The sequence below is a fragment of the Diceros bicornis genome, chromosome X (assembly GCF_020826845.1).
Source record: "Diceros bicornis minor isolate mBicDic1 chromosome X, mDicBic1.mat.cur, whole genome shotgun sequence".
Classification (NCBI taxonomy): Eukaryota; Metazoa; Chordata; class Mammalia; order Perissodactyla; family Rhinocerotidae; genus Diceros; species Diceros bicornis.
In genome coordinates, this window is record NC_080781.1 from 263,039 (window position 1) to 335,127 (window position 72,089).

A 72,089-nucleotide genomic window follows, 5' to 3' on the forward strand; every position below is an offset into this window, starting at 1 on the left:
ATCTATAGAGTTGCTCATATGATTTCCTTCTTAGACCTACTTTCATGTGAATTATATTCCCCAGTATTGAACCATCGTTGCATTCCTGGTATAAGCCTATCTGGGCCATAGTGTATTATTTTCTTAGTGTGGTGTTGGGGTGAGTTTGCCAATATTTTATTTAGGAATTTTTAAATTAATATTCATGAGTGTTGGGGAGGTAATATACTTTTATTTGTGTTTCATCAAGTTTAGGCATAATTGTTACACTTGCTTCATAAAAAGACTGGGATGTTTGCTTCCTTTTTATTGTTCTGTCACAATTTATGGGGCATTGGGAGTTCTTTTTCAATGTAGGCTTAGTAGAATTTCTCTGTGAAACCATCCAATCCTGCTGCTTTTGGTGAGGTAATTACTTGATAATTTTCTCTATTTCATTAGCAGAAATTGGTACTTTCACACTTTTTATTTCTTTTGGGGTCAATTTTGAAAATTATATTTTCCTAGGAAACTATGCCTTTCAACTAAATGTTCAAATTTATTTGCACAGACACATGTCAATTGTTTAGCTGGTCTATAGTCTTACTTTTTGTCCATCTGGCCTGTCTTGTGCCAAGAGTGGTGTGTTAAAGTCACTTATTATTAATCTGTTTCCATTTATTTTGGCATATCCTGTTCTGATGATATATAAGTGGCCCCTGAGTTATTTGGCACAAAGATATTCATGACTGGTATATCTTGATTGTGACGTGTGACTTTCAGCACTCAGAAGTGTCCTTCTTTGTCAAATTTAATGCTTTTTGGACCTAAATTCTATTTTTTCTTCTATCAGGATCTTAACCTCTGCTGTGCTATTATTTCCATTTGCCTGACATTTATTGGCCTTTTCCTCCATTTTTACCTTTTTGAAATCTCTGTGTTTCAGGTGTGTCCGTCATGGATAGCCTACAGCTGGGCATTGCTTTATAAGCTAATTTGAGAATCTTTTCCTTTTAATAGGCAAATTAAGCCCACTCACTTTTTAAGAGGCAAATTAAGTCCACTCACATTTATTCAGATGACTGATATGTTTGGTCTCAACTCTGTTACATTATTTTATGTCATAACTAGTGTTTGCATTATGTTATATTTACTGTTTATTTCTATATTTGATGAATTTTCCTTGTAGCTAACAAGTTTCCTTTAACAGTTAGGAAGGTTTGTGTTTTTGTTCTAGGGGTTTGCATTGTCAACTTAAAAAGCAAATTTGCCTCTTATTCTGTCTCAAAATGACTTTACTTGGGAGTAGCCAAAAGAATTGCAATTCAGGATGTGCATGCTATGCTGGACCATAGGGAAACCCAGAGAACTAAGGAGGCGGGCTGGCTTTATAGAGTAAGGGGGAGAGGGAGCGGCTGTTCCACAGGGAAGTCCATTGGGGGAGAATGACAGATCAGGGCGGTACCAGCTTCTCATTGGCTGACATGTGGCATTTTTGATTGGCTGAGCTGCAGTGTTTCTCATTGGCTGAGCTGTGGAGGCTTCTCTTTGGCTCCGCTGCAGAGGCTTCTCATTGGCTGAGCTGCAGAGGCTTCTCATTGGCTGAGCTGTAGTGTTTCTCATTGGCTGAGCTGTCATGTTTCTCATTGGCTGAGCTGCAGTGTTTCTGATTGGCTGAGCAGCAGTGTTTCTGATTGGCTGAGCTGTGGAGGCTTCTCATTGGCTGAGCTGCAGAGGCTTCTCATTGGTTGAGCTGTGGAGGCTTCTAATTGGCTGAGCTGTGGCATTTCTGATTGGCTGGGCTGTTGCCGGGTGGAGAGAGAGATCTTCCTTCAGCAGTCCATTAGTTTTACTTGCTGTTGGAGATGCCAGCACCCTCTCCTCCCTTTTGGTGTGATTGAAGACGTGTGATGGGTGTACTCCCCCTGCAGGCCCTTCCCATCCACCTTAGCTGAGGTTTCTCTTATTAGTTTCCACAGTATTGAACCCAGTCCAGTCTCCTCTACTCCCTGACCTCTTTGCCGTCTTAACCCCTTACTCTCTTGTTGGTCAGTTTTAAGTGGCATCTGTACCAGTTTCCTCTTGTTGCTGCAAAATATTACCACCAACTGTGGCTTAAAAACCATGCAAATTTATTATCTTACACTTATGGAGGTTAGCGGGCTAAAATGTGTTGCCAGGGATGCATTCCTTCTGGAGGCTCCAGGGGAGAATCGGTCTGGTTTTTTGCCTTTTCCAGCTTGGAGAGCTGGAAACATTGCTTGGCTCATGGCCTCTTCCTCCATCTTCAAAGCCGGAAACTCAGCCTCCTCTCTCCTCTCTGACCTCCTGACTCCCTCTTATAAGGACGCTTGTTGTTACATGGGACCACTTGCGTAATCTAGGATAATCCTCGTATCTCAAGATCCTTAAATTAATCACTCCTGCAAAGTCCTTTTGCCAAATAAGATGGCATATTCACAAGTTCTGGGTTAAGACATGGACATCTTTGGGGACATTATGCTGTCTACCACATGGGGATTAGGACGTGGACATCTTGGGGCCATTATTCTGCCTACCACGTGGGGATTAGGACATGGATGTCTTTGGGGACGTTATTCTATCTACCACACAGGGATCAGGACGTGGACATCTTGGGGCCATTATTCTGTCTACCAGACTGGAATTAGGATGAACATCTTTGGGGGGACATCACTCTACTGACCACAATATCCTTTACTCCTACTTGTTACCCAAATGGGAGTCAATCATTTTATTCTTCTTTCCTTCTTTTTTTCACATTCTTCCCCCATTTTTAAAAGTTTCATTCTTTATGCTTTGTCAGAACTTGTCACTTTTGCATACTTCTCTTGTACCACATCTCCATCCTTCTTTTTGACTTGGTTCTACTGTTAAATCTATCACACGAATTTGAAGTTCGTGGTCTTCTGCACCTCCTAGTAGTGCTGAAGGTCTGGGTCACCCGTGGTTTGTTTGTGCTCTTGGTTGATCTTGTGGATTTTGGGGAGGAAGCTGTAGAGATTCTAATTAAGGTGGCACCATTCTCCTGCAGTCAGAGCTCTCTGTTGATTTAGCTCCACGTTTTCATCTGAGAAGGACAATCACAGTGGGGTTGCTCCATCTAGAGCGAACGAGTGAGCTGAAATATAGTGGAGAGGTTTTCTGTACCCAGCGAGCTCCACAGCTATGATGGAGAAGTTGAAATGTTCACCCAATTAACTCACAATCGGCCATTAGCTCTGAGCAAGGGAAGAGATTTGTATGTGTGTGTGTGTACTTTCCCACCACAGAATGTCATTCTCTTCTTTTCATCTTATTGCTCAGAGGCAACAACAGGAGAATATGAGAATGTGAGTTGTACATGTCACAGAGAAGGGGTCCATATTTATCTTTTGTTTGAGGACAAACATTTGAGCCCACCAGAACCACCAGAAGTTCCTCTCAGTTGAACCCACCAGAACTACCAGGAGTTTCCTTATTCACCTGGTTGCTGGAGTGCTTGTAGCATAGATTGGACTTTCTCTCAGCCAGGGTGGGGAGAGAGTCTCTGTCCCGTATTCATTCATTCATTGGAGTCAACTTTGAATGGATGTTGGTTCCTCTCCCCACATCCCTCAAGCCACGTCCAGAAGTAACTTTATATTAAATCTACAGATAAGATGATATGTCATCCATTTTCCCAGCAGAAATGCAGAAGGTATTGAGACAAGCATGTTCTGCCAAGTCTTTGACCTGCTCCTTGAGATGGGATATGGCTTGACCTGTTGGTCACCAAGGGTCCATGTGGAGGAGTTACTCAGGCAACTGAAGATGTGGTCCTAGAGCTGTTGGAGAGGCTCACCCAGGAGTCAGAGTGTTGATGAAGGTGTGTCCACATGGATGGATATAGTGGGAGCGAAGACGGAGGAGGAAGCCAGCCACGTGAGAGTCAGGGTCTCGGCCAAGAACAAAGAAGACCTACAAGACTACAACTGACTTTAGAGAAGGAATTAATGGGAAGAATGTTGGGCAGTTTACACGCTCAGTGGGAAGCCTGAAGAACTAGTCTCAGAGAATGGAACAGACCGCAAGGGAGGGGCGTGGCAAGAGTTTGCCAGGCCACCATGGACTCTGGCGCCATGGTTGCTGCCATGAAGAATTTCTCCTCTAACCTGATTTGCATCATTCTCTCAAGATTCCAAGAGCTGGGCAGAGAGTCCCCTTTCCTGGACAGTCTGAATGCTGGGACACTGGGAGGGAGAATGTCGCCCCCCAAGAATGCTGAAGAGGGAGGTGGGGCTGGCTCCCACCAAGACTTGCCAAGTGGGAATGACCCCAAGATAAGGGTCCACAGTCTGGCCAGACAACTTTGCAAAATGCAACACAGTCATCTACGGGGAATGGGGAATTGAGTTCGGAAAGAAAGCAGAAGACCGTTCCATTTGGAGGGTGCATTGCTGGAGCCTCAGGAAGGATTTCAACCATGGTCAACAGGACCAGCCCGTGGGAGAGGAATATGGGCTTTGTAACAACCGTGAGGTGGGGTCATTGTGGACACAAATCAGCCAAAGAGAGGACCAACTACTGGCCGAGGGTGGATAAAGCACGGAGGGAGAAAGCATCGGCAGTTGACACGTAGGGGGCTTGTGTTGAAAAATGGTGCTATAGATCGCTCATTGGCTGCGTTTATTCTTTGCTGAATATAAACTAGAATCTCATAGACCTAGTGGCACTTGTCTTCAAGGGAGTAATAAACCGTAGCTAATATCATTACGGGAGAAAGCCCATACAAGAGCGTATTCCCACCTTCCAGGACTCAACAATACCTTCCAACTGTAGGTGCAATGTTTGTGCAACTTTGCACACCAAAAAACTCCCCCTCAAAACCCACAAAGCAAAACTTTTGTTTTGACCAAATGCAGGGAAGCTTGGAATTCTCCCAGGCTGGCCCTTTTCCGAGTTATGAGCAGAAAAAGTTTGGACACTTTTCAGAAAAGTCAGAAACATTAATTTTTCAGACCCTTCTGAGTCAAACGTGGCTCGTCCAATTTGCTTCAAACTTCCCAGCCTGAGAGGCAGCTGGAGAACTTTCCGGACGAAGGAGGTGGTTTGTCAGAGTCAGAAGGAGGTCAGAAGAGGGCGGTCCGTGCCGAGGAGGCGAGAGCCCGGGACCGGGATCCTGGCAGGTGTGTGTAATTAGCGGGCGCCCTCTTGCCAACACGGGGTGACAGGTGCGCAGCGTGGTGACCGTGTGGACACAGGGCGTCCAAGGAGAGGCCAGCCCCGTGGATGCGCTCGACTCAGGAGAGGGAGGAGGGAATGAGTTAGGAAGGAAATATGGGCTTACTCCATCTTTTCCAAAGCACTTCTGGGTTATGCTACAAAATCTCATCTCCAGGAAGAACGGGGGATCTGGGATGATGGGGGCAAATTAGCAATTTTTAGAATTTAATTTGTGACCAGGGAGGTCCGGCACCTGGTGAAATATTAATGCCTGAAGAGAGCTCGTCATCTGCTGGATTGTCTCTCTGCCCCTTTGAGATCTGGCCAGATGCAAGCCATCCCCCTTGATATATTGATTTCCAGCAGCATTGATATTGTGGGGGGGGGACCCCCACTTTCTGCTCAGAAGAGCCTTTTGTTTTGCCTGTTGCTGAGATAACTGGCTCTTATCTCTTGCTCTGGGGTTTATTCGGGGTCAGAATCCTTTGGCGATTTGGTGCAGTTGGTTGAAAATGTCGTGTGTCCACAGGCAGGCACAGACTTCCATTTCTGCGGACAGCAGATGCCTGGGGCTGACCCATCGCGGAGCAGAGGCGAGGGGCCGGGGACCGCATGGCAGGCTTCCTCCTGGCTGTTGAAGTCACTATTGAGTTTCTTTTGTTTTTTTAAAAATTTTTTTATAAAACATGCAATCAACTATTTTAAAGTGAACAAGTCAGGGGCATTTAGCACATCCACAATGTTGTGCAAGCATCCCCTCTGTCTAGTTCCAGAACATTCTCATCACCCCAAAAGGAGACTCCAAACCCATTAATCAGTATCTCCGCATTCTTCCTCTCCCCAGCCCCTGACAATCACTAATCCACTTTCTGTCTATGGATTTACTTATTCTGGACGTTTCATATAAATGGAATCACACACTGTGTGGCCTTCTGTGTCTGGTTCTCTCACTGAGCATCATGTCCTCAAGGTCCATCCATGTTGTAGCCGTGTCAGTGCTTCACTCCTGTTCATGGCTGAGTAATATTCCACTGCATGGATGGACCCCATGGTGTGAATCCATTCATCCATCATTCACCCATCGCTGGGCGTTTGGGTTGTTTCCACCTTTCGGCTGTTGTGAATCATGCTGCTATGGACACGCACGTGCAAGTTTCTGTGTGGACAATATTTACATTTTTTATTTTTAATCACTGCAAACCCCTTGTCAGGACTTGGTAGACTTGAGGGAAATTCTGCTAAGGTTGTGGGAATTGTGACCTCAAATGGTCCCAAATTGTGTTGGCTGGTCTTGAGTGACGGGAGGTTTGGTCCAAGCCAACTGAGTCACTGGCACCTCCTCCCGGATCAGCCACAAAGGGTCTGTTCTTCTTCCTCTGTGTTGAGATACGGCCGTGCTTTGGCTCCTTGCCCCGGGAAGAGGTGGTGACAACCGGTAAATGCAGACTTTATTTTAGCAGAACCACTTTGATTTGCACGAACTGAAAAGGAGTCTATAGTATCCACTCTGGGACCCCAGAGCAGAGGGGTCTTCAGCCTCCTTACATAGGAGAGCAGCTCTGTCAACATCGCACGGGGGCCTGCTCACTTTTCCTTTAAGACAGAGCCAGGCATCTCATCTGCATTTGTTCTTGGAGGATTAAAATTTAACCAGATGCCACTTTTTTATTTTCTGGGGCTGCTGTAACAGAGGACGACAAACTGGGAGCTCAGAACAGTGGGAATTCATCCTCCGCAGTCTTGGAGACCAGGAGTCTGAGATGAAGGGGTCGCAGGGCCGCGCTCCCTCCGGAGACTCCAGGGGAGGGTCCTTCCTGCCTCTTCCAGCTTCTGGGGCTCCAGGCGTCCCTGGGCTGGTGGCCGCCTCCCTCCATCTCTGCCTCCATCTCCACGTGGCTTCTCCTCTGTGTCTGTGTCTCCTCTTCTGTCTCTGATGAGGACACTGTCATTGGATTTAGGGCCACCCTCCTCCAGGACACCCTCCTCTCCATCCTTCACTCAATCACGTCTGCAAAGAACTCTTGTTTCAAAACAAGGTCACATTCCCAAGTTCCGAGTGGACACACATTTTTTGGGGGGCGGGGGCGACTATGCAACCATTTAAAGGGAGACTCTGGTGTCCAGTCCTGTCTGGGCTCTGCAGAAAAGCCGATAACTGTCCGTAAAGTGGAGAAAGGCCCGGCCATTGTGCTCAGGATTTCGCAATCCGCATTCCTTTTCAGGATGGCAGGATTCACATTCCTGGGTTAGCAGCGAGAGCTTTTGAAGAGGCCGTGTGGCTTCCGGAACATGAGATGGTTCCCAGGAAACATGTGGATGAGCTCAGCATAAACAAATGAAAACCAGATGAGACAACATTTCGATTAAAAGGCCGGGGTTCAGAAATGGAAGGGGCGGCTTGGCAGCCTGCACTGGGGTTCTGGCGAGGAGGCCGGGGGCTCTGGGGCCGTCCCACTGCCGGGCTGGGGGTCAGGAGGGGGCTGTTTGAAGCTACTGGGGGCCGGGGGGTGAGGAGACCTGCCGTCACCGCCGTCCTATTGCACGTGGGACTGTGGGCTTCGTCCGCGTCTGAGGGGGCTCACGTGTGGGATAATTGGAAAAATGCAAAATCTTCGTTGCATTCTTAACGGCAGGCTTTGGAAGGAAATTTAGGATTTTTGTTTTGACGGCAGTTTTTCTGCCTTCTCCCTCCCTCTCTGTCTGTCTCTCTCCCCTCCCCTCCCTCTCTCCTTTATTTTCACCCGCATCCCTCCCCGTCTTCCTTTGCTCACTTGGACGGGCTTTTTCCCCCAGCTTTTGGAGGTACAATTGACGAGTTAAAATTGTGCATATTTAGATGTACATGTGATGATTTGATAAATGCGGCCATTGTGAAATGATCACCACAATCGAGCTGTTAACACACCCGTCACCTCCCACGATTACCGTTTGGGGATGGGATGAGAACGTTTCAGATCCACTCTCCTAGCAAATTTCAAGTGTACGGCGTAGTATTGTTAACTAGAGTCTCTATTAGATCCCCGGAATTAGTCCTCTTCTAACTGGAATTTGTAACTTCGACCAGGATGTCCCCATCTCCCCACCTCCTCGCCCCTGGCAGCACCCTCTCTATTCTCTGCTTCTCTGAGTCTCACTATTTCAGATTCCATATATATGTGAGATCATGCAGTATTTGTCTTTCTGTGTCTGGTTTATCTCTCTGAGCCTAATGTCCTCCAGGTCCATCCATGTCGTCACAAACGGCAGAGTTCCCTTCTTTTTCTTGGCTGTATAATATTCCATCTCTTACAAACCTCCCCTCCCTTCCCTGAGCTTCCGGTTACCCTGCTGTGTCCGTTAAAGTGCTCCACACTGTGGGTTTCGTAGGTGTGGGTTCATCTTACCCCCTGGTTGTTGAAATAACTTGTCTCTTGGACTCCACACCATGGGGGCCACACCTCCGTCTGGAGGGGACGGCAGCTGTGCTTCAGTGTGGGGCCCCCTATTTGTCGTGGGTCACCTTCCCCCTCCTGGGAGGCGGGTCCAGCATCCCCAGACACGCGGCTCCCAGAGGCTGGTGCACACACGGGTAGCAACATCAGACCACCTGGCTGGTCTGTTATATCCGCCACCTCTGGTCCCCTCTCCCAGCCCGGGACCCCAGCATCTGTGCTTTTGGTGTGTTCCCGGGTGACTCTGCTGCTGGCTGGGTTTGGCTCATGCCCCCTCCCCCTGCACCTGAGTCCATCCGTTGCCAACCTGTGTTCACCTTCGGCTCAGCTGGGCTCTGCTCTCCAGGTGGATGGAGCCTCTGGGAGGCGGGTTCTGAATCAGGTGCGCATCTCCTCACCCCAGGGCCTGGGTGGGCCTGGCCTTCTCTCTCGGGGCCCCAGTTTCCACGGGGGTGAGGACCCGACCTGCTTTCCCGCACACACACCTGTTCCATCCTTCGTCCCTCTGTGCTCGTCTGATGCTGGGCACACAGGGCCATTAACTAGAGGTCTCGGCGATGTGCAGAGCGTCCTGCATCAACCGGGCTGATGCTTCTGCCACGGAGCCCTACGCCAGAGGAGAATGGTGATTTTTACACTTGGGTTCTCCTGGAGTTCCCCCTCCATGGCATGGCCTGCCCTGAGCTGGCTGGTCTGCCTCTCACCTTCACATCCATCCTGTCTGGGCCTTGGAAGTGGATGCGATCAAGTCTCCATGTGGGAGGTGACTCCTCCTGGACCCACTTTCCAGATCTCCCTCATTCCCACTGTGCCCTCCGTGCCCAGGGCCCCTATTCTGCAGACCCTGGTGGCTCCAGCCCTGAACATCGGATCCCCCCCAGGACCTGCTGCCTTGGCACATGGGTGGAATTCTGGGCTGGCTTGTTTTGGGAGCCCTGACCATGGAGATGTGATGGGGCATCCTCATGTCAGGGTGATGGTGTCTGAGTCTTTGCTCTGATGGGAAATGGGAGTCCCTGGGCAGAGGGCCCCCGACACCAATGCTGGTGGGAGACAGTGCCTTACATGGTGTAGTGGGCTGAAGAGTGTCCCCCCAAATTAATGTCCACTCAGAATGGGACCTTACTTGGAAGCGGGGTCCTTGCAGATGTGATTAAGGTAAAGATGGAGATGATGTCGTCCTGCATGAGGGTGTCCCTAAATCCAATGACAGTGTCCTCATCAGAGACAGAAGAGGAGACACAGACACAGAGGAGAAGCCACGTGGAGATGGAGGCAGAGATGGAGGGAGGCGGCCACCAGCCCAGGGACGCCTGGAGCCCCAGAAGCTGGAAGAGGCAGGAAGGACCCTCCCCTGGAGCCTCGGGAGGGAGCGCAGCCCTGTGACCCCTTCGTCTCAGACGTCTGGTCTCCAGGACTGGGGGAGGGTGGATTCCTGTAGTTCAAGCCCCCTGGTTTGTGGTCCTTTGTTGAGGCTGCCCCAGGACCCTCATACAGGGGGGAGTGAGTGTGAAGGAGAAGCTCAGTCTGTTGTTCTGGCTCATATTGGGGGGTCAACAGTAAAGTTCCTGGAGGGGCCCCTATCGAGAAACCCCAGGGAAGCGGTTGGTCAGTCAGGATGGCTTCAATGGGGGAAGATGACAGGCCCAGCACACACACCCATGTAGGTGTCAGAGGTTGTGGGATACCCTGCCGAGCCCAGGGGTCTTATTGGGGGCTCTGTATGGTGCACCCAGGGGGACTCCAAGGAGACAGGGCCAGTGAGACTTGTAGCCCAGGACAGGGTCAGAAAGCTGCTGTCTGAACTGGGTGTCACCTGGAATGACTGGATAACTTGACCTCCCTGAGCTAAACTGTGATCTACGGGCACAAGCGTTCCTTGGAATCTGGATGAGAACTCTGTGCTTCTCTGCCCTCAGGTGACAACACTGAGAAGGACATTTCTCTTCATGCTTTGAAGGACGTGTAGGAAATCATTTCAACCATGCTTCTTCCTATAGTCTTACTAGGACTTAAGTCAGTTAAATCAAAGGAGAATGTTAGATCATTGATTCACTTGCTCATTCAAAAAAATGTTGATTGGGTATTTACTGTGTCCCAGCCATAGGGTGCTGGGGACTCAGGCGCTCATGTGGATATTGTGGCTCCTGCTGTTTTGGAAGAGAGGGGATATGACACTCACCAGTCATGCTAAGTTCCATGCTAAGTTCTGGGGGGCTCTGTGGGAGTTCCCTCTCCGTCCATCCATCTATCCATCTATCCATCATCTGTGTATCCATCCATCCAATTCATCTTTCCATCCATCCATCATCCATCTGTCCATCCACCCATCATCCATCCATCTATCCACTCATAATCCATCCACCATTCACCCACCCAATCCATCCATCCACCCACTCATTCATCCACCCATTCATCCATCCATCCATCCATCCATCCATCCATCCATCCATCATCCATCCATCTATCCACTCATCATCTATCCATCTATTCATCCATCCATCCATCCACCCATCCACCCATTCACCCACCCATCCACTCATCATCTATTCATCCATCCACCCATCTACTCATCCACTATTCACTCAACCATTCATATATCCACTCACTCATCAATCCATCCATCCATCCACCCATCTATCCATTGTCCATTCTTCCATCCGTCAATTCATCCATCCACTCATTTATCCATCCATCCGCCCGTCTACTAATCCACCATTCACCCATCCATTCATCCATCCACTCACTCATCTATTCCTCCATCCATCCACCACCCATCCATCCGTCTACCCATCCATTCATCCATCAACCCACCCATCCACCATCTGTCTATTCATCATCCATCCATCCATCCCTCCACCCACCCGTCATCCATCCATCTATTCATCCATCATCCATCTACCCACCAATCCTTCCATCCATTCATTGATCCACCCATCCATCCAACATCTATTGAGTCACTAAATCAATGAGCCACAGTCCGTGCCTTCAAGGCATTCAGAGTTTCATCTTTAGGCCCTACATAAAGGTACCTCTGTTTGAGATTCTTGCAGAATAGTTCTTGTCTTCCTGAAAGGATACATTTTGGTATTCGCTGTCTGTTCTGCTGCTTTATGAGAATAACTTCTGTCATGATGGTGGCGCGATTAGCTCCAGGCTGAATGGCTGTCACTAATGGACACTAAAAGCCTCGCCTCTTAATAACCCCCCACCAAAAAGAGGAGAAAGGCATCATGGCCTTGCTTGAAAGTCTCTTATTTCATATACCTTTCCATTAAGGCACCATCTTCTTTCCCAACTTACCCCTCCTTCTCTTGAACGCCCATCTTGATTAGTGACATCGTCATTGTCACCATCCCTCCAACTGCCAGGATTTTGGGATTCCCCCTGGATTTGTTTGTCTGCTTTGTCCCTCCCTTCAGCACTCACCAAGTCTTGCTGACCTTCCTCCTTTGTCTCCTCTTGGCTCTGTCCACCCCCCTCCACTTTCTCCTCCATGCCCTCCATTCAGAGACTCATCTCAGCTCTGCTGGATTTCCATGATGGCTTCCTAGCTGGGCTCCTTGCCTCTGGTTTCTAGTCCCTCCTGGATTAGTGTCTTGGGGCTGCTGTAACAAAGTGGTGGTTTAAATATCAGAAATTTATTTTCTCACAGTTCTGGAGGCCAGAATTCTGAGATCAAGGTGTCATTGGGATTGGTTCCTATTGAGGGAGAGTCTGTTCTAGGCTTCTCCCAGCTTCTGGTGGTTTTCTGGAAATCCTTGGTGGTGTTCCTTGGCTTGTAGACACATGCCTCCTATCTCTGCCTCCATCTTCACGTGGCGTTCTCCCTGTGTGCGTGTCCACCTCTTTTTCCAAATTTCCCTTTCTTATCAGAACACCCGCCATATTGGATTAGGGGCCCACTCTGCTCCAGTAGGACCTCATCTTAACTGATTACATCTGTGATGACCCTATTTCCAAATAAACATTCTGAAGTCCTGGGGATCAGGGCTTCAACGTATGATTTTTTGGGGGTGGGGGGACGTAATTCAGTCCATAACCCCTCCAATCCACCAAAGGTCAATACAAATTTCCAGTCACAAGTGCTCTATGCATTGGTGATGGCAGCAGTAAAAATTACACCAATATTGTGTCACACAGATATTTACTTCACACTAATGACAACGCTGCTCAGATGAAAGGGAATTTCTGGTAACCCACCCATTGCCTGGAAAACTTAGCCACTTTCAGGGAATTGAACTTCAAAGTCGAAACAGGGCGTCATAAAAACGACCAGAGTTTAGAAGTATGCTTTACGGAATCACCCAAGGCGTGGAGCTACGAAGGATCAAAGGCTTGGCGTGGGAGTGTTTTCTGGCTCACGCGGTGCCCAGCCCAGCTCACTGTGAGGTTAATTGTGGTCAAAGGTGACTTCCCGCGAGCGAGTGGGCTGTGAGCGTCTCTAATGGGTGCCCGCTACTGTCCGAGGGCATCTCAAAACTCCAGAGAAGGGTTTTGCATTCTGGAAATTAACAGCCCTTTTTTATTTAGCAGAACAACGTGCTCTGAGTGGGCTTTGTGTTGGGAGAGGTAAGAGAGAGGGGAGTTGGAAGAGGGCGAGGGTTAACGACCTGGTTCCAATCCTGGTGAGGTGGACCAAGGGAACACAGCTAACTTCTCCGTACCTCAACTTCCTCATCGATCAATGGGCACGATACCTGAGGTACCTGTGTCGTGGGGTTTCGGTGAGGGTTGATCAAGGTAATGTTCTTGCAATTGAGTCCAGTGTACGCATGTGTAGGAGTGTCCTGGGGCTGCTGTGACAAATTACCTCAAACTGGATGGCTTAAAACTACACACATTTATTCCCTTCTAGTTCTGGAGGCCAGAAATCTGACATGAGTCTTACAGAGCTGCAATCAAGGTGTCAGTAGGGCCGCATTCCTTCTGGAGGTTCTAGGGGAGAAAATTTGCTTCCTTGGCTTTTTTAGCTTCTAGTGGCCGCCATATGCCTCGGCTGGTGGGTCCTTCCTCCATCTTCAATTCTTATCACTCCAGTCTCTGATTCTGTTGTCACATGTTTTCCCCTCTGTGTCAAATCTCCCTCTGCCTCATTCTTATAAGTACACTTATGACCGTATTTAGGGCCCACCCGGGTAATCCAGGATCCTTAATCACATCTGCAAAGAACTTTCACCACATAAGGTAACACATTCATAAATTCTGGGGATTAGGACGTGGATGTCTTTGGGGACGTTATTCTGTCTACCACAAAGGGATTAGGACTTGGACGTCTTTGGTGACATTGTTCTGTCTACCACAGGGGGATTAGGATGTGGACATCTTTGGGGACATTATTCTGTCTACATGGGGATTAGGATGTGAACATCTTTGGGGACATTATTCCATCTACCACACGGGGATTAGGACGTGGACATCTTTGGGGACATTATTCTGTCTACCACACGGGGATCAGGACATGGACATCTTTGGGGACATTATTCTGTCTACCACACGGGGATTAGGATGTGGACATCTTTGGGGACATTATTCTGTCTACCACATGGGGATTAGGATGTGGACATCTTTGGGGACATTATTCTGTCTACCACATGGGGATTAGGATGTGGACATCTTTGGGGACATTATTCTGTCTACCACATGGGGATTAGGATGTGGACATCTTTGGGGACATTATTCTGTCTACCACATGGGATTAGGACATGGATGTCTTTGGGGACATTATTCAGTGGACCACAGCACTAATCAGGTTTGTGATATTCTTGACATTGTGTTTAGTCTCAGGTTCCTTCGACTCCAAATTGCACCTGAGGGCATCACCAACAATGCCTTAGGAGTCTGAGAAAACAAATAGGATGTATTACAAGGTCAAACTTCTGGCCGTGCACCTCTCAGTGGTTCTCCGTGGTGTGCTGTCACAAAATAGAAAATAGAGACTAATAGAAGATAGAACTTTGAAACAAGTGGCTCTTTAGTCCAATGTGCCACCATTCGGTTAATCCACAGACGGTATCTGAGTCCTGCCACATGTCCACACTGTGGGGTGTAGGAAACCTCCAAGTACCACTGTGTCCATCAACCTGATGACGGTCTGGGGGGAGAGTGGTTTAAGGGTGAGTAACCAACGCTGAGTCACGTGGCTCTGACGCCAAGTTCTGTGGGTTTCTAGACCCCAGAGCATGCTCTGGTTTGCCTTAACCTACCTTTGGACCAGCAAGGACCATCTCAAAATCTACACGTCACCACCTGTAAGACGAGGCACCGCTTTTCACACATTGATGACCAAGTGACAGTAAATTATGTTTGTGGACGGGCTTTTAAGTACCGTAAAAGACCACGGACGTTAATGTGATGATAGCGAATTTCATTTACGGTCGACGTTTCAAATAAGCCTCTCTTGATAATAAACACTGAGAGTGTTTACCACACGCCTGCCGTTGTTTTGACACATCGATTCTCACATTAAGCCTGTAATTGTCACATCTTATGTGGAGTGAAGGGAACGTGCCAAGCTGCGAGTAAGACCTGTGACATGTTTAAGAGTTGACATTTGCATAAAGACTGTTAACAAAATTGACGCTGCTAATGGGAGAATGCACCACGGCAAGTGTGTGCTGTTCTCCAGGCTCTTTGGGATTCACGGAATGTTTCATCTGTGGTGTGGTGGGGCGTCTGGTCCCACAGTGACGCCGAGCGTCCATGGATTTGTCGGATTTGACGGGATGATGTGTATGGCGTCTTTTGGAGACAATCTGGTCCCACAGTGACACCGAGCGTCCATGGATTTGTCGGGTTTGACGGGTAAGTGCCCACCCTCCTTGGCCAAGTGACCCACATGGATTCTTGGCTGCCTCCATTGAGGCACTGCTGGCATCTTTCTCGGGCATCTTTTGTTCTATTTTAACAGCACATTTGGATCACGTCCTGAGAGAAACAGATGACAGAAGATTAGAAATAGCTAATAGATAACTTTGTAAGTACGTCGAAGAAGAGATAACTGGGTGCCACACAGGAGAACATGGCGCCATCTTTGTTCCGGCTGGTGGGGGAGCTCCTCAAAGGGATGAGGTCTTACCCAGGACCTAAAGGGCGAGAAGAAGGAGGCTGGCCCCACCCACCGGTTATTCTGAAGTTTATCATCCCACGTGGGTCCTCGGGGTCTTGGGAAATTGTTTTAGATGCTCCTCCAGGAGAAGACATCATACGGTCCACTCAGGCGCCCGTTCCATCCATTCCTCTGAAACGCTTTGGCAGAATTAGTGGAATAGCGGCTCTGAGAGCGAGTTCTCCTTGGCATCCGCCCTCCAGGGCCTCCCCGTTCTCCTTGGTGCAACTAGAACTCACTCCGTCCTTCCATGTGCAGGCGCTCGGGGCTCGAATCACGCCGGTGAACGCAAGGCTGTCTTGGCAAGAATGTAAAGTTTCGACTGGCCCTTCGAGTCCCTTTGGGCGTCCGTTCCGTCATCATCACGTTCTGAACTTACTGCAACCCTCAGAGGGAGATGCCGTGCTCAGCGCTGTGTTCCAGCCCCCGGGGCACAGATGGTGATTTGGGAGCCAGGATCTGAGCCGGGTCTGTGGTCCAATTGTGTCTGAGCTTAGCACACAATGATGCCGCCTCTCCACACTCGCCTCCTTCCTGGAGAGTCCTTTGTTATCTGGTGTTTGGTAACTGGGAAGTTCTTCTTGGTGGCTGACCCGAGTCTCTCACGCTTTGGCTTAAGTTTGTATGTGTTAATTCTGCTCTGGTTTATTCTTCTGGCCGGGAGGCACTGCCATCTGTCAGCCTCTGCTCTTGCCCCGCGTTCGTCCTCCCTGCGGCCTCCACTCACCTCCTGTTTCCTCTGAGCCCAGGCATCCACGAGGGCATTTCTCCGGGACTTCTGCTGCAGGTCAGAAGGGGGAGGCAGCGGGATTCCCACCTGGCGTCCCCCGACCTGGGTCAGGCTCCTTGATGCGGCACGCCCAGTTTTGGTGCAAAGACTCCCCCCCCCCCAAAAAAGACTCTTTTTGTGTTGAAGAATTTAGTCCAGGGGTTCAGCCAGCAGGGGACTCTGTGGGTATAGATATAAATTTAGATAAATTCTGCATCCGCAGCAGAGTGGGAGCCAAATGTTCTCGGAGAGAAGAGCCGGCCCTTCCAGGTTCTCAGAACGTTGGAGATGGGAAGTCCTTCCCGATTCTCCAGAACGGCTGTTCTCAACCGGGGGCGACTCTACCCCCCAGGGGACACTTGGAAAAGTCTGGGGACATTTCTGGTTGTCGCGGCTGGAGGGAAGGATGCTCCTGGCATCTGGGGGGTGGAGACCAGGGATGCTGCTCAGCGTCCTGCAGGGCACAGGACGCCCCACATCAGAGAGTGGTCCAGCCCCACATGTCAGTAGTGCGAGGTGAAGAAACCATACTTGAGATGAATCTAGATCATTTTACAGATTTTGAAACCAGGCTTCCGGAAGGCGAGGCAGCTGCAAAGACCCCATTTCTAAATAAGGTCCCATTCTCAGGTTCCAGGTGGATGTGGATTTGGGGGCACCCTCTTCGCCCTGCTCCAATTATCTATAATAATTAAGTAACAGAAACAACAGCAGTGGTGTGGGCGCCACTGTGAAACCAGGCTGGGGCAACACGCTGATGGAATAAACTCAAAGTCACGTGGTTCTGCGTGTCCGTCTTCCAGAAGCCTGCACGGGCTCCCCGCTCGTCAACGCACCGTCAGGAGCGTCTCAGCTCCTGGGTCCCGGATCACACGTGGTCCTTTTCATTAGATGGATGGTGCGTGGCTGGAGACCCGTCATGCCAGCTGCAGAACACTCTTGCAGATGGGCACGGGGTGATGATTTCCAGAAGGTACCGTGTCTCCGCATTGGTGACAGAACCGGGAGGGGTGACACCAGCCTCGACGGCCGCGTTCAGTCATCACGGTGCATTTTTGGTGATGTTGCTACCCTGTGTTGTCACGAGACAAACGGGAAGATTTGTGAGGTTGATTTGGGAATGGAGAGTCAAGAGTTTCATGTTGCACGGCTGTCTCTGGTCTTTTCCACACCAGGGACCTTCACTCCACTTTTTTTTTTTTTTAGCTTTACAGCAAAATCCACAAAGGAAATGAGCATAATGCTTGGTGGTCCCTTAGTAACAGGCATCAAAATTCACACAGTGGGGGCACAGGGTGGGTGTGGTGCCTCATTTGATTTAGAAAAAGAATAAGGCGATTTTAGCTGATAAGGTTATGAAGACCCTGCATTATTGTAACTCGGGATGCAGAATCCATTGCATGTGCGGCTCTGTTTTTTTGGAAATCTGTGCTACTGGGGCGTCTGTGGGTGGTGCCAGCGATGCTCCTACGCTGTGGCTTTAGGAAAGACATGCAACAAACAAAACAAAATGAAAACCCGGGACGATGGTTGTTTCATGACCGAGAGGTTAGAAATACCCAGATCTGCATTTGCTTTATTTCAGAAATCCTCTGTTTTGCTGAAAAACCTGGCCGGCGTGGGCTGTCTGCTTCTTGCCCAGGGAGCTTCGAGTCGCTCCCCGAAACAGTGATTATTTTCCAGACGTTCCTGCCGGCTTTGCCCCGGTCCCGGAACCCGGCACGGAGACCTCTCCCTGCCGGTCACTGATGGAGTTTATTTTCGCCTCGCCTGACTGGCCCTCGGGACGCCCCCGGTGCCTTCTCCCGGGTGCCCTCTGGACGCTGGGTGACGACCGCTCACAATGTTTAATTACAGTTCCCCGCATCAGGGTGCCACCCTAAACACAGATGACAGGCTAAACAAGCAGGAATTAGCTAATTTAATTTCAGCCTGGAGACCCGCTGATCCAGCTGCAGTGCGGTCGAAGGCACGTGCCCCTTATTACGCCCGTGTGTGCGGTGGGGGGGTCTGCCTCCACCCTGAGGAGCGGAGCAGGCAGAGGAGGTGCCCACGGCACGCAGGAAATCATTTGTCCCGGGCTCTGGAGACGGCTCGTCCACTTTATTGAGCTGTGCTGATGAGGAAGTATTGGCAAGGGTTGTATTTCTATGATTTAATTCCTCCATCTGTATCTGTATCCGCATCCACCCATGCAGCAAGCTATTATCTATCACTTATCTATCTATCTATCTATCTATCTATCTATCTATCTATCTATCTATCTATCTAATCATCTGTCTGTCTGTCATCTATCTATATCTTTCTATCTATCATCCATCTATCATCTGACCACCAATGCATTTATCTATCTATAATCTATGTATCATCTATCTATCAATCTATATCTATGTATCATCTATCTATCTACCTACCTATCAGTCAATCATCTATCTATCTATCTATGATCTATCTGTCTATCTACCTACCTACATATCTACCTATCTATGATCTATCTATCTATCCATCATCTATCTATCCATCATCTATCTATCCACCACCAGTTACGGGTGACGTAGGATGGTTTAATTGCTATAATGCAGTGGTTCCTTAACCAGCTTGAAGAGTGCAGTTGTTAACCAGCTTCCCTCCCTGAAGCCTTCTCACGGCTCGATGGGGGTGCGTCTTCGGGGTCCCTCTGTGCTGGGGCGCTGGGGACGGGGTGGGCCTTGCCTGGAGCCAGGGAGCTGCATCTGGGGTAGAAATGCCCGGTTCCTCCCAGAGACTCTGAGATGCCTTCAGGGGATGCTGCCGACAGCCCGGAGAAGGGGCTTGTTGGGAAGACGGGGGCACAGCGTCCCCAGGGGGCCGAGCAGGAATCCGGCAGGAAGCAGGGCCCGAGAGGATGCTCCCGGCTCAGCCAGCCTCCGGTGGAGACGCCTGGCCAGCCCGGGTGGACAGAGGCGGGCCGGGGGCACCCATTACCGTGTCCTCGCCCACACCCGGGGAGGGACGTGGGAGCTGGTTTCCCTGCTCCTCGGAGGAGGAGGGGAATTGCACGTCCGAGCACAACGGGAGACGGCGGCCTGAAGTGTGCTAAGGAGGCTGGACACGGGGCTGGTGCGCCCTTGGAGAGGCCGGCCACATCTCTGTGCATGGAGAGCCGGTCGGTCCCTCTAACTGTGGGATGAACTCGCGTTACAGACTTATTTGGGATTCAAGGCTCAGCTAAATATGCCCCTCAAAAACTTTTCCTCTTTTTTTTGATACTCGACTTTCGCTATCAGGGTATTCAGAAGCCGGGGCCGCGGCCACGCGGGGAAGGTTCTGTTGCCGTGTCAATTACACGGGGCTGCGTCTCTCTGCTCATTATTATTCTTGCATGTCTGTAATTTACATCTAAATGTACCGACTAATTTTGATCCGATCATGTCAAGGATGATCGGTCCTGTGTGGGAGGAGATGACAGCCCCACCAGCAGAAATTGCCAGAGTGAGCACCCCTCAGGGCAATGATTTAATGCCCGAGTCAGCCAGGCTGTCAGCGGCACAGGTGGAATTATGACACATTACGCCAGCGATGGGCCCGCACGTCCACGGCCTGGGGGGCGGTGACTCAGCCCGCGCGGCCCCCGCCCCACGGCGGCTCCCTCTTCTCCCCCCGAAATGCATCCCATCTCTCGCGTCCCCTGAGAGGCGCTGATCCGGGTGCAGGAAGCCCTTCCCGAGAAGAAGCCAGGATGAGATAACGGCCCTCCACGGGTCCTGCTGAGCCGCCCCCCGACTTAGACACGCCATTGACAATCTATTCCCCACAAACTTTGTGTGAGGTGTCCGCAGAAAGGGCGGCTGCTTCCCTCCCGTGGGGGTCAGTGTGTGTGTGTGTGAGTCCAGGGGAGTCTACGTGGCTGACCTTGTGCACGTGTGTGTGTGTGTTGGTATATGAGTGTGTGTGTGTGTCTCTGTGTGAGTGTGTGTCTGTGTGTATGTGTGTATATGCATGCTGTGCCTGTGTGTCTGCATAGATGAGTGTGTGTCTCTGTGTGTGTGTCTGTGTGCATGTGTGTATATGCATGCTGTGCCTGTGTGTGCCTATGAGTGTGTGCATGTGTCTGTGTGCATGTGTGTATATGCATGCTGTGCCTGTGTGTGTGCATAGACGAGTGTGTGTCTCTGTGTGTGTGTCTGTGTGCATGTGTGTATATGCATGCTGTGACTGTGTGTGCATATATGAGTGTGTGCATGTGTCTGTGTGCATGTGTGTATATGCATGCTGTGCCTGTGTGTGCATATGAGTGTGTGCATGTGTCTGTGTGCATGTGTGTATATGCATGCTGTGCCTGCGTGTGTGCATAGATGAGTGTGTGCATGTGCCTGTGTGTCAGCGTGTGCCTGTCATGTGTGTCTGGGTCTGCGTGCATGTGTGTATGTGTATGCTTGTGCTTGTGTGTGCATATGAATGTGTGAGCCTATAGTATGCGTCTGTGTGTGTGCACGCATCTCTGTGTGTACGTGTGTGATCCGTGGATGTGTTTGCCTGTGTGTATGACTGTGTGTGTGTGTCTGTGTGTGTGTGTGTGTCTGCTGCCCTTTCTGGGGCCCCTCCTCACCTGCAGGAAACTCTAGACCCCTCTGCACACAGACAAGCCCCCTCGCCGGGCTCCCCGCCCCTGCACCCTCTCCCCTCTCTCCCCTCTCCGCTGGAGGGGATTTTCCTGTCGAGAGTGAGCCACGCTCGTGTGGCAGGAGTGTTTATTTTTGTACCTTCTCCTCCTCTTTCTCTGGGGGAGGAGGCGAAGATTTACGAGGAGTGACATGCGGGTGGTTTATTGCAGTGGATGCCGCCCTGTCACTGTGGACGCCGGGCCCAGCCCCACACACCTGGGCGGAGACCCGGCCGCCCCACGTCACCCCGAGAACGTGCCCACGGATTAGCCACCACGAGGGGCCAGGTGGCGTCCGCCCTCGGCCGGGCGATCGTAAAAGCAAAACCCGCTCCAAGTTGCCCACTGCTTCTCATCCTCCGGCCTCACATGGAGTTTTCAGTCGTCCTCCGTGGTACCTACAGTTTTATTTTTGCAGAGTTGCATCTCAGGCAATTTCCTTAGGAAACATCCTGCCCTCCGTTTACGCTGCTTCAGAGGGAGGCTCGGGTGGTCATTAGAAATAAGCACAGAGATGATAGTAAATCTATATATTTTCAGTGGGCGGGGAGTGTGGAGACGCTGGCCGGTGGCGTGAGAAACGGTGGACGTTGGAATTCAGAATTACAAGCAGCATCTGTTGTATCTGAGGACATGAGCCCCGTCTCTCTGTCCCGGGGACCCGAAAGCCGAGAAGGGCACATCTTCCCGGCCAGCCCAGCGGAAACTCCATGTTCCTGCAGAATCTTAGGACGAGGCCGACAGCTTCCCAGCACAGGGAAGATGTCGTGGGGGCGGAGCAGACGGGGAAAGTGAAATTTCGACGCTGTTCCGGGCCATCGTCGTCCTGCAAGACGGGTCACGTAGGATCACGGAGCCGGAGGGACGCCTGAGATTCCGTGGGGCAGTTTCCCTTGCAACGCGGGGCATCCTTCCACCGCGTTCCCGATTTTGAGGACGAGGTTGACAAGTGACTATTGAACGGTGACGAGGCCCGACGTTACTTGAGTGCTTTTTCTGCTTCTGACTGTTTACAGAACCATCACGGAAGCAGTGACTGGAATATTAAAATGGCATGGTCGCGAGATTTCTAAGGTATTGGCTCAATATCGGAATATTTCGGTGCAACCTGAGGACTTAGCTGGTCCCTCGAAGGGTGCTGTCCAGAATCGGGGGGGATGTTTCTTGTTCTTTCTGCCCAGTTTTGCATAGATTTTGGGCAAGGTAAGCCTCGGGAGGAGGAGACACTGTCAGAGTCCGGCCCCTGCGTAGGAAGGGCGTCTTGCAGCCTGTGAAGCCAGCCCTGGGGAGGGGGCCCTACAGATTCTGCATTCACGGGCGTCCCGCCGTCCAGACACTGAGGCCCGGAATTCCTGCTCCAGCCCGCACACCGCCTCCCCAGGCCGTGCTTCCCTGAGCAGACTGTACCTCTTCTGTGGCTCCTGGCTTCTCCATCTGCAGAGCCGGGGGCCTGGATGACAGATCTCTGAGATTAGCTCCTGCACCGGGATTGTGGGATTGAATTTGGACAGTTACGTTACAGAGTCAAGGGGTGGGGGGCCGCGAAAATGCAAAACTGCTGTGGAAATGATAACGATGGGCCAACACAGCATGTGAACCACGAACCCCCTTCCTCTAAGGGGCCATTTCCACCAAGATTGAATCTGCCATCCTCTGTCTTTCCTACGACACCCAAGGTCCACCATTCATGGCTCAGGGCTCAGGAACACTCTCAGATGGCCACTAACCCCACTACAAACCATGGCAGCAACTCTGAGAACCTCCTGTGTCCTATGGCAGGGGTGGGCAAATTACAGCCCGCCACCTGCTTTGGTACGGCTCACCCATGAGATAACAATGGTTTTAAACAGCTCTATTGAGGTATAATTCCCACACCATACCACTTACCCATTTATAGTGTGCAATTCAATGCATTAGGGAAGATTCGCAGCTCTGTGAATTTTCCTCCTCTTCCACACCCAGCCCTCACCAACCAGTAATCTGCTTGCTGTCTTTGTTGAACTGCCTGTTCTGGACATTTGCTATACATGCCATCGTGCAGTATTGGCTACACATCTTTAAATGGCTGAAAATGAATCAAAAGAAGCATATTTTACAACACAGGAAAATTGCATGAAATTCGAATTTCGGTGTAAATTTTATTGGAGCACAGCCACGCCTTCCGTGGATGTATGGTCTCTGGCTGTTCCTGCACTATGACCACAGATCTGAGTCACTGTGACAGAGACCGTGTGGTCTTGAGACTCTGGACTGTGTCCCCCCAAATTCGTATGTTGGAGCCCTGACCCCCAGAGGGATGGTATTTGGGGTAAGGAGGTCATTAAGGTTAAAGGGGGTCATCAAGTGGAGCCCTCATCCGATAGGATTACGGCCCTTGGGAGAAGAGACGCCGGAGCGCTCTCCCCTCCCCACTGAGATACTGTATCTATTCAAGACGCTGACCGCGTTCTCCCAAGATACACTGTTTCATTTCTCAGGGGGGCGGGATCCAGCGAAGCGCAGGGCAGAGAGATGTGGCCGCCTGGCGTCCGTGTTTTCGAGCCTGGCCGCGGAGGAGGATGGGGCTGGGGGAGAAGACGCGGTTCTGGGGATCAGAGCTGGGCTGTGCTTCCTGCAGACGGTTCCCAGGCTACATCTGGGCTCGAGGCGGGTGTGTGAGCCCCGATAAACAGGGACCTGCCCGCTGCCCTGTGGCTGGGCTCCGGGAAGGCGGCCGGACCCCCGAGTGAAACTGCCGTGGGGGCTTCTGGAGACCCACACTGGACCCGGGGTTCTGAGGCTTGCACTGGATCCTGGAGAGGGCAGGAGGTGACTGCCCTGGTGGGGAATCCAAGTGGTCACACGGCTGGACACAGAATGGCCACATCTGCCACGGGGGCGGCAGGACGGCCGCCTACATCCTGGCTGACCCCTGAAGGGAAGGGGGCTGAGGTGAGGAATGCCCACCTTGGAGCCACCACTGTGCTGGCCAGACAGTCGGACTGGGCCAGAGGAGCTGGTTGAAGAGGGGTGTTGGTGAGCGGCTGCAGGGGTGGCCGAGGGTGTTGTCCTCAGCTTCGGCCACTCCTCACCATCTCCAGAGCCCCACTGTTGGTTCATTCTGGGGCCTCAAGGGAATCACCCCAGGCTGCCCATAGGGGCAGGGGGATTCCACGGCGACCCTGGAAATCGTGGGACCACCGTTTGCAAAAGGAATAGACTGCTGTGACAGGGCCCTGACGACATGGATGGGGGCTCCCCGTGTACCCCTCTGTGTGAGGGTCCTGGGTGGCCATACAAATGACCACACACTGGGGGCTTAAACCACAGGAATTCACCCTCCCTCAGTCCTGGAGACTGGACATCTGAGATGAAGGGGTCGCAGGGCCGCGCTCCCTCCGGAGGCTCCAGGGGAGGGTCCTTCCTGCCTCTTCCAGCTTCTGGGACTCCAGGCGTCCCTGGGCTGGTGGCCGCCTCCCTCCATCTCTGCCTCTGTCTCCACGTGGCTTCTCCTCTGTGTCTGTCTCCTCTTCTGTCTCTGATGAGGACACTGTCACTGGATTTAGGACCGCCCTCCTCCAGGACGCCCTCCTCTCCATCCTTCACTCAATCACATCTGCAAAGACCCTGTGCCCTAATAAGACCCCATTCCTGGTTCTGGGGGTCAAGACGTGAACGTATCTTCTTGGGGGACACATCCACCCATGGCATCCTCCGTCTCAGAAAACGTTGTTCCTCCAGCTCCAGACCCCAGACCTGGGGAAGCAGCAGCGACGGCGTTGTCTCCACGGGGACCTGGGGTCACTGCCTAGCCCGGCCCCACCGCGGCCCTGAGGGACTCTTCTCGCTCAGAACGGCAGCAGCAACCACAGTGGCCGTCACAGTAAGGACGGGAGAACAGCTCGTGTCCGCACACCCGTTCCACGTCCTACTTACACAGACCCGGGGCCCCGCGCCGTGTCTTGGCTGTGCACCGCGTGCCGTGTATAAAGACGCCCCTTCACGCTCGCCGACAGTGCTGTCGTGTTTAATGAAATGCAGCTGCTCCCAAACCACAGATGTTATGAAATACGACAAGCTACGCATCGCAGGCGGTGTCTGCGACCCTGTCTGTTTATCCGTCTTCCGAGGGGTCCCCTCCTCGCCCTCCATGGACCACGATGTGGGAGCCGGCGACACAGGCTCCCTGTGGCTTGTTGTTTTTTCCCCCCGTCAGTCTTAATTAGGACGATGGGACTCCCCGGGAGGGTCTCCTGGCTGGTTCTCCCTGCCTGAAACAGGACTTTTCATCTGTGGTGTGAGTCAGGACTTTGAAATCCTCTTGCGGGGGTGGATTGGAGCTTTGGAACCTCCTGTGGCCAGAACAAGGTCGAATTCTCCCGGAGGATGGGTCAAGACGTGCGTGAGAGGGGAGGGTGTTTTCCGGGGTCTGATCACAATAAGGAGTTTTTGGGGCCACGTAGATGTGGGGCCACTGGTGGGGGCGGCTTTCGTCAAGTGGTCCGGGGATCAGATGAGAACGAACATCGCGGCTCTCTTGGAACTGCCCTGCATCATTCCAGAAGAGCGTCGTGGAAAATAAAAGACAACACTTCTTTCCCCAGGAGAGACTCCAGGTGAGTCTGGTCCTAAGAAAAAGCTCGCTCTCAAGTCCCAGATTCTTAAAAGCAAATTAGTCAGGGAGCGCTTATTCCCACCGCAGAAAGATGAAACGCAAGACCCTTTGAGGTATAAGCATATTTGGCAGAATCTTTCTCCTTAAAAATTTACATTCCCATTATTTTAAAAACAATTTGCCCTGACCCATATGCAGAAGATAGAATATAAAATGATGGCAGCAATAATAATAATAAACATAGGTGAGGAAATTGGGGCGAAGGGAAAACCAGGGCAAAGAGGATGACAGGAAGCCAGGGGTGAAGGTTGTAGATGCAAGAGCTCTCCACACGGGCCATCACAGTACACCTAGTGTGTGCACACTGTGGGGATGACACAGGTCCACACTGAGCTCTTCACACGGGTCATCACAGTACACCCAGTGTGTGCACACTGAGGGGATGACACAGGTCCACACTGAGCTCTCCACACGGCTCATCACAGTACACTGAGTGTGTGCACACTGTGGGGATGACACAGGTCCACACTGAGCTCTCCACACGGCTCATCACAGTACACTGAGTGTGTGCACACTGTGGGGATGACACAGGTCCACACTGAGCTCTCCACACGGGTCATCACAGTACACCTAGTGTGTGCACACTGTGGGGATGACACAGGTCCACACTGAGCTCTCCACACGGGCCATCACAGTACACCTAGTGTGTGCACACTGTGGGGATGACACAGGTCCACACTGAGCTCTCCACATGGGTCATCACAGTACACTGAGTGTGTGCACACTGTGGGGATGACCACAGGTCCACACTGAGCTCTCCACACGGGCAATCACAGTACACCTAGTGTGTGCACACTGTGGGGATGACACAGGTCCACACTGAGCTCTCCACACGGGCCATCACAGTACACTGAGTGTGTGCACACTGTGGGGATGACACAGGTCCACACTGAGCTCTCCACACGGGTCATCACAGTACACTGAGTGTGTGCACACTGTGGGGATGACACAGGTCCACACTGAGCTCTCCACACGGGCAATCACAGTACACCTAGTGTGTGCACACTGAGGGGATGACCACAGGTCCACACTGAGCTCTCCACACGGCTCATCACAGTACACTGAGTGTGTGCACACTGTGGGGATGACACAGGTCCACACTGAGCTCTCCACACGGGCAATCACAGTACACCTAGTGTGTGCACACTGTGGGGATGACACAGGTCCACACTGAGCTCTCCACACGGCTCATCACAGTACACTGAGTGTGTGCACACTATGGGGATGACACAGGTCCACACTGAGCTCTCCACATGGGCAATCACAGTACACCTAGTGTGGGCACACTGAGGGGATGACCACAGGTCCACACTGAGCTCTCCACACGGGCCATCACAGTACACCTAGTGTGTGCACACTGTGGGGATGACACAGGTCCACACTGAGCTCTCCACATGGGCAATCACAGTACACCTAGTGTGGGCACACTGAGGGGATGACCACAGGTCCACACTGAGCTCTCCACACGGGCCATCACAGTACACCTAGTGTGTGCACACTGAGGGGATGACACAGGTCCACACTGAGCTCTCCACATGGGTCATCACAGTACACTGAGTGTGTGCACACTGTGGGGATGACACAGGTCCACACTGAGCTCTCCACACGGGCCATCACAGTACACCTAGTGTGTGCACACTGTGGGGATGACACAGGTCCACACTGAGCTCTCCACACGGGCCATCACAGTACACTGAGTGTGTGCACACTGTGGGGATGACACAGGTCCACACTGAGCTCTCCACACGGGCCATCACAGTACACCTAGTGTGTGCACACTGAGGGGATGACCACAGGTCCACACTGAGCTCTCCACACGGGCCATCACAGTACACCTAGTGTGTGCACACTGAGGGGATGACCACAGGTCCACACTGAGCTCTCCACACGGGCCATCACAGTACACCTAGTGTGTGCACACTGTGGGGATGACACAGGTCCACACTGAGCTCTCCACACGGCTCATCACAGTACACTGAGTGTGTGCACACTGTGGGGATGACACAGGTCCACACTGAGCTCTCCACACGGGCAATCACAGTACACCTAGTGTGTGCACACTGTGGGGATGACACAGGTCCACACTGAGCTCTCCACACGGCTCATCACAGTACACTGAGTGTGTGCACACTATGGGGATGACACAGGTCCACACTGAGCTCTCCACATGGGCAATCACAGTACACCTAGTGTGGGCACACTGAGGGGATGACCACAGGTCCACACTGAGCTCTCCACACGGGCCATCACAGTACACCTAGTGTGTGCACACTGTGGGGATGACACAGGTCCACACTGAGCTCTCCACATGGGCAATCACAGTACACCTAGTGTGGGCACACTGAGGGGATGACCACAGGTCCACACTGAGCTCTCCACACGGGCCATCACAGTACACCTAGTGTGTGCACACTGAGGGGATGACACAGGTCCACACTGAGCTCTCCACATGGGTCATCACAGTACACTGAGTGTGTGCACACTGTGGGGATGACACAGGTCCACACTGAGCTCTCCACACGGGCCATCACAGTACACCTAGTGTGTGCACACTGTGGGGATGACACAGGTCCACACTGAGCTCTCCACACGGGCCATCATAGTACACTGAGTGTGTGCACACTGTGGGGATGACACAGGTCCACACTGAGCTCTCCACACGGGCCATCACAGTACACCTAGTGTGTGCACACTGAGGGGATGACCACAGGTCCACACTGAGCTCTCCACACGGGCCATCACAGTACACCTAGTGTGTGCACACTGAGGGGATGACCACAGGTCCACACTGAGCTCTCCACACGGGCCATCACAGTACACCTAGTGTGTGCACACTGTGGGGATGACACAGGTCCACACTGAGCTCTCCACACGGGCCATCACAGTACACCTAGTGTGTGCACACTGTGGGGATGACACAGGTCCACACTGAGCTCTCCACACGGGCCATCACAGTACACCTAGTGTGTGCACACTGTGGGGATGACACAGGTCCACACGGAGCTCTCCACACGGCTCATCACAGTACACTGAGTGTGTGCACACTGTGGGGATGACACAGGTCCACACTGAGCTCTCCACACGGGCAATCACAGTACACTGAGTGTGTGCACACTGTGGGGATGACACAGGTCCACACTGAGCTCTCCACACGGGCAATCACAGTACACCTAGTGTGTGCACACTGTGGGGATGACACAGGTCCACACTGAGCTCTCCACACGGGCCATCACAGTACACTGAGTGTGTGCACACTGTGGGGATGACACAGGTCCACACTGAGCTCTCCACACGGGTCATCACAGTACACTGAGTGTGTGCACACTGTGGGGATGACACAGGTCCACACTGAGCTCTCCACACGGGCAATCACAGTACACCTAGTGTGTGCACACTGAGGGGATGACCACAGGTCCACACTGAGCTCTCCACAAGGGCCATCACAGTACACCTAGTGTGTGCACACTGAGGGGATGACACAGGTCCACACTGAGCTCTCCACATGGGTCATCACAGTACACTGAGTGTGTGCACACTGTGGGGATGAACACAGGTCCACACTGAGCTCTCCACACGGGTCATCACAGTACACTGAGTGTGTGCACACTGTGGGGATGACACAGGTCCACACTGAGCTCTCCACACGGGCAATCACAGTACACCTAGTGTGTGCACACTGAGGGGATGACCACAGGTCCACACTGAGCTCTCCACACGGGCCATCACAGTACACCTAGTGTGTGCACACTGTGGGGATGACACAGGTCCACACTGAGCTCTCCACACGGGCAATCACAGTACACTGAGTGTGTGCAACTGTGGGGATGACACAGGTCCACACTGAGCTCTCCACACGGGCAATCACAGTACACCTAGTGTGTGCACACTGTGGGGATGACACAGGTCCACACTGAGCTCTCCACATGGGCAATCACAGTACACTGAGTGTGTGCAACTGTGGGGATGACACAGGTCCACACTGAGCTCTCCACACAGGCAATCACAGTACACTGAGTGTGTCAAACTGTGGGGATGACCACAGGTCCACACTACGCTCTCCACACGGGCAATCACAGTACACTGAGTGTGTGCAACTGTGGGGATGACCACAGGTCCACACTGAGCTCTCCACACGGGTCATCACAGTACACTGAGTGTGTGCACACTGTGGGGATGACCACAGGTCCACACTGAGCTCTCCACACGGGTCATCACAGTACACCTAGTGTGTGCACACTGTGGGGATGACCACAGGTCCACACTGAGATAGAATGATATCCGCAAAGATGTCCACGCCCTAATCCCAATGTGTACACAGAATAATGTCCCCAAAGTTGTCCACGTCCTAATCCCTATGTTTACACAGAATATTGTCCCCAAAGACGTCCACGTCTTGATCCCCATGTGCTACATGGAATAGTGTCCCCCAAGATGTCCACATTCTAATCCCCATGTGGTAAACTTTGGGTGAACTTCCTGCCCTGCCACTCTGTGCACCAAGGCTGACCTACCCAGGAGAGTGTCCTAATGTGGACACAGGGTAATGAAGGTGGCTTTCATGATTGCTGTGCTGGAAGTGATAAAGCCAGCCAGTGAGGGGCAGCAGGAAGGCAGAGCCCGAGCTACAAGCTAGAGCGGGTCCCAGGAGAGGATCCTACTGTTATAAGTGAGTGTGCATGAGTTGGTTTGGGTGCATGTATGTGTTTAGGTGACTGTGTACCTTTGTCTATGAGTGTACATGTGTGTGTCAGAAGCTGTCTGCATGTGTGTGGTTGGGTACATGAATGTGGGTGCAGTGTGAGTGTGTGCACATACGTGTTTGTGTATGCATGAGTATATGAGTGTGTGAATGTGTTTGTGCACATGTGTGCACAGAGGTGAACATGTGCATGTAGGTGTTTGGATACCTTAGTGTGTGCATGCCATGTGTGTCCATGTGTGCTTGATTGTGTGTTGTGTGCACTAATGTGTGTATGTGTGGTTGTGTTATAAGTGTGTATTGTGTGCACAAGTAAATGTACATGTGTGTTTATGTTACTATCGTATGCATGATTATGCACATGTGTGTTTTTCATTGTGTGCAGAAGTGTGCACATACATATTTGTGTGTGCATAAATGTGTTGCATACACACGTGTGCGTGAGTATGTGCTGTATGCACACATGTGTTTGTGTTGGTGTTTTGTGCACGGATACTTGCACATGTGTGTGCATACATCTGTTGCATGCATATGTGTTTGTGTGTGCCTGTGTAGCGTGTGTATATATGCTTTTGTGCGTTCATGCATTCAATGTGCACAAGTAAACGTACATGTGTGTCTGTGTTAGTGGGTCGTGTGCATGGGTGTGTAGATATGTGTTTGTGCATGCATGTGTGTTGTGTGCACGAGTGTGTGTACCTGTGCTTTCTTCCCGGGGAGGGAAGAGGGTGGCCCGGGTGCTCACCTTCCCGGGACGGGGAGAGGCGGACTGCTGCTCTCCCTCATCTTCACCCAGGTGAGTAAGCCGTGCAGAATTGATTTTGGATCTGAACACCCGCCCAGCGGCAGTGTCTCCTTGAATTCGCCTCCCTGTGTCTCTCTGGTTTATCCAGTGTTGCTCCCCTCCCGGCCCCACATGCTGCTTAAACGTGACCAGGGTCCTGTTGTTACACAGCATTCCTGAAACAAGCCCGGTTTGAACACGCATCTATTTTTACGATGAGCCAGGTCTTCATTTTGCCCTGCCTCCCCTCTCTGCCTGCAAAGATAAAGTCCCTGGAGACGCGCGTGCTCAGAGCCGCACAGGCCTCGCCGTGTGCAGAGCACAGGGGGCGTCTGGGGGAAAACCCAAGCCAGCAAATCCAGAAGAGCACGGTTTATGCTGCTAATAACCCCCTGGAACGTCCGATATGCCCACCTCCGCTATAGCATTCATTCCACTTGAACCGCATAACGTGCATTTAGAAGGTGATGGAGGAAAAAATGTTTGTTTTTAAAAGTCATGCCTGCAGAGAGAGATGGTGCTCAGGGCAATGCCTCATCCTCAGGTTGCAGCATTGGCCTCCCCTCTGGTCTCCCTGCTCCATGGGCGCCCCCTGCAGGCTGCTCTCACCCCATCGGAAGGAATCAGCTCAAACCTGAGTTGAGTTGTGTTGTCCGTGGGCAAAGCTGTCTGGCTTCCTCGCCTGGAGCACGTCCAGTCTTAGGATAACTACATCACCCTGTGGGATCTGCCATCCAGCTGCCTCTCAGAACCTCGCCTCCTGCCCCTTAGATGCCCCTCGCTGTCCAGGCTCTGGCCACACACTTTCCACCCCAGGACCTTTGCACCGGTGGTTCTGGCTGCTTTGAGAACACTTCCTGTATCCACCCACATGGCTCAGCCCCCTAACTCTCTCAAGTCTGTGTTCCAAACACCCCAATCAGAAAGGCCCTCTGACACCCTCTTTTAAACCACAAGCCGCCCACCCTCATCCCCTCTCCTTCCACTTCAGCAAACTTTCTTTTTCCTTTAGCATCTCTGCGTGACTCTGAAATCTCCATTCGTTCATCCCTTTTGTGTCTGCTCTGCTGCTAGAAGGTGAACTCTGAGTGTGAAGGACTTGTATGTAGCATCCAAAGTACGTTTGTTGAATGAATGAGTGACTCTCTTCCCCCCTCCCTCTCCACAGATGGGCATCCTCCTGCATTGCACTTAGAACCCTTCTTGGTGGCTGCCGTCACCTGCTCCAGAACCTTCCGTAGCTCCTTGTGGCTCCAGGGCAAAGTCACACTGCACTTCCCGCATTCGAGGCTTGGTTCTGACCCTCGGAATCCCCACATTTGGGTCTCAGGATCGCCTGTGTCATGCCCAATCTGCCATTGCCCAGCCCACTCATGGAAGGAGCCGGAATCCTGTTTTGCTTAGTGACCTTCCCCCTTCAAAAGAAAAGGATTTCACTGGTCTGGTCGTCTTTCTGATTCTCCCTTTCTGTTGCACTCTTCGCCCTGGGCCTTGACTTTATTATTATTCACTCAGCATCTGCCAGCCCCTTTGCACACCGGAGGGCAGGATGACCTCATGGATCTGGGGGAAACGGGGAACGGCCCTTCCGAGTTACAGAAAGGCTGGAGCGGCACAATTACACACAGCGTTGATGTAAAATGATTTAATATGTGTAATTCAGATGCAAGAAAGTGTTGTTCTGTCCTTGGGGGATTTGGAGCAAAAATGTTTACAGAGCTGAGTTTTAATGTGAATCAGGATTTCTAAAGAGTTGGAAAGTTAAAATGCTTAGATATGGGCGTTAGGGGGACAGGGTGGCTTGACCAATGGACATTTATCTCTCCCCATCCTGGAGGCTGGACTCTGAGATCTAGGTGTCACAGGGCTGGTTCCTCCTGAGGCCTCTCTCTTTGGCGTGTAGACGCCATCTTCTCCCCGTGTCCTCACGTGATCGTCCCTCTGTGCGTGTCTGTGTCCTCATCTCCTCTTCTCATAAGGGCACCAGTCCTATTGGATCAGGACCCACCCTCAGGACCTCAGTTTACCTTCATCACCTCTTTAGAGACCCATCTCCACATACAGCCCCATCCTGAGGTCGTGGGGGTCAGGACTCCAACATGTGGATTTTGGGGGGATACTATATCGAATTTCCTTTTTGCATTCTTCACACACAATTTGCTTTATGCCAGTTAAGGCAGGGCACACCCACCCCTGGGGGTCCCTAACCTCCGGTGGTTCCCGGAAAGGGGAGCTGTGTTTGGGGAAGGGACATTGGCCTGGCACTCAGCACCCCCGTGCTCCGGGCATCCGTCCGTCTGGGGGGTGGTGTGGCCCCTTCTGCATCTCGGAAGTTGCAAAGACTTTTCAGGGCGAGCCCTTTCCCGGGCGACGGCTTCCATTTCGCCTCCACCAGAATGAGCTAAAATCCCGCCGGCGTGATTTACGGCCTCGGCCACGGCCGCGCTCCAGGCGCGTAATTCCTCCCGAAAAGACCACAGGCCAGCGGAACAGGAAGCCAATTAGGGGCCCGGAGATGATCTATGGGCGTCTTAACCAGCAGTTTACTTAATATCGCCGTTACACGGGACTCTCGGCGTGAATCACGGCGTTCTGCTCAGTCTATAAGGCCCTCTAATTGCTGCGTCAATGAGCCCCGTGTTCCGGCCCAGAGTCCCTCTCGGAGCGGCAGAGAGAGAGCCGTTCCAGGGCCCGGCGGCCCGGCTGCCAAGACCTGTCAGATGCGATCACGTAGCTGTTCGCATTTCGCACAGGCTCATCGGAGAGCGTGCGATGGACAGAAACGCCGGCGACGTCGCCTGTGTGTGCCAGAGAGAGAACGTGTGTGTGTGAGCGTGCGGCCGGGAAAAGACGAGCCATCCCACCCCAAATCCTAAGCCGAACAGCCGTGTCCTCAATTGCATGATTTGTTAATAATACGTATTATTATCACAGAGAACAGGTATTCGTTTCAATAGACAAAATTTACGTTGTTATTTGAACCTACGAATAAAATTAGATGGCGAGGGGGCTTTTGGGGAGCGAGCTGCTGAAATCTTGCAGGATTTGCAAAGTGAACGGTGCCGGGGGGCCTGGGACCTGCGGGTGGACACGTGGTGGGCACAGGCAGCCCCTCGAGTTCCCTTTGGGAGCCGGGCGGTGGCTTTCTTTTCCACATTTCCTGTTACTGGAAGAGGATCCTGGGGTCTTGGTCCCCCGGGCCTGGGGGGAAACTCAGGGCATGAGAAAACAATGGGGTGGAGGCCGTGGGAAGGCGGCCGTGTCTGCAAAGCCCGAGGGGATGCCCTGGAGCCTGGCGGCCTCCTCCATGGGTGGTCCGGGACCCCTCTGCCAGAAATGCAGGACGGGGATGTTGTCTGGGACCTCATATTTTCTGCTCTCTGTGAAGCCTGGCGGAAAGAACCGGCACCCCTCCTCCGCCCCAGCCTCGGGGATGCGAGTTTAGTGAAATGAAGGCATGTGTGGGGAGAGCTGCAGGGAGCAGCCGGGCCTCGCTGTCTGCTGAGAAGCTTCTGAGGAGCCTCTGGCTTCGCCCGCCGCCCCCTCTTGCTGGGGGTGAGGAGGGGGTCTCTCCAGAGACCTGCTCCCCGCTCCTCCTTTCTGCCCTGTTGGACACAGGCCTCCATGGGCTGCCGTAGACTCTGGCCCTGGCCCTGAGTTTCCCCAAGGAGTGACATATAGAATTTCCATGAGACCCAGCAATCCTGCCCCTAGTAGGGTATATGTATGTTCATAGGGAAAAGAATTTGAAAACAGAAACTCCAAGAAAATCTTGTACACCCATGCTCACAGCAGCATTATTCCCAAAGCCAAAAGGTGGAAGCAACCCAAGTGTCCACTGATGGATGAATGCATGAACAGAATACGGTCCATCCACACAGTGGAATATTATGCAGCCATGAACAGGAGTGAAGCCCTGGCACAGCTACAATGCGGATGGACCTTGAACACATGATGCTCAGTGAGAGAACCAGACACAAAGGCCACATAGCGTGTGCTCCCCTTTATACAAAATGTCCAGAACACGCAAATCCAGGGACAGAAAGTGGATTAGTGGCTGCCAGGGGCTGGGGAGGGGGATGGAGAGTGACTGGTTAATGGGTACGGGGTCTGCTTTTGGGGGGATGTGAATGTGGTGGAACCAGACGTGAGTGGTGGTTGCACAACATGGTGAATGTGCCACATGCCTCTGAACTGGACACTTTGGTTGAAATGCTGAATTTTATGCTGTGAAACTGACGATCAATTTCCATTAAAAAGGAAGGGGTCCTGGGTCCCCCGGGCTCCCAGTCTCCTCTCAGCTCGAAGGAAGCCCTCCCCGACGTGTCACGGGAGAACCTTGCACAAGCGTGGCTCCTCAGGACTAGGAGTGACTTGTTCCTTCGTCAGTTTACACGTTGTCCGTGGGAGGGCGACTTCGAGGCTCGCTCACGTGGCTACGTTCCGTGGCCCACCTGACGGAGCAGAAGCCACGCTGGGCGATCTTAAGTAGCATCTCTCGTCAGGTGCTCGGAAGGGGTGCTGAGCATCTGCCTGCAATCTTGGGGACGGCGCCGCCGGGTAAACCGAGGCTGAGGCATCACGTGGCAGCTTCCGTGAAACACGTGGACTCTTTCCAGGATGGAGTTTAGCCAGAAAGAGTCCTGCGATTGTGATTAATTCTGGAATTTTACTTGGTCCACACCCAGGAGAGGGAAATGAAAGAGGCCTTTTCTGTGTCGGGGGCAGCGGTGGGATATAATTAACAGCTTTAATTTCTGCACACGTGTTTCGAAAGGTCGGCCACTAGCTTTCCAGCTGTGGGCGGGGGAAACGGCACCCATTGCACATGGCAACCGTCAAATACCCAGGAGCCCACGGCCGTACTTAATTCTTGGTACACTGGTTGGCCGGTCCAAACGCCAGCCTCCAGAGGGTGGGGACGGTGGTGGTCATTTTTGAACTCCGTCCCGGAGGATACCCTATACATATGTGTTGTCTAATGTACGAGCAAGCTCGTTAAATTGGCACCCGTTGTCACTACGTTCTTGGTTATTCTTGACGTGTTCGGTGAACTGTATCTAAAGGATAGATTTTCTTAAGAGAAAACAAATAGAGCCAAATTCAGGCACAATTCCTTTCCACACCCACCACCCGGCGCTTCCGGAGAGTTCTGAGCGTCTGTGAGATTTTAAGGACAAGAGAGGAACTGGAGAAAAACCAGCATTCATGACAGAAGGAAGACCCCTAAGAGGCTGAGCTAATAAATTTTTTGCTGCTGTTGAGGATGCTGGACACGCGAGGTGACGAGCACATTTATCTCTGGGTTTCAGCCCTCGATGGCGGGTTCGTTGCAAAGAACACAGTTTCTGCGACACGGTGAATTGTGTCAGAAATTCCTTTTCCAGAAAACGGGTGTGACTTTGGGGAAAGCAACTGTCCTTGATTTGCAGCAGCCCGCGCTGGCACGGTTAAGCGGGCATGTCCCGGGATCACGGTGTGCTAAAGGAATATAATGAGCAACCCATCTCGCACCCTTATTTCTCGAAACCAGTGCCTGCGACGGAACCAGCCTGCCCCTCAGCCGGGAACGTCAGGTTTAGATTCATGTTGCATAGATTTACAATTTTTAAACCACGGCAGCTGTTTTTCTGAGCTCCCCGCGTCCCTGGCAGACACCTGTTGCATTTCGGGTTAATAGATGGATAGATAATTGGATGGCAGGTCTCCTGACTTCTCGAACCATGATTTCATCGGGGTATCGGCAGTGAATTGAAAAAGACAAACAAAAAACCCCCCAAACCAAGCAGCCTTGCAACGGTAAAATCTGTCTCCTTTCTATTTTTATTATTATTTTTTCTTACTTTGCGTAACATGAAAATCATCAAGGCTCGGACTCATAGGCTGCGTTCCCTGCCTCTGTGGTCATTTCTGAGAAGGATCTGGCAGTTTTGTGTAAATTGTCTTAAATGCACTTTGGCCGAATCTGTCCATTACTGATGATTAGAAAGATGGGGTGTTGAGGGTTTTTATCCCCAAGCACGGAGAAAAAATCCATTGGGAGGATTGTGTCCTATTTTCTGACCCAAACTGGGGTGATTTTGAGAGCAGAAAAGGAAATATCGGGACCCAGCTCTGAGCCTGGGCGCAGGGACAGCCAGTCGCCCAGTTGGTCAGATCTCTGCTTTGGTCGTGGCCCATTTCCCACCCTGTGGAGGGTGGAGGGACCGGTGTCACCTGGTTCTGTGATTTTGGGCGTGTCTGGAAATTTCCGTATGAGCTGTTTGGGTAGTTTGGTCTTTACCAATGGGGAAAAAAGCAGGAAAAAAAACCCAAAGAGGTCTTTGCTTCCATTGCAGCTACAATGCTGGCTGAGCATCCTTTGCTGTGGGAGCTCATCTGGATTATTGCGGATAATTCTCATCTCCAACATGGCCCCCAGGTCTCGGAGGCACCAGCTCTCATTTTCAGGATGAAGCCAATAAGGTGATTTGGAAGCATAAACCCCAGAAAAATTGGATTTTTCTGACGTCTGACACTAATTCTAACCTCCTCTGTGAGATCTTCCTAGATCCTCTCAGAAAGGAGTCCTCCCTTGTCTGAACCCCAGGAGTTTGGTCTGTCCAGAGAGTGGAATATTATTCAGCGATGAAGAGGAAGGAAGGAGAATTCCTGGTATGTGTCAGCACTTCTGCCTTCCTCCAGCTGCTTTGTGCGACCAGGACCAGCCACTAGAAGGACAGGGGGTACTGACAGTGGTCAGCACACTAGATGGACGGTGGGTCCTGACAGAGGTCAGCACACTAGATGGACGGTGGGTCCCGACAGAGGTCAGCACACTAGATGGACGGTGGGCCCCGACAGAGGCCAGGACACTAGATGGACGGTGGGCCCCGACAGGGGCCAGCACACTAGATGGACGGTGGGCCCCGACAGGGGCCAGGACACTAGATGGACGGTGGGCCCCGACAGGGGCCAGGACACTAGATGGACGGTGGGCCCCGACAGGGGCCAGGACACTAGATGGACGGTGGGCCCCGACAGGGGCCAGGACACTAGATGGACGGTGGGCCCCGACAGGGGCCAGGACTCTAGATGGACGGTGGGCCCCGACAGGGGCCAGGACACTAGATGGACGGTGGGCCCCGACAGGGGCCAGGACACTAGATGGACGGTGGGCCCCGACAGGGGCCAGGACACTAGATGGACGGTGGGTCCCGACAGGGGCCAGGACACTAGATGGACGGTGGGTCCCGACAGGGGCCAGGACACTAGATGGACGGTGGGTCCCGACAGGGGCCAGGACACTAGATGGACGGTGGGTCCCGACAGGGGCCAGGACACTAGATGGACGGTGGGTCCTGACAGTTCAGCACACTAGATGGATGTTGGGCCCTGACAGAGGTCAGTACTCTAATTGGACGTTGGGCCCTGACAGAGGTCAGCACACTAGATGGACGGTGGGTCCTGACAGAGGTCAGCACACTAGATGGATGGTGGGTCCTGACAGAGGTCAGCACACTAGATGGACGGTGGGCCCTGACAGAGGTCAGCACACTAGATGGACGGTGGGCCCTGACAGAGGTCAGCACACTAGATGGACGGTGGGCCCTGACAGAGGTCAGCACACTAGATGGACGGTGGGCCTTGACTGAGGTCAGCACACTAGATGGATGGTGGGTCCCGACAGAGGTCAGCACACTAGATGGACGGTGGGTCCCGACAGAGGCCAGGACACTAGATGGACGGTGGGTCCCGACAGAGGTCAGGACACTAGATGGACGGTGGGTCCCGACAGAGGTCAGCACACTAGATGGACGGTGGGTCCCGACAGAGGTCAGCACACTAGATGGACGGTGGGTCCCGACAGAGGTCAGCACTCTAGGTGGACCGTGGATTCTCCATTTTCCACTGTCCTTCTTCGGCCAACCAGTTTTCTTAAGAAATTTCTCTAAACTTAAACAATTTTCATAGCAATAAGTAAGTTGTTAGCTTCTTTGTTCCATTAGAGGAGAAATAAAGCATTAAATGCACAAGTTAAATATTACAGTAAAAATAGCAGAATTAAATTCAATCTTAAACTTCCATGTTGTCTGTAGGCACCAAGGGCCGTGAAGGGGCCTCGGGACCCACAAGTGCCAGGACGGCGGGTGGAGGTGCTGGGGTGCTAGTGGGATCTGCTCCCAATCAGCCTCAGGCACAGATTACTTGGGGTCATTCCTCTGTCAGGATGTGGGGTGGACACTTGGCCTCTATGGGGAAGGAAATGGGCCTCGTCTTCAAGGTCCGTGTTCTAGAGGAAAGATGGAGTCATCCTTCCGGAGAGCTGTGAGCGGTCACCCCTTGGTCGTGCTCAAGGTCTCAGTCGGACGGGGCGCGTCGAGCTACAAGGAACTGTTGTCCACTGCCGTGTAACAAATACCACAAATTTGGGGGCTGAAAATGACACACAATTGTTACCACCCGGTTGTCCTGGGTCAGATGTCGGGATTCTCTGCTCCGAGCCTTCAGAGGACAAAATCAAGCTCTGGACGGAGGTGACGTCCTACCTGCAGTCTTTTGGGAAGATTGTGCTTCGAGACTCACTCGGGTTGTTGACTGACTCCAGTTCCTTGGGGCTGCAGGAGTGTCCCCAGCCCAGAGCCGGTCTTTGTCCCTGAGGACCGCCCACGTTCCGTGTCGTCCTTTCCATGTGGCCCCTCCAGGAAAGGCGGTCGAGTCCCTGTCATGGCGGGAATCTCTCTGACTTCTCCTTGCATGGCGTCTCTCTCACACCAGTGGAGAGACTACCTGTGTCTAAGGGCTCATGGGTTGGGTTGGGTTGGGTTGGGGCCACCCCGATGACCCGGGATCTTCTCCCCGTCTCCAGGTCCCTCATGTAATCTCATCTTCAAAGCCCCTTTTGTCACTGAAGGTGACATATTCACAGGTTTTGGGAATTAGAGTGTGGACATCTTTGGGGGGACCATTCTGCCTCTCTGAGATGGTGGCATTTCCACCTCATGGTGGGCAGAACTGGGTTCTGTAGGTGGGGAGGGGGTGCTGGTTCTCTGTTGTCCATGAGTGTGTTCAGCACAGGCTGAACTTGGAGATATTCTGTCCATCGGGCTCCGTAAACCGTGCACACCCACCTTTGGGGGCGTCTTTGCCACCCCCATGACTGACTGCCCCTGGATTGTGCAGTGGAGAACCTGAGCAGCTGTGCACAGCGGCCCTTGCGTGGGCATCCTCTTGAAATTTAGCTTTGGGACAGACACCCCTTGGTAAGTGCGCTTAACACGAAGCTTCTTACGTTCTCGACTAAGCATAAAATAATGACAGCATAAAGTTTTCTCAATCGATATTTTTGAGACATTGATGGCAAATGTTAAAATCCCCAAAGACTTTCATTTTATTTATAGCATGCTGGCATCTACACTTTCATTTTTTTGTTAAGCAGAGACCCAAGGTTTGGGCGATTGGCCAATATCTTAGCTGTTCCTGGTGTGATGTCGGTTCTTGGACACGACTGAATGGAATGTGGAAATGCATCTCTAGATGTTGGAACCTCCAACGACCCAAACGGGGAGGCATCCTCTCGACAAAGGGAAAGAACGCGCTTTCCCAGACGGTGGCCAGGCGGATGCTGAAGGCGTGTTCAACCTCAACAGAACTCCTGCGGGCCACGAGCATTCCCTTTGTCACTGGCCTTGGGTCTGAGGCCACGTCTCCCCATCGGCCATACAAATGGCGTGTCTGAGAGATTTCAAGGAAGTTCCAACTAACTCCACGTTCCTGTTAGGTTAAAAGGGAAAAAAATGACAGTAAATGGGACAACCTAGAAATTTGTAACCTAAGAGCATCCGAGTCATGTCCAAGGTGGGGCCCAGCACCACGTGGTTCTTGAGCTCACGGGGGCTCCAGGGTGTCTGAGCTGGAACCCACCTCGGTGTTGGCGTCCATCTTTGGGATCCCACCACCCGCCTTGGTCGCCCTAGACGAGGTTCCTATGAGATTCCCCCTTCATCTCTGAGTGTCTATTACCTCCCCCCCAAATCTACGTCCCACCATTAACACCAGTTGCATGGTTCAGAGTCAACAACGCCTTTAAAACAGGCGAATCATTTTGTCCAAAGCAAAATTAATAACGTAAAGCTATATTCAATTACCCTTTTTTAAAATGAAGCCACGCCACGCCTTTGACAGCTAAATAAATGGATTTTATTAAGCCGATGATTACGGGCCATGATTATTTAGCATTCTTCTTTTATTATGTCGTCGGGGTCTGCGGGGAGTTGGGAGTTCATCTTCTTCATTTCCAACATTGATTCCTGCATTAGAGCTACAGTGAATAATTAATATACTTCCCATGATGGATGGCTCGCGTGGCCGGGATATTAGGTTATCAATCACGACCCACTTGTTCTAATGTAATTGTATTGAAAACGTGTCAGAAGCTGTTTATCCCGGGATGACGAGGGGTGGGCGGGGCTCCGGCAGGTCCGTGTCCACTGCCCGGAGAGATGGACCAGCTGCATCGTCCGAGGCGTCCCCTTTCCAGCCAGAGAATCGTACCAGTTTCTTCCCCTTTTACGAGCCACTTAGGGACTCTTGGAGCCTACCGTGTGAAATGTAATTGTCTTCCAAGGGTGCATTATAAGGGGACTTTTTCTTTTCTGCTGAAGGGGATGGAGGCTTCTCCAGAGACCAGGAAGGTCTCCGAGGAGGCGTGTGCGGGAGTGCCCAGCCCCGGGTTAGCCTCTCTGAAGAGCTCGCCTGTGGTGTCGTCGGCAGAATTACACATATGCCACCTGCCTCTCTCCTTCTTCCTTGAACGCGCTTTTAAATGATAGAGCAAAGCCAACAGCTGGTTCTCGGTGCTGGTCCTTCCCCCCTGCACCCGGGGTCTGTGGGTTTACGCACGCGTTTAAATTCATGCCGGTCGTTTTATGCCTTTCTCGTGGGCCTGGATCTGCCATGTTAATGCAGGTCTTCAGTACGACTCAGCACAGCAGAGAATCAGCTCTGCACATCGGAGGGAGCACGGACAGGCACCAGTGTAGAAGTTTGGGGGGTGACGTTCTGGCTTCTCTGCCAGCTCTTGTTTTCGTTGGCCCCTCTCTGGAGATAAAGGTGAGTTTGGGGATCCCCTTATCACATTGGAGAGACAGAGGGGGAGAGACGGAAAGAGAGGGGGAGAGAGATGGAGAGAGAGAGATGGAGAGAGACATGGAGAGAGAGACATGGAGAGAGAGATGGAGAGAGAGATATGGAGAGAGAGATGGAGAGAGAGATGGAGAGAGAGATGGAGAGAGACATGGAGAGAGAGACATGGAGAGAGAGATGGAGAGAGATATGGAGAGAGAGATGGAGAGAGATATGGAGAGAGAGATGGAGAGAGAGATATGGAGAGAGATATGGAGAGAGAGATGGAGAGAGAGATATGGAGAGAGATATGGAGAGAGAGATATGGAGAGAGACATGGAGAGAGAGATGGAGAGAGAGATATGGAGAGAGAGATGGAGAGAGAGATGGAGAGAGAGATGGAGAGAGAGATGGAGAGAGACATGGAGAGAGAGACATGGAGAGAGAGATGGAGAGAGAGATGGAGAGAGAGATGGAGAGAGATATGGAGAGAGAGATGGAGAGAGAGATATGGAGAGAGATATGGAGAGAGAGATGGAGAGAGAGATATGGAGAGAGAGATGGAGAGAGACATGGAGAGAGACATGGAGAGAGAGACATGGAAAGAGAGATGGAGAGAGAGAGATGGAGAGAGACATGGAGAGAGAGACATGGAGAGAGAGATATGGAGAGAGAGATGGAGAGAGACATGGAGAGAGAGACATGGAGAGAGAGATATGGAGAGAGACATGGAGAGAGAGACATGGAGAGAGAGATGGAGAGAGACATGGAGAGAGAGATGGAGAGAGAGAGATGGAGAGAGATGGAGAGAGAGACATGGAGAGAGAGATATGGAGAGAGAGATGGAGAGAGACATGGAGAGAGAGACATGGAGAGAGAGATGGAGAGAGATATGGAGAGAGAGACGGAGAGAGAGATATGGAGAGAGATATGGAGAGAGAGAGAGATGGAGAGAGATGAAGAGAGAGACATGGAGAGAGAGATCGAGAGAGAGATGGAGAGAGAGATGGAGAGAGAGATGGAGAGAGAGAGATGGAGAGAGATGGAGAGAGAGATAGGGAGAGAGATATGGAGAGAGAGAGAGATGGAGAGAGATGGAGAGAGAGACATGGAGAGAGAGACATGGAGAGAGAGATGGAGAGAGACATGGAGAGAGAGACATGGAGAGAGAGACATGGAGAGAGAGATGGAGAGAGATATGGAGAGAGAGACGGAGAGAGAGAGATGGAGAGAGACGGAGAGAGAGACGGAGAGAGAGATGGAGAGAGAACTCTCAGGTGTCTCTTCTTATAAGGACACCAATCCCTTCACAGGGGCCCCACCCTCGTGATCTCATCTAACCCTAATCCCCTCCCAAAGGCCCCACCTCCTAATCCCATCCAATTGGGGGTCAGGGCTTCGACATAGGAGTTTTGGGGGGACACACGTTCAGTCCACAGCGGTGACGTGGGGATTGGATGTTGACGGAAGCATAGGACACAGGTGGGGGTGTGGCTTGCAGATGCAGGTGTGGGGAGGCCAGGTGTGCCAGGGAGGGGCCAGGAGGCAGATTGACAGGGGAAGTGGTGGGAGACAAGGTGGTCGTGGGACCTGCATTAGCACCCTGGGGTGGCCATAAGTAATGGCCACAGGCTGGGTGGCTTAAAACAAAGGGAATTTGTTCTCTCAGGGTTGTGCAGACCAGAAGTTGAGATCGAGGTGCGGGCAGGGTTGGGTCCTTCTGGAGGCTCCGAGGGAGAATCTGTCCCAGGCCTCTCTCTCCAGTCTTACCGGCCTGCCTGCTTGGTTTGTCTACCAGAACAGCCACCCACCCTGAGATGGCTCCCCTGGCCGCTGTCCACTCCAAGCTGGGCTGGACACCCCGTCCTGAGCATCTCCCAATTGTCCTTGCTGCGGGGCCGTCTGAGTCGTCGACATTGAACAACTTGGCTTCCCCGTGAGGCGGCAAGCTCACCTTCAGCTGGGACCACGGCTGCTCACACTGTGGACGCTCGTTGGAGACCTCCTCTGACCCCTCTCTGTCGGCTGACAGCTGCCCTGTGGCTGAAGCAGCCTCCAGGCAGCAGAGCCTTCTGCCTATTTTCAGAGCAACATCAATGTTCTGGGCAAAACAGTTCCTCTGCAGAGCAAGCAACCTCTCTGTTCTCTAAAGTATAAGATAATCCGTTATACGTGTCAAAGCCTTTCCAAATTGCACGGCGTTGCTGTGTACATTATTGCATTTTATGCTCACAATTTTATAGAGGAGGAAACTGAGGCCTGGGCAGTTTTAGGACTTGCCTCTGGTGAGTGTAGGGACCAGGGCCATCCCTGATAATGGGCGCGGTGTGGGGGGTGTGACGATGCCCAGTTTGTGGACAGGGAGGCGTGAGGTTGACTGTAGTCCACGTGGATCATGACCTCGCTTGCAGGTAGAGAAGTGGGGTCCAGTCCCCCATTGTAGTGTGGTTATTAGGACCCACTGGGGACCCTGGATGGCAGCCTGAAGCCATGTGGGCATGTGGGGGCCCTCATGTGCTGCCCCAGGTCCCCCAGGAATGACCAGAGAAGCAAAGCTCAGACTTGGCAGAATGAGGCACCAATGGACCTAATGGGCAGCTTGACGGGACCATGAGGACCCGGGTGGAAGCTTCGGTGTCTCCTGAAGGGCAGGGCAGGGAAGGAAGGGCCAACACGCCTCTGCTCTGGGCCATCACCTGGACATGTAAATCAGGGCAGGTGTGTAGACGATGGCTCCACGCTGGGGTTCAGTACACCCCCTGGACATGGGGCAGATGCCAAGGCCAACACAGCTCAAAAAGTGGATGGCATCGCGTGGACCCGTCCCTCCACCCGCTCACCATGCTGACCAGCACCAACTCTGCAGTCCATCCTCGGGGATTTCACTGTGCCCATCCTTTAGAAGTGATCACTAAGGTCTCTACATTCATATGGAACACTTGGATGATGCCAAAAGGCACAGGAAGTCAACGAAAAAATTGCCAATAAACTCACCACTCGGTCATGACCACTGCTGACATTTTTGTAGATGTCCTTCCTCTGTGTGTTCAAATACATGTGCAGTCATGACTGTTTTGGACAAATTGGAGTCAAACTCTACATACTGTTTGTATATATATATATATAAAATTTACATATATATAATTTTATGTAGATTTATATTTTACATATTTTATATATAATTCATTTTTATATATTTATATAATTTTATACATGATATATAAATATAATTAATTAAAACATAATTAGAAAATTATAATTCAAATTATTATAATAATTATAAATATAATTTATATATAATTTTCTATATATAGAATTTCTCTGTAAATCAAAAACTCTTCTAAATAGTCTATTTTGTGTGATATTAGCATAGCCTCTCCTGCCTCTTTTGGTTACTGTTTGCATGAATTCCTTTCATTTTCAATCTATCTGTGTCTTCCTATCTCAAATGAGTCTGTTGTGGATGGCAGGAAGTTGGATCATGCGTTTTCATCTGTTCTGTCAATCTCTGTCTCTTGACTGGAGAATTTAGTCCATTTACGTTTAATGTAATAACCAATAAGGAGGGACTTCCTTCTCTCATTTTGCTACACGTTTCCCATATGCCTTTTATAGCTTTTTGTCACTCATTTTCTGCATTCCTGTCTTCATCTGTATTTAGTTGATTTTTTGTGGTGAAATTTTTAAATGATTCCTGTCTCGTTTCCATTTGTGTAAATTCTACAGCTTCTCGTTGTGTTTTAATTGGGAACCACATTTGCTCTTCATGCTCAAGTATGGCCAACTTTCCGTCAGTGAGTGGGGACTTCCTTGAGATCTATAGCCTGAAACCCATGTGGGGTGGATCAATATAAATATCTCCTTTCTTGGGGTGAGGAGTTCTGATTTAAGATGCATGTATGGGACTCCTCAGCAGAGTTGGACCCCAAATCTGCTCTGCCCTTTCCAGAAAGAGGAAGCCTTCAATGACAGTGCCCTGAGTACTTCCTGGTAGTGGTGACATCTCCACCCATGTGGCTTGAGGGAAGGCGTTCACCTCTTTGTGGGTCCATCTTTGTCTTAGTTATCTACACAGTGCGACAAACCACCACACACTTAGTGGCTTAAAACAGCACACATTTATCATCTCACAGTGACTGAGGGGCAGGACTCCAGGCACAGCTTGGCTCAAGGTTCCATGCTGTACCCAAGGTGTTAGCTGGAGCACGCTCTCGTCTGGAGGCTCAGCTGGGAAGGGCCCATGCTCAGTCAGGTCGTCGGCAGAATTCTGCTCCTGTGGCTGCACGACTGAGGTCCTCACTTCTTGCTGTTGGCTGTTGGCTGTCCTCATGGCCTGGAGGCTGCCTGCAATTCCCTGCCGTGTAGACCTGTCCCTTGACAATTCAACATGGTGGCTTGGCTCTTCAAGTCCAGCAGGAGAACATCTTGCTTTGCTCTGCTCACATGAAGCCTTGGATACAAAAATGGAATCACAGGGTGACATCCATCATCTTTGCTGTATTGTATCTGGTAGAAGGGAGTCACGGTTTCCACCCACTCCAGGGAGAGGATTATACAGAAGACGTGACTCAAGGGGGGGGTCACCTCCGGGTGTGTCTGCCACAATCTGTAAATGGAATTGCATCATTAACGGGAAAAATGTTGACTGAGCATGTATCCCATGCCAGGCACTGCGTGAGGTCTGGAACACATCAGCGAATCCCGGTACATTCTAGAACTGCAGTGTCCAATATGGCAGCCACTAGGTACATGTGGCCTTCGAGCCCTTGAAATGTGCCTGGTGTGAGCTAAGCTGTGCTGTCTGAGTAACATGCCCCACATTCCAGAGACATGGCATTTAAAAATGAAGAAATGTCCTGTAATTTTTGTCAATTCCATGTTGAAATGATAACATGTTGGACATATTGGGCAAAATAGAATATATTGTTGGAGTCAACATTTCCTATTTCTTTCTGCTTTTCTATGCAGCTATGAGAACATTTAAAATTGTATACACGGCTGTCGTTATAGTTCTACCAGACTGCGCTGCTACAGAAGGAGAAGGAAGAAAATACAATGGGTGAGTAAGCAGCCTGGTTGGTTAGAGTGACGACGAGTGTGTGGAAGAAAGAGGGATGCTCAGCAGGAGAGGGTGGGGGTGGGAGCCACGTCCTGGAGCAGGTGCAGGGGATGGGTCTGCGTGAGAAGGGGGCCGGCTTTTATGGATCGGGTGAAGTCCATCTTCAGGGTAGATTGTGCAGCAGGTGTGGCTGCCAGGTCCAAGGGGGTTCTCCTGGGTGGGCTCCATTCTCTTGGGGATGCAGGAAGCCCTATCAGGGAGTGTTCCCTGGGGCATCTGATGATGACTCCAGGCATCCCCTGTCCTTAAGAATCTGCTGAATTCACAATAGCCAAAAGATGGAAAAAGTCCAAATGTCCATTTTTGGATGAACAGATAAACAGAATGTGGTCCATCCACACAGTGGAATATTACTCAGCCATGAACAGGAGTGCAGCACTGACATACCCTACAATGTGGATGGACCTTGAAAACATGATGCTCGGTGAGAGAAGCCAGACACAAAAGACCACATTGTGTGTGATTCTATTTATACAAAATATCTAGAACAGGCAAATCCAGAGAGACAGAAAGTGGATTAGTCGCTGACAGGGGCTGGGGGAGGGGGATGGAGAGCGACTGCTGATGGTTTCTTTAAAATGGCTAATGTGAAATTAACATAAACAAACATAATCATTTTAAAGTGCACAACTCAATGGCATTTAGCACATTCACGATGTTGTGCAACCACCACCTCTATCCAGTTCTGGAACATTCCCATCATCCCAAAAGGAGACCCTGCGCCCATAAACAGTCACTCCTCATTCCCCTCCCCCAGCTTCTGGCAAACACTGATCCACTTTCTGGAGGAAACAACCCAAAATGTCCATCAACCGACAAATGGATAAACAGAATGTGGTCCATCCATACAGTGGAATATTACTCAACCATGAACAGGAGTGAAGCACTGACATACCCTACAATGTGGATGAACCTTGAGAACACGACGCTCAGTGGGAGAAGCCAGGCACAAAAGGGCACCTATTGTATTATAAGACTCCATTTATATGAAATGCCCCAAATACAGGAATCTATAGAGATAGAAAGAAGCAGAGGAGATGGAAATGTTCCACAACTGACGACGATGGTGATTTCACAACTGCGCACATAAGCTGCAGACCGCCGGATTGTACACTTTAAGTGGGTGAATTGTGTGGTGTGTGAATTGTACCTCAGTAAAGCTGTTTCCAAGAACACACAGGAATCTGCTGAGAGCTGGGGGAGAAGGTGCCAGTCCCCTCCTGATCTCTTGAGTCGGCTTCCAGAGGGACCCGAGGGCTCTTGTGCCCCCAGGACTTCTCAACGTCGCTGCTCCCACGAGGTGGGAATGGGCTCCTGTCAGTCACAGGGGCCAGTACCCCACCCCCTGCTCCTGAATTCATCCCCTATAGAAGACCCCGGATATGTCACCCATCCACCAGCCCCGAGCTGGAAGAAGTGATTCACAAGACAAAGTGGAAACACCCCCTTCCTCCAGCCTGGGGTTCCTCCACGGCATCTGAGTTTAGAACAGCATCCTCGGCCCCTATTCTCAGCCACACACGGGGTGATCTGGTCCAGCTCCCACAGCACAGCAGTGTGCTGACCAACGGGCCCCCACACGTCCCCAGGGAACCCTACCGTCAGCTCATGTCGGACGTTTCCCCTTCTTGAAGGCTCCTGGGACCCTGTAACACACCCAGAATGTGTCACCGGAAACTTACTTGGAAATAGGGTCTTTGCAGACGTGATTAAGTGAAGGACGGAGATGAGCTCATCCTGGAGGAGGGTGGCCCTAAATCCAATGACAGTGTCCTCATCAGAGACAGAAGAGGAGACACAGACACAGAGGAGAAGCCGCGTGGAGACAGAGGCAGAGATGGAGGGAGGCGGCCACCAGCCCAGGGACGCCTGGAGCCCCAGAAGCTGGAAGAGGCAGGAAGGACCCTCCCCTGGAGCCTCTGGAGGGAGCGCGGCCCTGCGACCCCTTCATCTCAGACGTCTGGTCTCCAAAGACCTGAGTGGCTTCTCCTGGTTCTGGAGCGTATGTGCTCCAGCTGAGCTCGGGGACCAGGGCTCCTTCTCATATGCTCCCACCCTCTGCCAGTCTGCATTGAAGCCCCGGTGGGGACCACCCAGACCTCCCCGAGCACACAGGCTTCCTTCCACACCACCCAGTTCATGTCGATCCTCGTTCTCCGTGACCCTGAGCTGCACCCATCGGTCGTCCCTGGTTTCCGCTGCAATGGGCCCTTCCAGGCGTCAAAGTTCAGAGGCCTTTCCTGGCAGCTGACGCAAATCCCTTCTCCACCTGGGGGACGTGTGGGCCGCCTCCTGGAGAAAGTCCACCTGCCGAGGAAGAGAAGGACACACAGGGGACCCTGACTTGACTCCAGGCATATGTGATTCATCGGCCTTTTTTGTTTCACGTGTATTAAAATACCTTCGTTAGGGGTGCACCTCAGATGACCGATCCTATTAGGATGGCTCGTCCAAAGAGCAGTTGAAAGATTAGGAAATCCTGGATACAAGAGAGCACACACGTGTGTGTGCACACAGGTGGGTGCACACACACGCACGCACGTGTGAGAGCGTGTTGGTCACACCGGAACATGCTCTCAGCCCCGTCACCCGTGGCAACCATCTCCTCATTAGACGTGTAATCCATCACTCAAGTAATAGCAATTTAGGGCCGCGGTTTAAGGCCGGTCGGTTTAATCATTAGCAGCAGCATAATTCACGAGGGATGCTGGGTATGCATGATTGAGCAGGCGACCCCTGACCTCCCGGAGTCAGGAGCCTGCCTTCCAGGCAGAATCGAGAGGGACAAAAAGCCAGACCCACTCACGAGCAATTATGATGCTTAACAGCCCGACTGTCATTTTCGTAAGAAAAGGAGGCAGGACAAAAAAAAAAAAAAGAGAGAGAAAGAAAAGCCAGTGGGTCCTGGATAATGAAGGATTAGCATTCCCTCCAGACCGGCTTTAGGAGAAAGGCTGCGGAATCCCAGCCCACTCGCTGAGACCCCAACACTGAAAGGTTTCTGTTGGCTCGGCGGCGGCCGCCCCGGCGAAGCCTCGCTGGTGACTTCCGGGGCAGCCCCGGAGGAGGAGGCAACAGACAGGAGACACTAGAAAAGGAGCCCTCGGAAGCCGGGGTGCCCCAGACTCGAGGCCAGGAGGCGCCCCCGCCCCTCCCGCCCGCCTCGGCTGTCCAGCCGTCCAGCCGGCCCGGATTGACCCGTGATTGTCGCAGGTGAGCAGAATTAGTCAGGAAAGTCTGCTTGAGTGCCAGACAGGTGGACGGCCTCCCCCGAGGCGCTCCTTCATTTGGAGGCGGGAGGAGAAAGCCCGGGTCTGGATTTCCGTGCCCCCCCCCCCCCCGGAACGCACCGGGAGGCAGTTAAACGCTGGTTTGATTCGCCCATCATTATAGGTGGAGCGCGGGATCGTGTTTTATTTCCACCTGCCGGACAGCCCCCCAGAGTCCCCCTCGACTCGGGGACGGCGCTGCCTGCTTCCCGGTAATGCAAGTCTCCTCTGACTGCTTATTTAAAATCAACCTGGACCCCCAAAAAGAAATTTGCGGATTAATCTCAAGGCGTCCTGATCGCTTTTGGGGTTGCAGATGGAGGTCGGGGGTGGGTTATTTTGGTGAAAAGAGAGAGAAAGGAGCAATTGTTTTCGGCGAGGTTTCTTAACTTTGTGGGGCTCTCGGGGAGGGTGTGACAGAGACCTGGTGGGAGGAGGATCTGGGGACGCCAGGGAGAGATGGACACAGGCCACGTCCCTGCCTGCCTTTGGGGTCTGTGCCACAGTCCCCTTTGGGGATGGGTCTCACGCAAGTGGGGGCTCGGTCACAATTATTTTTAATTTTGATGTGATGAAGACAAACCCTGGAGGGAAGAAGCTTGGAGCCCCATGGTCACTCTGTTCATCTCTGGCCGGTCTGGCTGCCCCACGAGGCCCTACACAAGACCCTTGAGACAGCCCGCGCAGCCCCCGCTCTCTCTGCTCAGACACTGGCCGGGGTGTCGTCCACAGTCACCCCAGGACCTCTGCACGTGCCCCTCCTGGGTCTGCAATGCTCCCTCCGTCTAGGCAGGTCTTGCTGAAGGTCAGCTCTGCACAGAGCGTCCAGTGGGCGGTATGGGTAGGCGTGTGGTCTGGGACCCGGCAGGGTGGACAGAGCCCGTGAGGTTGGAGGGAGGGGCTGCGGCTCTGGGAAGTGCTGAAGACCCCCCAGAACTGGTGCCATGCTCCTCATAGACCTCTGGGCGGCTCCTTGCCCCAGGGCTCCGATGTGGTCGAACCTCTGAAAGACGATGGCCAGTGGCGGAAGCGGGACCCCAAAGCCCATGTGTTGTGGGATTCCATTTGTAGGAGACGTCCAGAACAGGGAAGTCCACAGACGGAGAGGACGTTGGTGGTTGTTGGGGGCTGGGGAGTGAGTGCTCATAGGGATGGGGTCTCATGTAGGAGGTAGAATGTTCTGGAATTAGATAGAGGAGCTGGATGCACAGCATTGGGAATGTTCTAAAAGTCCTGAATTGTGCATCTTAAGCTGTGGGGATGTCCAGGGGGCTCCAGGGTCAGAGGACAGGGGTCAGGACGTCCAGGGGCTCCAGGGTCAGAGAACAGGGGTCAGGATGTCCAGGGGGCTCCAGGGTCAGAGAACAGGGGTCAGGACGTCCAGGGGGCTCCAGGGTAAGGAGGACAGGGGTCAGGACGTCCAGGGGCTCCAGGGTCAGGAGGACAGGGGTCAGGACGTCCAGGGGCTCCAGGGTCAGGAGGACAGGGGTCAGGACGTCGAAGGGGCTCCAGGGTCAGGAGGACAGGGGTCAGGACGTCCAGGGGCTCCAGGGTCAGAGGACAGGGGTCAGGACTTCCAGGGGCTCCAGGGTCAGAGAACAGGGGTCAGGATGTCCAGGGGCTCCAGGGTCAGGAGGACAGGGGTCAGGACGTCCAGGGGGCTCCAGGGTCAGAGAACAGGGGTCAGGACGTCCAGGGGCTCCAGGGTCAGGAGGACCGGGGTCAGGACGTCCAGGGGGCTCCAGGGTCAGAGGACAGGGGTCAGGACGTCCAGGGGGCTCCAGGGTCAGAGGACAGGGGTCAGGACGTCCAGGGGGCTCCAGGGTCAGAGGACAGGGGTCAGGACGTCCAGGGGGCTCCAGGGTCAGAGAACAGGGGTCAGGATGTCCAGGGGCTCCAGGGTCAGGAGGACAGGGGTCAGGACGTCGAAGGGGCTCCAGGGTCAGGAGGACAGGGGTCAGGACGTCCAGGGGCTCCAGGGTCAGAGGACAGGGGTCAGGACGTCCAGGGGCTCCAGGGTCAGGAGGACAGGGGTCAGGACGTCCAGGGGCTCCAGGGTCAGGAGGACAGGGGTCAGGACGTCGAAGGGGCTCCAGGGTCAGGAGGACAGGGGTCAGGACGTCCAGGGGCTCCAGGGTCAGAGGACAGGGGTCAGGACGTCCAGGGGCTCCAGGGTCAGGAGGACAGGGGTCAGGACGTCCAGGGGCTCCAGGGTAAGGAGGACAGGGGTCAGGACGTCCAGGGGCTCCAGGGTGAGGAGGACAGGGGTAAGGATATCCGGGGGCACCAGGGTCATGATGTGGGGTCACGTGGCTGCTCAGATCACCCACTCGGTGCCCCCTGCTTGCTCCAGAGGCCCCTCCTCCGTGGATGTCCACCCCTCCTCTGCCCTGCTCACCACCCCTCTCCCTCCCGACCCCTCAGAATAACCAGTCCTCCGGTGTCTAGCGGGGGCCGCATCTGCGCTCCTGCACGTGAGATTAATCGTCTTTTTTAAAAAAATCTCTTTTTTTCTTTTATTGCAATATAAACACTTGCCGTGAGGTCCATCCTCTTCACAGATATTTAAGGGCACAGCAGTGTTGTCATCTACAGGTAACACATGTGCAGATCTCCAGAATGTGTTCATCTCGTATAACCTAAACTTTACATCTGTAGACTAGCATCTCCCCGTCCCCCTCCACCAGCCCGGGCACCCACCATCCTACTTTCTGTGGATTTGACTTCTCCAGGGAACTCTGATGAGTGGAATCCTACAGGATTTGTCTTTCTGTGTCTGGCTCATCTCACTCAGCATAATGTCGTCCAGGCTCATCCATGTTGTCGCAAATGGTGGCATTTCCTTCCTTTTTGAAGGCTGTGTAATATTCCACTGTATGCATAGACCACCTTTTCTTCATCCATTCATGCATCAGATAAGTTTGATTTTCCCACCTTTGCAGTGTCCTCGCCAGGACCCCTCTGACCTGCTTTCGCATATAGTTGTGCAACTGTTCTTTATTTTAAGGCTGTAAATTAAAGACTGCCTTAGAGGGAGCATTAAAGTCTGGTGGTTTTGAAGAGCCAGGTGGAGAGTGAGAGCTGAGAGCATTGCACTCCTGTCCCTCCGTCTCGGGACGGTCCTCCGGTTCAGCTCCTCATCTGAGTTTCCCCGCTCCCCACTTTTCCATTTCGGTTTTAAGTGACGTTTGTGTCTTTGATTTCTGGTCAAACCTCTCTTCTTTATCCTGTTTCTAATTATTTTCGTGCTGCTTTTTCATCTTGCTGTTTCTTTTCTCTGCTGAAATTTCATCTCTTCCTGAGTGGGACCTGCCAGGGGGCGGGATGCACCTTCCCTGCCTGGCCTCCCCTGGAGGAAGAAGGGGGCCGGGCAGACGTGGGGATGGGGGACGCGCCCCCAGACTCATTTTTCAATTAGATGAAGTTGCGAGGCACTTTCTGATCACAGGGCCCCGTAATGTCCACCCAGCAGCCGTTCGTTGTGACGGACGGCCCGTTTCCTGGGTATCAGTGGCCGAGAGCTGTCATTCATTAAGTTCCTGGGGTTTTGCGAAACAATAGATTCCTGCCCTCTTAGGAGAAGGATGGTGAACTGTTTTAAAAAAGAGACTCTTTATGGACGTATAAAATTCAGAGAGAAGTTGCACCGATGCCCGGCGCACGGCTCCGCGAATCTTCACCACCTGTGTGCACCGTGCAAACCCAGCTGGATTCGGAGTCGAGCCCCACCAGCACCAGAGGCCACCCCGCCGTCCCCTCCGTCCCCCTTTCCTCCAGAAATGACAGTCACTCGGTCTTTCAACAGCTGACTCGAGTTTGGCCTGTTTCCTGCGAAGGGAGACGCTCTACTCGGTGTCTGGCTTCCTTCTCCGACCGTCGTGGTTGGAGACGCGCCCGTGGTGTTGTTTAAGGTGTGGTGTGTGTGTCCTCACGCCGAGTAGACTCCATGCTGTTGAGGACGTCGTAATCTATCTATTCGTTCTGTCACTGGTGGACGTGTGGGTGTGGGGGCTGTGAGTCGTGTGGGAACCGACATCCGCTGTCATGTTTATTGGTGAATATATATATATGTTCTACTCTATATATTCTATTCTATATATTCTATACAATATATCTATTATACATATTCTACCATATATATTCTATTCTATATATTCTATGGAATATATATATTTTACTTTATATATTCTATAGAATATATATATTTTCTATTACATATATTCTATTATACTTATTCTGTAGAATATATATATTCTACTCTATATATTCTATAGAATATATATTCCACCATATATTCATTCTATATACTCTATAGAATATATCTATTATATATATTCTATAGATAATATAGTCTACTATATATACTATATACTCTATGGAATATATCTTTTCTGCTATGTAGTCTATTCTATATGTTCTATAGAGTATACCTATTGTATATATTCTACTATATATATTCTATTCTATATAGTCTATCTTATATATTCTATTATACATATTCTATATGTTCTATATTATGTATATATTCTGCTATATATTCTATTCTATATGTTCTATAGAATATATGTATTGTATATATTCTACTATATATATTCTATTCTATATAGTCTATCTTATATATTCTATTATACATATTCTATATGTTCTATATTATGTATATATTCTGCTATATATTCTATTCTATATGTTCTATATTCTATATTCTATTATCTATATTCTATATGTTCTACTTTAGATATCTATTCTGCTATGTAGTCTATTCTATATGTTCTATAGAATATACCTATTGTATATATTCTACTATATATATTCTATTCTATATAGTCTATCTTATATATTCTATTATCTATATTCTATATGTTCTACATTATGTATATATTCTGCTATATAGTCTATTCTATATGTTCTATAGAATATATGTATTGTATATATTCTACTATATATATTCTATTCTATATAGTCTATCTTATATATTCTATTATCTATATTCTATATTATGTATATATTCTGCTATGTATTCTATTCTATATATTCTATTCTATATATTATATATGTTCTACGTTGTATATATATTCTGCCATGTATTCTATTCTATTTATTCTACACACACACACATGCACACACTATTGTTTTGGGACTATACTTGGGAGTGCAATTATTGGGTTATGCATGATGCACGTGTTTACTTCTTTTTTAAATTGTGGTAAAATTCACATAACATAAAATTCACCATTTTACAATTCAGGGGCATTTAGCACATTCACAAGGTTGTGCAACCACCACCTCTGTCTAGTTCCACGACATTTTCATCCCCCAAAAGGAGGCCCTGTTGCCATTAAGAGTCCCTCCCCAGCCCCTGACAACCACTCATCCACTTTCTGTCTGCGGATTTGCCTGTTCTGGACACTTTGTATAAATGGAATCACACAGTATGTGGCCTTTTGTGTCTGGCTTCTCCCACTGAGCATCGTGTTTTCGAGTTTTATCCACATTGTTGCCTGTGTCAGTGCTTCATCCATTTTCATGGCTGTATAATATTCCAGAGTGCTGCATATGTTCCCTTTTAATAGACAATGCCAAAGAGTTTTGCAAAGTGGTAGTGTTGATTCACAGCCCCCAGCATCATATGAGGATCTCATCGACCCTCGGCATCGTCATTCTGTTATCACAAACGGGTGTTGGAGATGGTCGAATGCTTTTTCTGCGTCTGTGGATAGGATCTCATGACTTCCCCTCTTTCACCTGTTGCTGTGAAATTAATTAATGTGGTCAATTCATCGATTTTCGCATGTACTGTCATTCTTTTAAGTCAACTTTCCATCGAGGTACAAAATACATATGGGAGAATAAGACTCTGGTCCTGTGAATTTTCACAAATTGGGCACCGTCTCCTTGCTGTGTCGAGTTTTATTTCTGACTAATTTCTGACACTTTTTCATATGTCTACTGGACTTCTGCGTGTCCCCTTCTGGGGAGGGCCTGTCTGGTCTTTCCGTCTCTTTCTCACTCGTCTCTCTATTTCCTGGTGATTTGTAGGAGTCGTTCATAAATTCTGCATCTGAGTATTTTGCAAACATCTTCTCCTGAGTGCTAGCTTCACCCTCTTCGTGTGCATTTTGATGAACAAAGTTCTCAATTTTAAAGACTCCCATTTATTAATAAAAGGCCCAGAATTTGAAAGCTGAAGGGTGTGGCTGAGTTGAACCGAGGTGGGGAACTCATAGAGAGGATCGTGCGGGGCCAGGCTGACAGGCGGCCGCTAAGAGGTGGAGACACAGGAGGAGCCTCACCCCTTTCTGCAGCTCCGCGGAGACGACCCGCTCCATGCGTGTTCTCCAGACACGCCGGCGCTGACGTCTCGCGTCTTTGTGACGCGGGGAGGTGGGTCTGCGTTTGCAGCCAGGCCCAGCTGGAGCCCTCAGTCACCCTCCTGGATCAGCTCTTCCTGAGGATCACATTTCAGCGATGCCCCCAGGTCCTGCAGCAAACATTCCTGAGTTGGGAGCCCGGCCAGAGGCTTGCTGGCCATTTAAAAGATTTACATACTTTTGAAAAGGGCCGAGACAGGAATTCTGAAGAAAAGGGAAGAGGGGGGATGTCTGTCTTATGTGTAACGGGGAGAATTACGCTTCTATTTTTGGGGTGCATTTCCCTTACAGAAGCCCGGGGGGGATGCATCTGGGCTCAGCCTGTCGACACTGGTTCCTTTGGTCTGGGGTGTTTCAGAAGCTCCCCAGGCGATGGGCAGCCAGGGTCCCCAGGACTCGGCGACTCGGCGGAGCGGGTGGTTGGTCACACAGGTCTGGTGGGGGGAGCTGGCAGGGTGCTGGTCGGATGGTCTGGCCAGAGGCCTCGATGGAATCCCACACAATACACTTGGGAACTCAGGGAAAAGTGTCCTAAGGCTTGGAAGCCGTCCAAAAGTATCCCGGATGTCCTGTCCGTGGAGTGCCAGCTCGCGGGCCCTGCAGAAGCTCCGGTCCTGTAAGGGGTGCTCCCTCTTTGTCTTTCTGGACCCGCTGATTTGCAGCTCTGTGGGGGTGCAATGGACCTGCAGACAACTGATTGCAATGCAAACGACTCTTGTAGCTGGAGATGCAGACGCTTTTGTGCAGGAGGGAAACGGTTGCTGTCTGCTTTGCAGAACGGATAACCCCCATCTTACTATTTATGGCCCATAGGATATTTGTCATTGTGCGTGTTTAACAGTTGTGCATCTATTAGCAAGTTCATTTCAGCATTCGTGACTCTGTGTATGTGAATTGTGTGTGTGTATATATGTGTGTGTGCATTGTGTGTGTATATGTGTGTGTATGTGTGTGTGTATATATGTGTGTATGTGTGTGTGCATTGTGTGTGTATATGTGTGTGTATGTGCATTGTGTCTGTATGTATGGGTATATGTGCGTTGTGTGTGTATATATGTGTGTATGTGTGTGTGCATTGTGTGGGTATATGTGTGTATATGTGCATTGTGTCTGTATATATGTGTGTATGTGCAGTGTGTGTATATATGTGTGTATTGTGTGTGTGTGTATGTGCGTTGTGTGTTTATGTGTGTATGTGCATTGTGTGTGTGTATATATGTGTGTATGTGTGTGTGCATTGTGTGTATATATGTGTGTTTGTGTGTATATGCATGTGTATGTGCACTGTGTGTATATACGTATGTGTGCATATGTGTGTGTGTGTGTGCGCATTGTGTCTGTATATATGTGTGTATGTGCATTGTATGTGTATGTGCATTGTATGTGTATGTGCATTGTGTGTGTATGTGCGTTGTGTCTGTATATATGTGTGTTTGTGCATTGTGTGTGTGTATGTGTGTGTGCATTGTGTGCATATATGTGTGTGCATGTGCATTGTGTGTGTATATGTGTGTACATGTGTGTATGTGTGTTTGTATGTGTATGTGCATTGTGTGTGTATATATGTGTGTATGTGTGTGTATATATGTGTGTGTGTGCATTGTGTGTATATATGTGTGTGCATGTGCATTGTGTGTGTATATGTGTGTACATGTGTGTATGTGTGTTTGTATGTGTATGTGCATTATGTGTGTGTATATATGTGTGTATGTGTGTGTATATATGTGTGTGTGTGCATTGTGTGCATATATGTGTGTGCATGTGCATTGTGTGTGTATATGTGTGTACATGTGTGTATGTGTGTTTGTATGTGTATGTGCATTATGTGTGTGTATATATGTGTGTATGTGTGTGTATATATGTGTGTATGTGTGTGTGCATTGTGTGTATATGTGTGTGTATGTGCATTGTGTGTGTATGTGCATTGTGTGTGTATATGTGTGTACATGTGTGTATTGTGTGTATACGTGTGTATGTGTGTTTGTATGTGTATGTGCATTATGTGTGTGTATATATATGTGTGTGTTTGTATATGTGTGTATGTGTGTGTGTGCACTGTGTGTGCATATATATATGTGTGTGTGCATGTGTTTTGCATTGTGTGTGTGCTTGTGTATCTAAACGTTAAATTTCTGCTTCACATCATCCTGGTTCTCCCATCCATCAAAGAGCTAAGTTACCCCTTTGAGGTGGGTTTAGTTTAATTTCTCGTGATGGCCATTTTTGGGGGGACATTACCTTTGGACCGGGATGTGATGACCCATCGTCCAGGACAGAGGAAGCCCCAGGGGCCGATGGAACAGTTGGGGGCTGCACAGCCGTGCGGGACGGCCCTCAGGAGACGGGCGAGGCGGGCTCTGCACACCCGGGACTGGTGTGCGTGGAGGTGAGCGCTGACCCCGGGGCGGGGGAGACGGCCGGGAGAGAGGGCACCGAGGAGCGGGATTCGGAGAAGGAGGGTCTGCCAGGAGCCCGGGATGCTCTCCAACGGACGTCAGAGATCCCACCTGAATTCCACAGACCTGAGGGCTTCCTTGTCCTGTGTTGCTGTTTTTGTTGGCAGTAACTCCATCACCTTATTCCAGAGACGCGGGAACAGGGCTCAGAGAGGGAGACCTTGTCTCTCCAGGACGCCCAGCCAGAAGGTGGCCCTAATCTAATGGGACCACCGTCGTCTGTGCAGTGCTGCGTGGACCAAAGTGTCATTGTGTGGCCACAATGTGAGTGTCCTTTGAGTGCCCACACTCTCATTTTGGTGTCTAGTGATGGAGACAGCAAGTACAAGAGTAATTCACGGAAGAGTGGGGCCCGCAGCAAAGGCTGGGGGTGGATGGCGGGTGTAGACCACAGAGGATAAATTAAGTGGATTATTGGGAAGGGAGGTGGTTTTGCAAGTAGCCTCAACCCTTGTAGGGTGTTGACGGAAACGCCCATGTGTCCTCTGATTTCTTTTTCTCGTCTTATAGCACAGGACAGGACTGTTACTCCTCGTTAGCTGGTTTGTTTTCTTTTTAGATCCTGGGAGCAGAGACCTGATTTAATCAGTGGTCTGTGCAAGGTCCCTCTCGCATCTCGGATTCCACTTGGACCCCCAGAGTTGGTATAAAGATTTCTTTTCAGTCCAAACATTTGAGCGACAGAAGATGCAGGAAGAAGGCTTACTTGAAGTTTTTCATGAGATTAAAGCAGAGCGTCCCTAAAATACGGCTGCTATTAACCCCCCTTCAGAAAGTTGACTGAAATTTAGCTGCCGTGGGGACAGACTATCCACTTCCGTCAGCATCAAAAAGCCCAATGGAATCTTCCACACTTTCCCATTCCCATTGAAGCCCTAAAGCCCCCTCCCTTTTGCTAAGTTTGGCATATAAACCTTTTTAACTGTGCTGTTGGGTGAGCCACGCGTCACTGAGAAATCCCGCTTGTAAACGTAATAAACCTTGTCTGTTCTCCTGTTAATCTGTCTATGGTCATTTAATTTGCAGGCCCCCAACACAGGACCCAAGTTGGAAGAGGAGAAGTCTTCCTCCCCATAATCCCCATCCGCACTGCCCATCCCTTCATCTTCCACCATCAACAGCTTCTCTATGGGGCGTGATAAATGTCTTTAAAGATGCACGTGTGTCTGCGTAATCGGAAGTGTTGTGTGTGTGTGGTTTTATAAATTTGCACACGTTGCTTTGTGCCCACCCTCTCCTGTTGTCAGTCAATGCTACATTTCCATATTGGTCCCTGTTGGCCTGTGTCATGAGGTTCATCGTAACTGCTGCCATAATGGGTATCCATCCTGGTTTACAACACACTCCCCCCAGCACGGGCTCCTACACTGTCTACGGTTCCCCATTGACAACGCCCAGGTGACCATCCTCATAATTGACGGGGTCATTGCTTATTCTCTCCGAATCCTGCCAATTTGCTTCCCCTGCTGGCTGTATCCATTTGCACGACTTATATCTCCCCCTCTTATCTCACACTCACTTTCCCTCACTGGGTTTTCTTGTTGGATGGGAAGAAAAGTGCGTATGTTCTAGAAACAACTCTTTGTGGTTTGAGACTTTTCCATCATGGCCTCTCAGACTTGGAGCTCTCTGCTAGCGTGGATCACGGCGTCGTCTGTTGAACACCATTCCTTCATTTCCACGCAGCGAAACTCGTCCATTTTTACCATCTGGCTTGTGTTTGGGGGTCTTACTAAGGTTCCTTCCTGCCCCTCGGGTCACAGAGCGTCCTCTTGTATTTTCTTACATGGGTTTCTATTTTTATTGTCATAATAAGCTCTTCAAATCCTCGAGGAGACGCCTTCTCAAAGGGGCAGCTATCCCCTCCCGGGGGCAGAAACTGCTTCTTGGGGGTTGATGAAAACATCTTACTCTTTTGAGGTGTAAAATCCCGCCGTACAGACAATGCGTAAATAGGTATAGGGTGTATGTGTGATGTTAAAATTTTACGGGGGCGATTAGGGAGGAAGGTGGCGAGGTCTCCCTAGGAGGTGGTAGGAAGCACAGGTTGAGAAACAGCGACCTCGGATGCCGCTGGGGTGGGGTGCGCGGTAGGGGTGCGCGCCCAGGACCAGCTGCGTGTTAACACAGCCCGTGTGACAGCGTGGGAACGTGGTCCATAGGGTCTGGGTCAGGGGGACAGAGTAGAAGGTCGGCTCGCCCGCCCCTGGACCAATGACCGTCTGTGTGAAGAGCCTTCGGGAGCTCCTTTTGTCAGTGCTTTGCAATCCTTGAGTAGGGAGAGCTGTCTTTCCAAGCAGGATAAGGCTCACGGGGAACCCAGGGGCCGGTCATCTTTTGGGGACCCCGTTCCTGTGGCGTTTGGAAGAGGGGCGGGTGGAGACGCACGACCGGGTGTCAGTGTCCTCGGGACTCGGAGCCGGGAGAGGGAGGAAGAGTCTGACGGGCGGGCCGCAGCGGGAGGTTAGAAGGAAGCTCACGGGGGCTCTGGACTTGGCCCGAGCTCCGCCCCGAGGACGGTCTGGTGGGAAGGGAGGGAAATCTGCTCTGAACGGGGCGTCTGGCCAACCCGGGTGGCGGAGGGCGTCCCCGTGGAGACGCTGTGGACGCGGGTGGGACCCTGTCACCCCGCAGAGGCCGGGCTCTGACAGTGAACTGACTGCACGTGGGAACGTCCTGACATCCTTGCAGAAGGGGGTGTGCGAGGTCCGGCCACCGCGGTCTGGGTTTGGGAAATTTGAGGGGCTATGGAGAAGTGGTCTGAGATGGATGCCTCTGGTCGGTCCGTTTCGCCTGGTTTTTATTAGTATTATGGACCCCGGAGGCGCAGAGCAGGAAATAGGTAACTCGTCCTGGGTTTCGAGACAAAGGTGGGTCATTGCAGAGCGTTAGTTCTGCAGGGACGTCGTGAGGAAGCTGCGTCGTAGCTTGAAAGTTAGTGGATCCATCTATCTATCGTCTATCTATTATTTCTCTATCTCCCTATCTATCTATCTATCTATCTATCTATCTATATCTATATGTCTATCTATATGTCTATCTATCTATCATCTATCTATGTATCTATCTATCATCTTTCATTCCAGCTATCATCTATCTGTCTATCATCTATCTATCTATCTATCTATCTATCTATCTATCTATCTATCTATCTATCATCTATCTATCAATCTATCATCTATCAATCAATCATCTATGTATCTATCTACCATCTATGTATCTATGTATCTATCATCTATCTGTCTATCATCTATCTATCTATCTATCATCTATGTATCTATCAATCTATCATCTATCAATCATCTATCTGTCTATCAATCTATCATCAATCAATCAATCTATCATCTATGTATCTATATATCTCTCTATCATCTATCTATACATCTATAGATCTATCTTCTGTCAATCAATCTATCATCTATCTATCATCTATCTATATCTCTATCAATCTGTCATCTATCAATCTATCTATATGTCTATCAATCTATCATCTATCTATCTATGTATCTATCTATCATCTATCTACCTATCATCTGTCTATCTATCGTTTTTTTCCGGAAGGAACTGAGAGAACTGTTTGCACACATCGGCGTGTCTTCATTCCTCCCATTGCTTGTGCTAATGGATGGACAGAGGCAGAGGGAGGGCCAGTGGTCGTCATGGTGGGGACTTTGTGCCGATCGCCAGGCGACCCCGGCTACTCCCCCGGGGAGACAGGAGGTACTGTGACTATTTCCTTTTCACTCTGGAAAATGTCCGCATTACTCAGATTTCCCCAGAGAGACACCACCAATGGAGGTGTGTGTGCGCGTGCGTGTACGTATGTATACGCAGAGAGAGACCGACATCAATTATAAAGAATCGGCTCAGCCATTATGGACGCCGACGAGTCCCAACATCCGCGTCAGCGAGCAGGGCACCCGGGGAAGCCAGTGGTGTAGGTTCCAGTCCGAGTCACAAGGCCTGAGACCCCAGAGAACTGACGGTGTCGGTTCCACTCTGAAGGCCAGCAGACTTGAGACCCAGGGGGAGCCGGTATTTCAGTTCACGTCCCACAGCAGGAAACACCTGGGGTCCCAGCTCAAGGGCTGTGGGAGGAAATTCCCGGTTATTCAGCGTTCACACCATCAACTGATGAGACGAGGCCCACCCACACTGGGGAGGGCCATCTGCTTCACTCAGTCTGTTGATTCAAATGATAATCTCACCCAGAAACAGCCTCAGACACACCGAGAATAATGTTTAACCAGATACGTGGGTCCCCGTTCATTGTTGACACATAGGATGAACCCACACGGTATCAAAGACACAAGCTGAGCAAGTGAGGGGTGGGTTTTGTTGAGGCTCTTGAAGGAGGCAGGGGACCCCACCTCTGACGATCGGGTGTCTCGGCGGGGTGGTCCTACCCTAGACTTTCACGGGGAGGAGTGGACAGTTTACATGTGGGGTGACTGTTGTTGGGGCGACTGTTTCGTGATCGGGGAGGTCTCTAATCTGAGCAGAAGTTTGTCTGGCGAGTTTCAGGGGGACACACGGTTCTAATCTCAGCTGATCAATCACGGGACAAAGGTCAGGGGCCTGAGGGTCCATGTCAGGCCTCATGCAGAGGGCTTAATGGATTCAGGGGCTGATCTAGGAAAAAGGTTCAATCACAAGAGGCAGGAACATGCAACAAGCTTTACTGAGTGACACTTGGACAGGTTACAGGAGGAGGGGGGGAGGGCAAGGGGGCCCCCGGGGAGGGGATCAGAGAGGGGCTACCTGTCTCGGTGATGTCACTCAGCAGGTGGACTGTTCGGGTCAGCTTGGGGCCTTATAACCTCAAGGCCCTATCATATCAATGAATAACAACTGTCATGTGAGTTTTCCAGGGGTCTGCAAATTAGGCAGGGTCTAAATGTCCAAAATTCTGCTTATTTGGCCTATTTTCTAAGCAATTGGATGTATAAAGATTCGATTTTGGTGCAGCAGTCTTTTGAGCTAACAGATCTCAGCATGCAGCAAGGAAATAATCAGTAAAGGGCTGGTGCACAGAGGCCATCTTTGGCTCATCTATGTAACATCCACTCAGTGAGTTCAGGCAAAAGGAGAAGAGTCAGTGTGAGAGCTGGAGTACAGACTATGTACTGCCCTCAGCTGAGGGAATATTGTGCATTTGGTCCCAGTACGTTGGTGACAGTCTCCACTTCATGGGCTGTGCCAGGCCGTGTCCCCGAGATGGTCAATGTTGACGACTTACCTGCTCGGCACAAGTCCAACCCCACAGGTCAAGGAAACTTCCATCTCCAGGGTCACTGCCTGGGGGGTAAATGTGTCAGAGTGGAATTGCCTGTGGTCAGGCTGGTCGCACTCTTATTTGTTTTTTAATTGAGATGAAATTCATAGAAACGTAAACTTAACTGTTGTTGATCAACTCTGTGGCATTTAACACACTCTCAGTGCTGTGCGACCGTCACCTCTATCCAATTCCAGAACATTTCATCACCTGATTTTTAAATTTTAGATATATTTTAAAATATTGTTAATATTTAATAAATATTAAGGAAGTTCAAATATTAACATTATTTTATTTTAAATTTAATTTTAAATCCCTACCCGTTAGGCAGTCAATTCAAATTCCCTTCTCTTCTCAGAACCCGGCAGCCACTAATTTGATCTACTTATTCTGGACGTTTCGTGTAAATGGAATCACACACGATGTGGGCTTTTGTGTCTGGTTCTCTGAGAATCGTGTGTTCAAGGTCCATGCACCTCGTAGCTGTCAGGGCTTCACTGCTGTTCATGGCTGAGTAATATTCCACTGTGTGGGTGGACCCCATTCTGTCTGTCCCTTCATCCATCGATGGACAATTGGGTTTTTCTGCCCTTTGGTGCATTTGCTGAGGGGACAGAATCTGCTCCCCAAACTGCGTCACTTTGGCATAAGGATTGTTTTGAGCTGGAGGCAATCGAGACACAACAGGTGCAGAAACACACCTTCCAGCCGCGTCCCTGATCTGACTAAAAGCAGAAACTTCTGCAAAATGAGGACAGCCCTGCGCCCCTCTCCCGGGGAAGTTTTATGACCATGAAGAGGACAGACAGTTGGTGTGGAGACGGACCTGCACCAACACACCCACTCCTTAGACCCCCCGTGTGTTTTTCTTCCTACAATTTGCCATCCTCTGGAGCCTGACACTCTTTTCCTTTGTCTCGTCACGTCTTCACACGTCTATGTTTCTTTGTTAAGATGCCGTACTAGCCCAAGTTCTACCCGTCGCTTCCAGCTGCTCAGCAACTGAGCTCCCCGTGTGTGTGTGTGTGCGCGCGTGCGTGCGTGCATGACGCACACGTTAATAAATTTTGTTTTTCTCTCATTAGTCTGTCTAATTTGCAGGCCCCCGCCAATGAACCTAAATGGGTAGAGGGCAAAGTTTTTTACTCCCCTCCGTTGCTTTGCTCGGTTGGTGTTTTCTGCTCCTCAAATCCTCGTGTTTGGGAATCTTCCCGATGGTTAGGGAGTTTTATAACGTGAAGGGGCCCGAGTCCTGGAGGCCTGAGCTGTCCCTCTAGCTGGTCCCAAGTTAGGGTGGGCAGCCCCAGGCGCGTCCGGGGGGTGGAGGTGGAGACCTTTGCATGTGGGGTTCACGTCTATGTTTTGGAGGCTCCGTAGACCATGCTGAACATCCCATTTCTGCCTGTCCTCGCCATCTGGACCAATGCAATAAGTAACTAAGTGCAAAGGCAAAAAAAAAAAAAAAAAGCAAAGAAAAGGGATCTTAATTGAAACCAGTTGCTTCAGAGGCTGCGTTGGGCAAGTCTCCTAACCAGGAAGATGTCATCGGGATAGAGGGTCAAGTGGCAGCCGTCGCTGGACTCTGAAATCATCGATACGACGATTAGGCGTGCTCGTCCAGAGGGGCCGGGTCAAACCTCGGGCGCAGTGTTTGCTGCTCATGATGGTGTATTTGGCTCCCACTGCTAGTTGACTGACTAATCGACTGACGAGGCTCAGACCGGTGGCCTCTGGAGAAAGCCATGCTGCGTTTCTTAACATACGAGGTGTGCGCAGGAACTAGAGGGGAAAAAGGGTTTTTAATGATAATACCTGAAAACTGTTTTTCTCAGGGACCATACATCATTGTCAAGCGAGAAGATTAAACTTATTGTTTCTTTTTGAACCGGGAACTCAAGGTGAGTGGAAATGTCTTGAAATGCAAAACAGCCCGGCAGACAAAGTAGGATGGAGATGAAGGCAGACAAGGCAAGCTTTCTTCCTTTTTCTTTTCAGATGATTCGGGGTAAAACTTTTCTGAAACAACAGCGCTCGAGTAACATCGGGCTTAGAGACGTGTGTTGACGTTATGCATTTTATTTCAAGGCTGGAAAGGAAAGCTATTTTGCTCCTAACTCGGACCATTAGTTATATGGTGGGGGCGGGGTGCAGAATAAATGCTATCATTTATTTAGAATAAAATAAAACACAGTAAGCCGTGCCTCCCACAGCGTGTGCTCACAGGCTCACGGAGGGCACGCCGCGGGAACGGGAGGGCGGACTTCTGGGCAAAAATGCAGGCAGCAAATTCAGACGATCGTGCAGCCGTGTCCCAACGTGCAGACGGAGGCCAAACTCCCGGGTTTTCCTTTTTTAACCGGACCGTTTAGTGTGTCGCTGTCACGTAAGCTGCACGTTTGTTTTCCTTTTCTGTAAAATGTATTCTGATAGCAGTCAAGTTGCATTACACTCATTAGGCGTGTGTGAGTTTACGTGTATATACGTCCACATGCGTGTGGACACATACATATATGCAGACATTATATGTGGATGTTATATACAGACGTTATATATAGATATTGTATGCAGATTATATGGAGGTCTTAAGTGCATGTGTGTGTAATGTATATCTACACACATACATATGTGCACATTGTATATAGACATTGTATATAGATATTATATACAGATTATAGAGAGGTTTTATGTGCATGTGTGTATAAGTGTATATACACACACACGTATACATATACATATATAGACATTGTTTATTATTATACATTTCATATAGACATTGTTTATTACACATTATATATTTTATATATATATATTTAATATACATATTTTATATAGTTTATTATGTATTATATATAGATATTATATATAGATATCGTATATAGACGTTGCATGTAGATATTATGTATAGACATTGTATATAGACGTTGTATATAGGTATTATGTATAGACATTATATATAGATATTGTAGTGGACATTTTATGTAGACATTATATATAGATACATATGGACATTGTATATAGACGTTGTATACAGACATTATATGTAGACACTGCATATAGATATTGTATGTAGACATTGTTACGTAGACATTGTGTACAGATACTATATGTAGACGTTATATATAGACGTTGTATATAGATACTATATATAAACATTGTTTATACACACATGCAGACGTTGCATATAGACATGATATGTAGATGTTGTATATAGATATCATATAGAGATATTATATATATTATATGTAGACATTGCAGATATTATATACAGACATATATAGACATGTATGCAGACATCACATGTAGATATTATACGTAGACATTGTAGATAAACATATGTAGATGTTTTATGTGCATGAGTGTATAAGTGTGCATGTACACACACACAAGGACTTCATGGGTAGATATTGCATGTAGATGTTTTGTGTGTGTGTGCATGTGTGTGCACTCTCATTAGCTTAAAGACACACACACTAAAAACCGTGGGGCGTTTTCTATCCACGTGTAAATCTGGGCTCGTCCTTCTGGAGACATAGGAGGAAGGTTCACAGATGTGTTTACCTGGGCCCATGAGGCCTTTGTCGCCTGTGACCTGCACCCCCTGTGGGGGACGACCCCGACCCCGGCCCTCTAGGGCTTCCCTTCCTTGTGAGGGGCATGCGATCTTCAGAGTTCTTGTGGGAGCCTGGGCCCACGGGATCACACTCGACGGGCCCTGGCTGTTTCGTCTGGGTGCCCATCCGTGTAAGGAGAATGTCCTTCTTCCCGTGAGCGTGCAATATTCATGAGTCTCCCGGTCTGCAGCCGCCCTTGGTCCCCGGTCCCCCGGGAGGTCTGTGCGCGGCATCTTCCCGTCCGTGTCTGGGTGACCTTTTCTTCAAAGTTGCAGATTGACAGATGAGACTGATGAAGGTCTGGAGAGAAGAGAACTGGACGTGGGTGTTCATCCCGATGCTGGGGGAGGGCAGAGAATCTTTTCTCCTCGTAACAGCCACACTCCATCATTACGGGGACAGAAACAGTGCAAAACAGAAAATAAATGTGGCGTGTAGTTTCAGGGACCATATAAGTTGTCCTCTAAGCCGGGGCACTCGGGGGGCACAGGGGCGCTGTTACTGGTTTTGAGGGGCAGACGTGGAGCGGGCAATGGGATGGGTCTCCTCTCGGACGCTCCCTCCAGCTGGAGACGCACAAAAATTCTGTATCTGCTTCCAGCCTTTTTCCCTCTGCTGGTGCGTTTTGGGGGAGAAATGGTGAGTTTGGCTCAGAAGTTATATAAATGGCTTATAGCTTATTAGCAGAGACAACTCGCACTCTATAAAGAGTATGTCTTCACATCCTTCACTGTTTGTCAAAAACAAGATTCTTGATAGCTGCTCGGTATTTCCACACACAGACGCAGCCGCGTCGAGTCCACCGGGCTCTTCTTTGGTGGAATTTGAGTTGTTTCACGCTGGTCCTGGCAGGTAAAACGTCTACTTTCAGATAGACACCACCTTGAGGACAAATTACTGGATCAAACGCACGACCTTGTAAAAGGCCCGATTCATAGCGTCTCACGGCTTTCCGGGAAGGTGGTACTAATTTATTCTTATACCAACACGCTATGAAGTTATGCGGCCAGGATTGAGTTTTATTTTAAAAGGAAAAAAAATGCGCTCTGCAAATTTAACAGTTTTAAAATGGTGTCCATTGTGTTCACTCACAGTCTTTGATTTTCAGCGGTGAACGTTTTTTTTTTTTTTTTTTCCTGTGTATTGGCCATGCATATTTCTCTCCTGTAAATTGGTTAGGGTGGTAGGTTATTTTTCTAACGTGTTTGGAGGTGGGGTGGCAGTGTTTAGGACCATGAGCTTTGGAATCAGACAGACCTAAGTTTTGAATCTTAAACCACAGTGTACTAGTCTATGACTCTGGCCAGTTTCATTAATCTCTTTAATTCTCGGTTTCCCAATCTGTAGCAAATCACCTAGGGTTTTTATGATATTTAAACTCCAGGTCATATGTAAAGTGTGCAGCACAAGATTTTAGTGCACAGAAAGCATTCAATAAATAGTCATTCTTATTGATTTGTCAGAGCTTTTTATATCTTAAGGACACAGGCCCTTTATCATTAATATATCTTACAAATACTTGCCAGCTTCTTTCATGCTATTTAATATGGTTTGTAATTTTTACACATAAAGAGTTTTAAAGGTGCATGTAGCCAAATAGATCAATTTTTCCCGTATGATTTCTTCTATAGTTTTTATTCCTGGAAAGTCCTTCTCAAGAGAGACGTTTTATATTCATCTACATTTTTAGATTTTATGATTTAATTTTTATATTTAACACTTTAATTCATCTGGAATTAATTGTGGCTTTTGATTCAGGATGAGGTCCTGATTCATTTCTTTTGCAAATAATTAACAAATTTTCCTAACACTATTTGTTGAGTAATCCTTTCTTTGTTGGTTTTTTTTTTTTTTTTTTTTGTGAGGAGATCAGCCCTGAGCTAACATCCGCCCATCCTCCTCTTTTTTTGCTGAGGAAGACGGCCCTGGGCTAACATCGGTGCCCATCTTCCTCCACTTTATATGGGACGCCGCCACAGCATGGCTTACCAAGCAGTGCGTCGGTGCGCACCCGGGATCCGAACCAGCGAACCCCGGGCCGCCGCAGCGGAGTGCGCGCACTTAACCGCTTGCGCCACCCGGCCGGCCCCTCTTTGTTGGTTTTTAATAATTTATTTATCATATGTGTTCATAAATACTTGGGCCTCTTTTGAAAGGCCTGTCTGGTTTTCTCCCATCTGTTAATTCTTATTCTAATTCCACACTGCCTTCATTATCTTAGCTTTAAAATAAAATGTCTTTTACTCTTTGAATGGATAAGTCTTTCATCATTGATCTGACATTATAAAAAAAAAAAAAAAGATTTCTTCGCATTCTTACAAATTTATTTTCCAGATGAGCTTCAGATTTATTTTGCCAAAGTTAAAAAAAAAAACTATTTGGATTTAATGGGAACCACATTAAATTTAAACATTAATTATTAAAGAATTGATGTCTTTATGCTATTTCGACTTCCTTTGCAGGAACAGAGAATGTGCATTCACTCATGTTCTCCTTTTCCCGCTCCCTCAATAAGATTTGTGTTTTCCTTCGTATGGACTTCAGACTTACCTGGCGAGGATACTCATAAACATTTTATATTTCTGTTGCGATGTGCCTGGAGTCACATATTGATATTTTCTAACTAGTCAACGTCACTGTACTGAAAGCTATGGAACTTTGCATATTTATTTTGTATCCAACTCTCTTGTCAGATCTGCTTTCGTTTCTCAACATGTTTACGAATCGTTGTCTTGGGGTTTTATTGGTGGTCTGTCACGATCACTTGGAAATGACGTGCTTGACTGGGGGCGGGGAGGGGCTTTCTGCCCGGCTCTGAGGGGACCAGGAACACAGCAGTTTCCTCCTGAAAGACAGGTCGTTGGCCCTTTTGCTGCAGGTTTTCAAGGGCAGAAAGCTCTGGCTTCTCCTGGGAGGGAGACCCCAAATATTGCAGAGACTCTGTAATCCTATAAAATTCAGTGATAAAGAAATATACTGCTATGGTCTGAAGGTCTGTGATCCGCCTGAAATTCACATGCTGAATTATAACCCCCGATAGGGTGGTCTGAGGAGGTGGGGTCTCTGGGGGGTGATGAGGTCGTGAGGGTGGGGCCCCCGTGATGCAATCAGTGTCCTTACAAAAGAGACCCCAGCATCCCTGCTCTTTTCTGCTTTATGTGTTTATACATTGTATCTAACGATAAAGAGACAAAAATCCATTTGAAACACTTGTGTCAATTTTTTACTGACACAAAATTGACAACATTCTATTAGTTTCAGGTGTGCAGCACAGTGATTCGATACATGGACCTCAGGATGGGGCTGTATGTGGAGGTGGGTCTTTAAAGAGGTGATGAAGGTAACATGAGGTCGTGAGGGTGGGTCCTGGTCCAATAGGACTGGGGTCCTTATGAGAAGAGGAGATGAGGACACAGACACACACAGAGGGACGACCACGTGAGGACACGGGGAGAAGACGGCGTCTACACGCCAAAGAGAGAGGCCTCAGGGGGAACCAGCCCTGTGACACCTGGATGTCAGATTCCAGCCTCCAGGACAGGGAGACGATAAGTGTCTGTGATTTAAGCCGCCCATTTGCAGTATTTTTATGGCCACTTGAGCAAACTAATACACGTGGGTTTAAGAATTCGCATTTCTAA